The sequence below is a fragment of the Neolamprologus brichardi genome, chromosome 10 (genome assembly GCF_056152115.1).
Source record: "Neolamprologus brichardi isolate AB-2024 chromosome 10, ASM5615211v1, whole genome shotgun sequence".
NCBI lineage: Eukaryota > Metazoa > Chordata > Actinopteri > Cichliformes > Cichlidae > Neolamprologus > Neolamprologus brichardi.
In genome coordinates this window covers 33,736,390-33,808,478 of record NC_142113.1, presented here as the reverse complement: position 1 = coordinate 33,808,478, position 72,089 = coordinate 33,736,390, and the positions used below count along the sequence as shown (strand labels likewise).

The following is a 72,089-nucleotide window of genomic DNA, read 5'->3' as shown; positions in this document are numbered from 1 at the left end:
TTAGAGAGTCTCCAAATTAAAGACTTTTGCTCTAAAGCTGCTTTGTTGCTTGGCCCCATGTCTGATAATTATGACAAAGCTTACACTGGGGTTATTTTTGTATTTGCTGGTGTTGCAGTTACTTGCTCCTATATTGGTGTTATGATAGCAGCCAGGTCGGCCTCCACAGATAAAGCTTCAGCCCGTAAGGTTCGTAGCACACTGCTGCTGCACCTGATACAGTTAGGCCTCAGTCTGTCCTCAACTATTCATGACCCTTTGGTTACAGAGATCTCAATAGTCCTTGACAGAGTAACATTTTTACGCATCTGGAGTATACTTTATGTGTCTATGGTCCTTTTCCCCAGATGTTTGAGCCCACTTATCTATGGCATTAGAGACAAAATGATCAGAGGCATCCTCATGTACCATCTGTGCTGTCGAATAAAACTGCCCAAAAGTATAAAATTACTCAAACATTAAATTAATGTAATTTGGAATAATACTGTATATGTTGTTCTAAAGAAAAGGTCTAGGTCATCCTCTGACAAAACTATTCACAGCTTAAAGGCTTCTAATTTTGGTAAAAAGAAAAACAAAATTAGCCTATGATCAAAATTAGATTGCATTGTGTAGCAAAACTTTAACCACGCGTTTCTTAGCCACAGTTGCACTCTTTAGGTGAAGACTTTTGTCAAATGAAACTTTATAACTCTTATCCTTTCCTTTGCTAACGTTTAGAATGGCTAGCATTAGCTACATGTGGTAGCGCAAAATATTTCCATAACTGTATGAGCTTCACATCATCCAGTACAAGTGACTAGCACAAATGCTTTGCTTTGTTAGAACTGTTATTGTAAATTAAATGTTATTTACCTCGAAATGTCTTTTACAAAATCGGAAGTTACAGTGGAAATAAAATAAGTTATCTATTCAATTTCTTTAAGTAATTACAACTTGAGTTTTATTTTGAGCCCACTAACATTGGGATTTAATTTGAAATTACATATAAAATGAATTTAATGTAATTACCAACATTATTAATTCAACACAACCCCAAAAAAGAAAGTTTGCAACTTAGAAGGTCTATCTTAATCAATAAATCAGAATTTTTATGTTGCAGCCATGGATTTAATCAAGTGGAGGTAAAAGGCCTGGTGAATTACTTTTTAGAGTGTATTGAAGCATTTTTGGTTGGCACTGTTCAACAAATAATCAACACATATGCACCAAATTTCTCAGATGTTACCTGTTGCATGTTAATATACTTCAGCATGGAGCTATTTTTATATATCTAATATGAGATATAAGTAGTTGTGCAATTTACCTGTCAAATAAATCTGAGAATAAGGTAAGACTGCTAATCAATATATTCATGGGATTCATTAATCATGTCAATATTTACTAAAAGCATTAATTAGTTAGGATCTGAATATTTAATGTAATTAAATGAGTTATCAGGAGACTTTGTTAGATGGGAGGTTTCTCTCTGCGGTACCACTGAGTGGTTTCATCCACTGAAAAACAACAATGCCACAACAACAACATTTAGACTTAGCACATTAGGACAATGGCAGTGGTTAATTAAGAAAACAGGAGCAAAGACACAGTAAAAAATAAAGAAACTGCTGATGTTGATGATGAAATCCAAGAGAGGAAAAAATAGTGGATAGAGACAAAAACTGATTTATATTTTTTCTTCTAATATATTTTCTACAGTTAAAAAAAATGTAAAGGTACAACCAACTCTTGCTTCTTTGCCATTGTCTATTTATCATTAATACCAAAAAAAGTAAAGCCACCCACAGCCAAAAAAGAATAAAAACACAACACTGTCAAGCACTGTGACACACATTGTAACATATGACGTGCAGTTTTCGGTTTGGATCCATGCACATATTAAAACTTAAACTTTCCTTTTCATCAATTTTGTTTTGAATTTTTTCAGGTGACAGGATCATCTGTGGACATGATGATTGGGAGACTTCTGTGTTTTTGGTGGGGGGTGGGGGTGTCTTTGTGTTGTAAGTTAACTCAAGGGCACAATGATTAATTAACAACTTCATTCACACACTTGAGCTGATATGCAACCAGATATCATGACAAAGGATGTAATTGACACGCCTGTTCACCATGTCCATTTCATGCTTTACCTCTCCAAAACATGAAAAGTAAATGCATGTGGAAGCTACAGTAAGCTGCAACACCAACAGAGGGAGATACTAATTTTAGCCTATTACATATATTTTATATATATATATATATATATATATATATATATATATATATATTGTTACGACCCGTCTAGGGCCAGGCAATAACATGAGTGAGGCACTCGCTTCCCCCCCAAGACCCAAGCAGCCACAAGAAACAAATCCTTTAGTTTCAATGTGATTTATTTACAATGTGAAAAAAAAGGAACCAAGACGGGAGTGTCAACACTTCAGGGTGAGCCAAGGCCAAAACAATAAACAAAACAAATCTACACAAATCCCGCACCCCTGACCTTACCAAAACAAAGTCAAAAATAAAGACAGAGTCTAATCTCCTTCATTAACTCAAAACAGGAGAAAACGGGTGATCAAAAGAAACGGCAGCTCACCCCTACCCACTCCACTTCCACAACTTTCAAGCGCACTGCAGCCAGCGGCTGCCACAGGAATACTGCTGGGTCGTGAGGAGAAACGCGAGGACCTCTCCCGCTGTAGCGCTCCAGCCTCCTTTTAATGGGCGGGTCCTCCAGCTGGAACCAGTCACGTCGGTGCAGTGTATCCACGCACCAATCGGAGCAGGGCCCTGGCACAGCTAAATTAACATAAAAAGACATAACACCTACACAAAACAAACACATGAACATGCAAGTTCGTAACAATATATATATATATATATATATATATATATATATATATATATATATATATATATATATATATATATATATATATATATTAGGGGTGCAACGATACACAAAATTCACGGTTCGGTTCGGTTCGATACTTTGGTGTCACGGTTCGATATTTTTTCGATACAAAAAAAAAAATTTCATGCCTTTTTAATTTGTCATTTATTAAAATTATAAATATATATTTTAACTCAAAAGTACAGTTTTTAAATTTAATGTTGCTGAAATAACAAAGTAATAAAAAAAAAAAACTATCTGATCGAGGAATCACTTATTTTTGGAAAAGAGAGTTTATTACAGAGAAATGGCTCTTTCCAAAATAAAAGCTATACTATACGCTTCTTCTGGGCTATATTCTCAGCAGCATATTAAACATATCAGGTCCCCATAAGGAGAATCATGTGCTAACGGCTGTCTAAATGACTCGGGTAAAGTTTGTAGCATGCCTGCTGTCTGCTTCCACTTGTCTTTGCACTAGGATGATGTCGGAGTAAATGTGCAGTCATATTCGTTGTGTTCCCACTAGTGCTGTCAGCGTTAATCTCGTTGAAATGAAGTTAACGCCACAACACGGCAAATCTCCGTTAGCGAGCTACCGCGGATCACCCCGTGCGTGGGGCTGGACGGCCAACACGTTAACGAGCTAACTGCGCTAACACACTAGTTCCCACCCATGTAATTGAGCATTGCATGGCACATCCAACATACTGTTTTACTTTAGTCCATGATGCGCTTACCTTCAGGGTCATACGTCACATGAAAACCAAAATAGTTCCAAACGCCAGATCTGAATGAGGGTGGGGGAGGTTCAATTTGCCATGTTGCAACGAGCTTAGCTTCTCTCTCGCTAGCTTGCCCTGCGCTCAGTGAATCTGCGTTCGACTACTCCGCCTAGGCTGCACTGTCGAGCGCAGATCCACTGAGCGCTCAACACAGACAGCACCGTCAGAAGGAAAGTTGATAAAATAAATTAAAAATTTTGTATTGTTCGATACATATGCGTACCGAACCGAAAGCACTGTATCGAACGGTTCAATATCGATACGAGTATCGTTGCACCCCTAATATATATATATATATATATGAGAATAGAAGGCAGGAGAATAAACCACCTGTTCTCCACAGAACCAGCAAATGTGTACTCTCAGTGGCAGGGGAACAATAAGAGAACAGCACCACCAAGGCTGGAGACGGAGCAATACTGCAAGAGCATATGGGAGAAGGACGCAACCCATAACGGCAATGCTCAGTGGCTAGTGTATCTGAGGGCAGACCATAGCGACCTCCCTGAACAGGGTCCAGTAACCATCACAGTGGCAGATATCCAAGAAAGAGTCTCCAGTATGAAGAGTTGGACAGCACCTGGGCCCGACATGGTTCACGCCTACTGGCTAAAGAAGCTGACTGCACTCCACGAGCGTCTGGCAGCACAAATGAACCAGCTGCTAGTTAACGAGGGACACCCGGAATGGCTAACCGAAGGTCGGACGGTCCTGATCCCCAAGGACCCCAAGAAGGGACCGGTCCCCTCCAACTACCGACCAATGGGGGGCTGTAGCTCAGGTGGCAGAGCAGGTCAGCCACTAATCAGAAGGTCGGTGGTTCGATCCCAGGCTGCCTCCTGGCTGCATGCCAAATATCCTTGGGCAAGATACTAACCCCATGTTTGCCTACTGGTGGTGGTCAGAGGGCCCGGTGGCGCCTGTGTCCGGCAGCCTCGCCTCTGTCAGTGGCTACAATGTAGCTGCCATCACCAGTGTGTGAATGTGTGTGTGAATGGGTGAATGGGTGAATGACTGAATGTAGTGTAAAGCGCTTTGGGGTCCTTAAGGACTAGAAAAGCGCTATACAAATGCATACCATTTACCAATAACCTGCCTCAGTACTACATGGAAGCTCCTATCATATCGGCTAAGATGAACAGGCACATGGGTCAAAACATGAGCGGCGCAAAGAAAGGAATTGGCAAGAATACCAGAGATGCAAAACACAAGCTACTGGTAGACAGAACAGTCTAACAGTCGAGTGACTGTCAGTCAGCCGAGACTGCAGGACCAGGCTGACCAACCTGTGCACTGCCTGGATTGATTACAAGGTCGTTGTACGCCACTCAATGGATGTGGTGTACAACACTAGAGGCCAACTCCAAGCCCATAGCACAAGTGAGGCTGGACGGCGCTAACCCGTTAACGAGCTAACTGAGCTAACCACGCTAACGCATTAGCGCCGTCCAGCCCCATGCACGGGACGATCTCACTAACGGAGATTTGCCGTGTTAATGCGGTTATGGCGTTAACGTCATTTTAACAAGACTAACGCTGACAGCACTAATATATATATATATACACTCATATACACATATATATATACACATATATAAATATATATATACATATACGTGTGTGTGTGTGTTAGCCCCCTAGCTTAATTGATTCTGAAGTAGCAGATAGAGCGTAGGCCCTGAGAGGAGAGCCAGCGTTTACGCTACGAAAACACGACCGAGTTTTTTAATCTGACAGCCTGAGGTCTTCTTCAGTAAACTGGACTGCCCGACAGAAGGACCCGAGGCCCCGCTGCACTTTTTCGGTAAGTTAAACGTGTTTGTAAGCTAATCCGTAACTACCGTCCTTAGCTTGGTCCTGAGACCTAGCTAGCTAAAATGAGCACTCGGCTGTCAGGGTTCGTTTAGCTGTGCAGGTGAATGAATTTACTAAAGAAATCAAGAGAAACGCCCCGGGCTGCTCAGTCACTAATTACTGTTACTGCACTTTTATTACAAGTATTACACTGTAAAAGCAACAGGCTGCACCCTGCTTCAGCTCCTGTGCAGAGCTGAATATTAAATATGTGCAAACAACAGCATGTTTTCAGTCTCTTGCCACATCTGTAAAGACAGTAACAATTTTTTTAAAAGCTTGTACTTCAATAACTCCTCATTAATCAGGAACTATGGATTAAAGTACTGTAGTGTACTGTGATACTGAAAAGAATGTAAGAGAAGAACTTCAGATCCTGAGTGTGTGAGGACAGAAGAATCAGCTTTATTTTAATTTTGAGGGATAAAATTTATATCTGAGTTTGATGGTTCTGTTGTCTTTGTGATTACAGGAGCTGCCCTCAGATTCAGACCTCAGCACCACCCAGTGACAGCAGACAGATCATCCAACATGTTCACATGTTAACTGCAAAATGAACTGATGAAAACAGTACAAAGGTTAGAGTACCACACGTGCTGTAGTGAAAGCTGCAGCTGTTTTATTGATAAAGTTAAAGACAAAAAAACAAAAGGATTAATCACTCATGTAACTGTGTCATTATATATCAGCATTAACAGGACCTCAGTTTGGTGTTTCACAAAGCTGCTGATCTCAGACCTGCACAGCTTCTGTTTTAAACACTTGATGTACTCAGCTGCATGAAGAGCATATGAGATTTTCTCTAACACAATTAAATAAAACCTGATGAAGGTCAAAGGTCGTCACTTGTATGTTGAACTACAAACTTATCATCTGGAATTTTTTCACAGTTTTTTTACACATAGTGTGTTATTTACCATAAAGTGATTCAGAGTTATTCATACCAGAGTAACCAGAGAGGATCACATATTTTTAAATATATAACTTTCTACAGGACTGAATATAATATCTTTATATAAAAGTCCGGAGCCTCTGGGGAGTATCTGAGTATTTTTAACATTACACAAAGCAAAGGTCTCATCACAGTGTTGATGAAATGCTGGGTTTATCCATCTCCTGGGGCGGGCCTACAAAGGAGTGCTGAAGATTTCCCTGTGAGGGAGCTGCTGGTGAAGATCATGAGTTCTGCTTGATCAATGCGATGAGCTTCAGTCTTCCTGGTGTTTCTTAAATGATGCCTCTTACAGCGGGTCAACAGAACTTATGGCACAGGACAGCTGTGATGAAAGAAAGGGAAGAAGTTTCTCCAAACCTCTGGACCCAGGAAACCCAGCTTGGTCCTGATGGTCTCCCTCACTCGTTTCTCTCCAGGGTGAATGTAGCTGTTGATATAATATGGACTCTATTAGTAAATGAAAAGAACAAATTAGACTACACTACTGAAACGTTCTGCTGATGTTTTTAAAGTCTCCATGTTACCAGGCTGTAGAGGGCTCTGAAGATTTAAACAGTTTTAGATCCATTACACTCACAGTCTTATGTTAAAATCTCAAAGGACAGCATTATATTTTTGATATTAACAGTAACTCTGGGCCTCTGTAGAGTGTGCAGCTGATCTCATCGCTGTCTAAAAATGGATAAAAAAACATAAGTGTTGAAGACTATTAAGAGTAGCAGGTGTGTAGCATCGCTAACTAGCTAGCAACAAGCCTCCAACACAGTGCGTATGCTAGCGGCTAAGCTAACTAACGAATTAACAACAGAATGATTTTAGAACTATAAGATGATGAGCTGTGTGTCTTTTTTATAACAGTGACATGGTTGTATTTACCTTAATTAAACGAGTCGTCAGTCGCGGTAAACCAGCAAAAAAACCCGAGCAGCCGGGCTACGTAAAAAGTGTAGGGGGGCGTGTTTGCGGTCACATCCAGCGGGTGTGTGGGCAGGAGTGTTACACAGTCGCTCCACCTCAAGTCACTACTGCGAAGACTCTGGCTCCAAATTTGCAAGATGGCAGCCTCCACAAGCGGGATATTTTGGCTTCATTTTTGCACAATGGTAGGAGGCGGGGTTGCAGCGTCCATGTTTTCTACAGTCAATGATTCTGACGATTAAGGACCCTGGAATGTAATGTGCTCCCTACCAATTTTGCTTAAAACATTTTGTCTCTCCCTGCTGGTAATGCAACTTGTGACACGGCGGACTGCCAGTATCCCCAATATCTGGCTCTCAGCTTTCAGTCAACCAAGATATTACCAAGCTTCTACCCACAGGTTGTCAAACATGCCCTACCTCCACCCTGATTGTTAATTGTGCTGTTAACATTCATGGACACTTGCACTGTACTTATTTATAATTTTTTTTTTTATTACCCTATCTATCTATCTATCTATCTATCTATCTATCTAGAATCTAGTGGAGCCCCATTCATGGAGCTCAGTGACCAGTGCTTAATGGAGCAAGGGTATTTAATGCTTCATTATAAGCCAGATTAGTCTTTAATAGGACTTTAAAATCAACATGAAATTGAAGAGGCAAACACTGTAGTACTGAAGTATTATGTTCATTTTTCTTGATGTCCCTTAAAATCAGGTAAGGACATTCTTAATCATCAGAAGCCTTTTAAGAGCGCTCTGAACAAAGAACATGGCAAGGCAGGCAAAAATAATATGATGTATGACTTTCTGTAAATTCTGTAGCAGACAAGAATGATTACGTGAGCATCACTGCCGACAGTCACTACATGGTTACTGTCATACTGCTTAGTTTTTTGGCTCAATGATGGTGCCACCACAGCCACATTGCACTGAAGGAGGATTTCTCTAACCCAGATAGTCAAAGGAGCTTGCAAAGAAAAGCGTCTGGACTTCTTTAAGTTACTTGAAGACGTTTCACCTCTCATCCGAGAGGCTTCTTCAGTTCTGACTTTTCTGGCTTCTTCTTCTTCTCTCTGGCTTTTCTTTGCAAGCTCCTTTGACTACGATGACCTGGATGACTGAGAACCTTCACAGACCTCTAACCCAGATCTTAAACTATTGAGGTGGATGCATTTTAGAAAACAATTACTTTGGCTAGAGTGTCACATATGAGTCTTATGGTATCATAGTCATAATGTGCATTCATATTAATTTTAGGCACTTTAACTGCTGTGTCGCTTGAACTTGTGCAGTATTTAATTTTAAGGGGTTTTATAGAAAACTACACTATACATTACTTAATAATAAAATATACTGTAAAATATACTTCTTCTTCTTCACTTCCTGCCACCATCGACTCACTTCAGTTTGCTTACCGGACTAATCGTTCCACAGACGATGCCATATCTCACCTGCTTCACACATCCCTGAGTCACCTGGACACTGGCAGAGGGAATTATGTTAGGATGCTGTTCGTGGACTACAGTTCAGCATTCAACACAATATTTCCCTCTAAGCTTTTCACCAAGTTGACGGATCTAGGACTCAGCTCATCACTGTGTCAGTGGATCCTCAACTTCCTCACAGACAGACCCCAATCAGTGAGGGTGGGAAAACAAGTCTCCCCCTCCATCTCACTCAGCACTGGAGTGCCTCAGGGCTGTGTTTTAAGCCCCCTGCTGTACTCTCTGTACACTTATGATGTGTAGCCACATCAGACACCACCTCCATTGTCAAGTTTGCTGATGACACTGTTGTTGTGGGCCTGATCTCCGACAACATCGAGACGGCCTACCTGGAGGAGATTAGGAACCTGGAGACCTGGTGCCAGGAGAATAACCTCCTCCTAAACATCAGCAAGACTATTTTTTTTTTGAATTTGAATTTGAAATGTTTATTTCAGTCAACAACAACAGATTATAATTTTACATAAAAGTACTCAAACAGTAACTGAAAAAGGAATAGGCTGAAGCCTTGTGGCTTATACTTGTCCTATCCCTTACCCCCATAGAAATAATCAAATCCTTAACCAAGAAAATAAATAGCATTGATAAATAAGTTGTATAACAGTTTGAAAAGAAATCAATGATAAATCAAGAAATTAAGAAATTAAATTAACACAAACCTTTTTTAACAAACCAAATTTCTATAACCTTGTATAATACTAATTTTTAAAATCTTCCTGAAGAATGACAAAGAAAAACACATCTTCAGTTCATCATTAAGTCCATTCCATAATTTCACTCCCAAAACTGACACACATCTATACTTAACATTGGTTCTCACTTTAGGCATTTCAAACTTATAAGACCCCCTCAAATCATATTTTCCATCTCTTAGTTGAAACATACTTAAAATACAAATTGGAACATTCTTTTTAATCACACGAGGAGGTGATCGTGGACTTCACTACAAAGCAGGCGAGGAATTACAAACCCCTCATCATCAGTGGCACGCCCGTGGAAAGAGTGGACAGTTTCCGATACCTGGGTGTCCACATCACTCAGGACCTGTCATGGTCCTGCCACATCAACACCCTGGTTAAGAAAGCCCGTCAGCGTCTCTTCTTCCTCAGAAGACTTAGAGACTTCCATCTGCCACTGAAGGTGCTCAAGAACTTCTACTGCTGCACCATCGAGAGCGTCCTGACGGCAAACATCTGCACCTGGTTTGGGAACAGCACCAAGCAGGACAGACGAGATCTGCAAAGAGTGGTGCGCTCGGCCGAACGCATCATTCAATCAGAGCTCCCTGACCTGCTGTCCATCTACACCAAGCGGTGCAAGACCAAAGCTAGGAAGATTATGATGGACCTCTCCCATCCCAACAATGGACTCTTCTCACTGTTGAGGTCTGGGAAGCGCTTCCGCTCCCCTTCCGCTCCCTTAAGGCCAAAACAGAGAGAATGAGGAGGAGCTTCTTCCTCGAGGCTATTCGGGCCCTGAACCAGGTGTAGGACTGGACTCTCCCACACATCACATCACCACATGCACCACCACTCATTTCCTATAATCCTATAATTCCTATTATTTATAATCTTGATAATCTCTTTCTGCTATTTGCACATTTTTTACTGTAAATTTCTAAGTTAATTTGTAAATTTTGTAGTAACCTCCATCCATCCATCTTCATCCGCTTTATCCGGGGCTGGGTCGCGGGGGCAGCAGCCTAAGCAAAGAGGCCCAGACCTCCCTCTCCCCAGCCACCTCCTCCAGCTCGTCCGGGGGAACACCAAGGCGTTCCCAGGCCAGCCGAGAGATATAATCTCTCCAGCGTGTCCTGGGTCTGCCCCGGGGCCTCCTCCCGGTGGGACATGCCTGGAACACCTCACCCAGGAGGCGCCCAGGGGGCATCCTTGTCAGATGCCCGAACCACCTCAGCTGGCTCCTTTCGATGTGGAGCAGCAGCGGCTCTACTCTGAGCCCCTCCCGGTAGTAACCTGTAAATTGTAAATACTGTAAAACTTTTTTTTTCTGTCATTTAATGGTCGGGCATTGTACAGCTACAAGCATTTCACCCCCATGTCATACTGTGTATGGTTGTGTGTGTGTGACAAATAAAATTTGAATTTGAATTTGAAATTTGAATTTGTAAGTATCCAAGCTTTTCATTTTTTTGCAAACTGTATTATAAATTAAGATCTTTAACATTTATTTATTTATTTCTATTATTTATTATTGTTAACAAGTTCAGATGTTTAAGATGTAGGCAAAGTCTTCAGGAAAAGCAGTGAAGACTAAAGTTTTCTCCATTCATACTTGTTTGTGCTTGTTAAACTTAGACTTTGTCCCTACAGGGATACACACAACACTCACTTCATTAAGCTTAGTGATGCCAACAGGAGGCGTTATTACACCATTATTTACTGCCAACCTTAAAAAAGCAATTAAATAATTAATGTGCTTAAATGACTAATCAGGGGACTTTTATACCTCTGAGTATTTCATCAAGCTCAAAACAAAGTTTACAGAAGGAAAAAAACAACATAATTATTTGGAAAGTTTAGTAGGAATCAAAGTTTTACTCACAACTCTTACTCTCCACACTTGTTCCTTTCTTTTGTTAATATTGGTGTTTATAACCCTTTAGAATAAAACCTGAACCAGTAACCTAACAAACAACACAACAACACTGCATAAAATATCTTGATCCATGCTCAATCGTCCATGTAAGCAAGTCCGAAAAGGTGGATTCCATTGATGTCGACGTAAACGCTACATTCAGATCAACAGAATCCACCTTTTGGGACTGCATAAAACAGATTTTGGAACATGTGGCATCCAGAGTTTAAAACGTATTAACTTACTTTACTTACTCCTTTACATTTTTAACTTACTTTATTCTTGAAAGGTTTATATTTTGGACTAAAGTAAGGAATTATAAATTGGTCAATTCAAACTGTCTCAGGTGTAACACTGTCTGTGAAGCTGAATTTAATATTAAAGTTTTAGAGCATGTTTAGTGTCACCTTCTGCCAGCACAGAGCATCAGCTAACTAGTGACAGAACCCATACGTCAGGGGAAAATGAGGACACTAAATGTATTATTATTATTATTATTATTATTATTATTATTATTATTAGGAAGTCCTAAAAACTCCCTGAAAAGTCTTCAGTTAATCCAAAATGCTGCAGCAAGAGTCCTGACAGGGACTAGAAAGAGAGAGCAGATTTCTCCTGTTTTGGCTTCCTGTTAAATCCAGAATTCAAAATCCTGCTCCTCACATACAAGGTCTTAAATAATCAGGCCCCATCTGATCTTAATGACCTTGTAGTACCATATCACCCTATTAGAGCACTTCGCTCTCGCACTGCAGGCCTACTTGTTGTTCCTAGAGTATTTTAAGGCCCTAAAAATGACCCAAAGCTGATGAACCGTATCCTGTTTAATTGAGAAATAGGTCATTTCAATTTTTTTACTTTGCTTTCATGGGGCATTGTGTATTGAATTTTGAGGTGGAAAAAAATGAATTTAATCCTCTTTGGGATAAGGTGGTAACAGGATACAATGTGGAACAAGTGAAACACCGTGAATACTGTACTATAACTTCCAGCTGTTGTGCATGAATCTACAAATTCCATAAAATGTAACAAAATAGCAATCACACAATAAATATACAAAACTGCATATGGCATTTATTTTGAATTTAAAGTGAATGTCTACACTTATAAAAGAAAAAAAACAACTAATAGTAATGTCACGTATACTCACGTTCTTCACAGTTTGCAGTAATGCTAGGAACCCTGGACTCTCAACTATCATTTGAATCACCATCTCAACTCTGTGAAGTATCAGAAACTTATACTGTAAGATCGAGACTGATGAGATTGTGTTTACAGCCAACATTTTATTTATTTTATCGGTTATAGAGAGTAGCTTTTGTAACAGACATTGGTGATAATTGAGGTTTTTTAATGTCATCATATCTATTGAGAAAAGGATAGATCACAGTTTTGGAAAAAGGATTACATTACTCACTGCCGTCTAATTGGCTTACTACACTTGCATGTGATGCTGTCATGTGAATGGTGTGCGAGGACTGAGTTCTTAAAATGCATGTGGATGTGGGTAAATCTTGCAGAAGACTCCTGAGCAGATGGAACCAAGCACTGCTTGTTACCTGCTAACCACTGACAAAGCAGAACTTTTCTCTTTGGAATGTGAACTTAAAACTTGTTGTTTCTTTGGGTTATAGCTGCAACAAAAAAACTTTTTTGTGTGTTAACTGACTTTTAGTTGAGAATGACTACATGTCTAGATAAAATCCTTGGTCAGATCTTTAGCACAGTCATGTAAATGTGTGTCTAACATGTCCTACATCTCTCCATCTAAGACTAACTTCACTGTTGGACTGCAGTACCGAGGGATACTGGAAGTCTTGTTATTTTCTGCTCCAATTACAGCATCTTGCTGTGTGTTGCTCTTCATCAATGGGACCATGCTACACATCTTGAGGAGTAAAGCAGTGTTTTGTGAGACAGCCTGTTATGTTCTTCTTTATAATTTACTTTTTTCAGACACCATACAGATGGTCCTGAGTCAGTTATTGTACTTACTATCTGCTTGTAGAATCAGACTGACATATCCTGTTTGTGGCTTTCTTATCATGCTTGCCAATCTCACAAATGGGATCTCTCCTCTCACACTGGTGGTGATGTCTCTGGAGAGATATGTAGCTGTGTGCTACCCTCTAAGGCATGCTAGCATCATCACCATCGGGAACACAGCACTAGCGATCATCATAGTTTGGGCCGTCAGTTCACTAAATGTTTTTATTCGACTGATTTTGCTGTTAAATTTTCAATTTGAAGATTTAGAGAGTCTCCAAATGAAAGACTTTTGCTCTAACACTCCTTTGTTGCTTGGCCCCATGTCTGATCATTATGACAAAGCTTACACTGGGGTTATTTTTGTATTTGCTGGTGTTGCAGTTACTTGCTCCTATATTGGTGTTATGATAGCAGCCAGGTCGGCCTCCACAGATAAAGCTTCAGCCCGTAAGGTTCGTAGCACACTGCTGCTGCACCTGATACAGTTAGGCCTCAGTCTGTCCTCAACTATTCATGACCCTTTGGTTACAGAGATCTCAAAAGTCCTTGATAGAGTAACAATTTTACGCATCCGGAGTATACTTTATGTGTCTATGATGCTTTTACCCAGATGTTTGAGCCCACTTATCTATGGCATTAGAGACCAAATGATCAGAGGCATCCTCATGTCCCATCTGTGCTGTCGAGTAAAACTGCCCAACAGTATAAAATTACTCAAACATTAAATTAATGTAATTTGGAATAATACTGTATATGTTGTTCTAAAGAAAAGCAGACTCTAGTGTATAAACAAAGCTAATGTAGAATACAACCAAGCTGACATCATATTTCTGCTCTATACTATACTGTAAGTCTTTTCTTATTATTGCATAATAGTAATAAAAGCAAGGCAATGAAGCTGCTTTCTAAATTATGTCTGTTGTGTACATTCTGGATAACTAATATACAGTGGCTTGCAAAAGTATTCGGCCCCCTTGAACTTTTCCACATTTTGTCACATTATAGCCACAAACATGAATCAATTTTATTGGAATTCCACGTGAAAGACCAACACAAAGTGGTGCACACGTGAGAAGTGGAACGAAAATCATACATGATTCCAAACATTTTTACAAATAAATAACTGCAAAGTGGGGTGTTCGTAATTTTTCAGCCCCCTGAGTCAATACTTTGTAGAACCACCTTTTGCTGCAATTCCAGCTGCCAGTCTTTTAGGGTCTGTCTCTACCAGCTTTGCACATCTACAGACTGAAATCTTTGCCCATTCTGCTTTGCACAACAGCTCCAGCTCAGTCAGATTAGATGGACAGCATTTGTGAACAGCAGTTTTCAGATCTTGCCACAGATTCTCGATTGGATTTAGATCAGGACTTTGACTGGGCCATTCTAACACATGGATATGTTTTGTTTTAAACCATCCCATTGTTGCCCTGGCTTTATGTTCAGGGTCGTTGTCCTGCTGGAAGGTGAACCTCCACCCCAGTCTCAAGTCTTTTGCAGACTCCAAGAGGTTTTCTTCCAAGACTGCCCTGTATTTGGCTCCATCCATCTTCCCATCAACTCTGACCAGCTTCCCTGTCCCTGCTGAAGAGAAGCATCCCCAGAGCATGATGCTGCCACCACCATATCTGACAGTGGGGATGGTGTGTTCAGAGTGATGTGCCGTGTTAGTTTTTCCACCACAAATAGCGTTTTGTATTTTTGCCAAAAAGTTCCATTTTGGTCTCATCTGACCAGAGCAGCTTCTTCCACATGTTTGCTGTGTCCCCCACATGGCTTGTGGCAAACTGCAAACGGGACTTCTTATGGTTTTCTGTTAACAATGGCTTTCTTCTTGCCACTCTTCCATAAAGGCCAACTTTGTGCAGTGCACGACTAATAGTTGTCCTATGGACAGATTCCCCCACCTGAGCTGTAGATCTCTGCAGCTCATCCAGAGTCACCATGGGCCTCTTGGCTGCATTTCTGATCAGCGCTCTCCTTGTTCGCCCCGTGAGTTTGGGTGGACGGCCTTGTCTTGGTAGGTTTACAGTTGTGCCATGAGCGCAAAATGGCGCCATCTCTAAGCCCTGACTTTCTACAACTAAAAATGCAGAAAGAAGATGTTCACTGTTCTCTGTAGCTGTCAGTTTCCTTGACTACTCTTGATGACAAAAAATGTAACAATGATGATGTAACAAAAAATTAGAAGACAGGTATACAACAAAAATCACATGTCTAGTACAGCAAAATGTAAGGAGGATATCCCCAAATGGCCTGTCATCCAATATCTCAAGATTTAGCCCAGTTGATGTTAACCAGCAAGTAATCATATCCAGAGTGGTGTGTGTCTCACCCAAACCACAAGGCAGCAAAGATATTCTACAACCTGAAAAGACACCACAAACTGCAGTATAATGAATTCATTTAGACTCTTTTTCTCCAGTTGGTCTTTCTGAAATAACTTCAGTAATTCCACAGGGTTCTGTGCTAGAACAAACTCTGTTTACATTATACATGTCTCCCGGCAGAAGATGGAGCCAGTGTACGTGGCTTGCCGTCCTCGGCTGTATCTGTTTCGCTGCTTTTTACCCCCTCTACGCTCTTTTATGGACCTTGGCATTGTATTTTTTTATCCTTTTAGTTGTATGCTCATCTAATGGCTGTGCACTGATTACATACGACAGGCAAACACTTTTAAATCTAAGACTCTCCCATTCCTCTCAGGCTGATCCTTGATGGAACCTGGGCGACGCCACCCTGCCCCGACTGGACCCACCGACCGGCTTTTTCCACCTACCTATTCCCAATCTACACAAGAAACGCTACAGGAAACGCGGTAGAAGGAGTGCCTGTCGCGTTCGCCTCAGGGTCGGCGTTTGCCGAAGCAACTTAAGTGTCCTACGACGCACCACCCGTGGCGATTTAGCCCCTAGGATACGGATGGCATTGCTTAATGTCAGGTCGCTGGTCAATAAGACTTTTCTCTTAAATGACTTCCTCTCCACTAATGGGATTGATGCTTTATTCCTGACTGAAATCTGGATTCGTCCTGGTGCGTCTATCCCTTTTACCGAACTTGTCCCATCAGACTGTATCGCTTTTAGCTCACCAAGGCTTACTGGTAGGGGTAGCTTCGGTTTTTAAAAATTCATATGCAGTTCGGCAGCAACCCTCACCTACTTACTCTAGTTTTGAAGTCCAGTTATTGGAGATGACTGCATCCACGACCACACTCTGTGTGGTGGTTTACCGACCGCCTAAATATAGTAAATGTTTTACCACGGACTTTGCTGATCTCCTAGGTTCCGTTCTTTTTAAGCATAGTTGTGTTCTAATTGTTGGTGATTTTAACATACACAGTCAAAGGAGCTTGCAAAGAAAAGCGTCTGGACTTCTTTAAGTTACTTGAAGACGTTTCACCTCTCATCCGAGAGGCTTCTTCAGTTCTAAGGTCAAATGGTGGAGAGTCCCAGATATAAACCTGGTGGGAGTGTCCCCCCACAGAGGGACAAAAGGACCCCCTGATGATCCTCTAATCGCCTGAGCCAAGGTGTGGAACTGGGTGTGGGTCCCAATCAGCCAGAGTTTCGGGTGAGTTCATTGTGAAACCTGGCCCCACCTTATCATGCGAATTCCTGAGGTCAGATGGCCCAGGGTGTGAGTGGGCGTTAAGGCGTCTGGGAAGGGATCTCAAAACTGGATTATAGATGGCAGAGAGTTGGTGTCGTAAACCACCGCCTCTGTTCAAAGATGGTCGCTCACAGTGGACATAGATGGCTTCTTTCACTCCTCTTTCAAACCATCTGTCCTCTCTGTCCAAAATGTGAACATTGGCATCCTCGAAAGAGTGTCCTTTATCCTTAAGATGCAGATGGACAGCTGAGTCTTGTCCTGTGGAGGTGGCTCTTCTGTGTTGTGCCATGCGCTTGTGAAGTGGCTGTTTGGTCTCTCCAATGTAGAGGTCTGGGCATTCCTCGCTGCACTGTACAGCATACACCACATTGTTAAGTCTGTGTTTTGGCGTTTTGTCTTTCGGGTGAACCAGTTTTTGTCTGAGTGTGTTGCTGGGTCTGAAGTACACCAGGATGTCATGCTTGGAGAAAACCCTCCTGAGTTTCTCTGATACACCGGCTACATAGGGGATGACAATGTTGTTGCGTCTGTCCTTTTTATCCTCCCTCGCTGGTGTCTGATCTTCTTTTCTGTGCCTCTTTGCTGACTTTAAGAATGCCCATTTAGGATAGCCGCACGTTTTGAGTACTTCCTTTACATGTGTGTGTTCCTTCTTTTTCCCTTCAGGCTTAGAGGGAACATGTTCTGCCCGGTGGTGTAGGGTCCTAATTACTCCAAGTTTGTGTTCCAGAGGGTGATGGGAGTCAAACAGGAGGTACTGGTCCGTGTGTGTGGGCTTCCGGTAAACTTCGATGTTGAGGTTGCCATTCTCTTCAATGTGCACAGCGCAGTCCAGGAAAGGCAAACAGTCGTCCTTTGTGTCTTCCCTGGTGAACTTGATGTTTTTATCCACAGCGTTGATGTGCGCAGTGAAGGATTCCACTTCTTGTGTCTTGATTTTGACTCAAGACACAAGAAGTGGAATCTTTCACCAGCGAGGGAGGATAAGAAGGACAGACGCAACAACATTGTCATCCCCTATGTAGCCGGTGTATCAGAGAAACTCAGGAGGGTTTTCTCCAAGCATGACATCCCGGTGTACTTCAGACCCAGCAACACACTCAGACAAAAACTGGTTCACCCGAAAGACAAAACGCCAAAACACAGACTTAACAATGTGGTGTATGCCATACAGTGCAGCGAGGAATGCCCAGACCTCTACATTGGAGAGACCAAACAGCCACTTCACAAGCGCATGGCACAACACAGAAGAGCCACCTCCACAGGACAAGACTCAGCTGTCCATCTGCATCTTAAGGATAAAGGACACTCTTTCGAGGATGCCAATGTTCACATTTTGGACAGAGAGGACAGATGGTTTGAAAGAGGAGTGAAAGAAGCCATCTATGTCCACTGTGAGCGACCATCTTTGAACAGAGGCGGTGGTTTACGACACCAACTCTCTGCCATCTATAATTCAGTTTTGAGATCCCTTCCCAGACGCCTTAACGCCCACTCACATCCTGGACCATCTGACCTCAGGAATTCGCATGATAAGGTGGGGCCAGGTTTCACAATGAACTCACCTGAAACTCTGGCTGATTGGGACCCACACCCAGTTCCACACCTTGGCTCAGACGATTAGAGGATCATCAGGGGGTCCTTTTGTCCCTCTGTGGGGGGACACTCCCACCAGGTTTATATCTGGGACTCTCCACCATTTGACCTTAGAACTGAAGAAGCCTCTCGGATGAGAGGTGAAACGTCTTCAAGTAACTTAAAGAAGTCCAGACGCTTTTCTTTGCAAGCTCCTTTGACTACGATGACCTGGATGACTGAGAACCTTCACAGACATATTTAACATACACACTTGGTATAAGGATGACCCATTTGCTAAAGACTTCCTTGCTTTAACTGACTCTTTTAACCTGGCTCAGTGGGTTAATGACCCAACCCATGTTAAAGGACATACTTTGGACTTGTTTTTTTCACATGGTCTGGACATTTTTATCAAGGATATACGTGACGCTGGGATCTCGGATCATTTCCCAGTTATTTTTGATACTGGCTTATGCACTAATGAACTACATCCTGTGGCTCCCCTTCGCCCGCTACGTGTAATTAATGTTGAAGCAATGTCAAACTTCTCTATGTCTTTCTTTGATTCTGAATCTGTCACTCCCGAATGTTGTTCTTTCCGCTCGGTTGATGACTGTGCTAATACCTTGTTATCTTTATTTTCTTCTATCCTTGATACTGTTGCCCCCATTAAAATGAAGCACCCCAGAACCTACTCTTGGTGTTGGCTTAACGACACTACGCGCGCTCTACGTCGCGTGTGTTGCCGTGCTGAGAGAAGGTGAAAAAAAGATAAGCTTCAGGTTTCTCACGACATGCTACGGCCACTTAAAATTCCAAAGTTGTTTTTGTTTTTTTCTGCTCTTGCTCTTGACGAAGGCGGTCGCACTTTTCTCCTCTCCTCCTCTCCCTTAGCTTCCCTGCTTAGCCTCTTATGTCCTTGTCTAGTCTCGTGTTTTTTGTATTGCTTTTCCCTGGAACACTCTCTCACAGTCTGTTCTCTAAAACCTAAAAGAGGATTATGGATTGATCAACTGGTCCCTAAATGCAATCGACACCCCTTTCTCAACGAGAAGTTTGGGCTCGGGTGAGCCTGAGTGCTGAAGATATCTACCTATTCGGAACCATGGTAACAGGGTTCTGGCTGATCGGAGCTGGCTTGGCCCTGACTTATCGAAGAATTAAGAAAGCGGAACCAGCTGTTCAAACCCCCACAAGGCTGCCCGCTGGGATTGAAACGTTGGGAAGAGGCGTGTGTTTCTCAAAATGGGCTCACTGAGTGCAGCACGGATAAGATCTTGGAGAGGCTACGGCTGCTGTGAATACTCAGAATAAGATCTCTGAGTGCAGACTGGATATATCTTGGAGGGGCTCGCTCGGAATAAGACCTCTGAGCATACATTGGATCACATCTTGGAGCAGCTCACTGTGGTCGTGAGTTCTCAGAACCGGCTCTTACTTACTTACTCCTTACTGAGGAGTTGGCAACACTGCATGGACCCAGCGGGCTTATCCCGGGAGCACAACATCCTCCAGCACCTCCATTCCCTCATCTGGGAGGAAACGTCGTCCACACTGCCGTCATTCCATCCCACAGCCGGATTCCGGGGCGTCAAAGCAGCCAGCTGTGGTGAGCAAACCTGACTTTTCCTGTTGTTTCAGACTTTGGGACTGTTTACTTACTGTATTTTTTTGTGGCAGAGAATGACAACAACCACGGTTTTTCTACCTCACCTGTTCAGTCTGATCTAGAAAAGACTGTTTTCACTGAGATCATCCAGCTGGTTAAGCCTTGTTCTGAAGTTTCAGGAGAACCAACACCACAATCTACTCAACTCCCACTGCAACCATCTCTACCCCTGTTAGCCCATCCAGTAGGTCAGTAAGGCATCCAGCCTGAAGCTCAGTTAGCTGCCCAGGCTGAAGCTCAGTTAGCTGCCCAGGCTGAAGCCCAGTTAGCTGCCCAGGCTGAAGCTCATTTAGCTGCCCAGGCTGAAGCTCAGTTAGCTGCCCAGGCTGAAGCTCAGTTAGCTGCCCAGGCTGAAGCTCAGTTAGCTGCCCAGGCTGAAGCTCATTTAGCTGCCCAGCCTGAAGCTCAGTTAGCTGCCCAGCCTGTAGCTCAGTTAGCTGCCCAGCCTTAAGCTCAATTGCCTTTGTTTCCGTCGGTCCAGTCTGCAGGTATGTCTCCTGTTCATCCGCCCTCAGCTCAGTCTCCTGTGTTCCCGCTAGCTCAGCCTTTAGCACGGCCTGCACCTTAACCATTTCTTTTGTCATCGGTTCAGTCTGTAGCTCAGCCTTTAGTTCAACTGCCTGTTTAGTCCCCTGCTCAGCAGCCATTAGCTCAGTCCCCTGCTCATGTTTTTCTAACAGAGTTAGAAAAAGGCTTAATGAATTTCCTCAAAACTGACATGCTTTGTGAATAGTTAGAGCCACCTGGTGAACAAATACCACAACTGCAACTGTTAAGGTTCCAAATTGCTGCACATTGCATGCCTCAGCAAAGGAAAATATTCCTAAGCTGGTGGTAGGTGCTTGTGAGCGATGTTGTTGCCACAACAGTGACGAAAACAAAATTGAGGAGCAGACTTAACATAAGCAACACACTTCGGGTGTCATTGTCCCCCATTATGCCCAGGTGGGACCGTCTTGTTGCAGAAAAACATGCACAGGGCTCTCACTGATTGAGCGTTATGGTGAGTTATATATTTTCTTGTACTTTTATATTTGTTTTGTAGTTGTGTCTTATTTTGAAAGAAATATTTATGCGTTGCTATAGTGACCAAAGAGCATTAAGGGGGAGAGAGGAGGATGTTACTCTCAATGTTGTTGGCGCATTTTAGGAGGCTGCTGTTAATAAAATTATACGATTACACAGTGAATTCGCGTGTAATATTATATTTACAAAATACCACAGTTTTTGTCTTTGTTGTATCATTTTATTTTGTTGCATTTATCCGTGACACCTGCCGGTCTGTGGAAATATAGTCTGACATTAAACCAGTCCGTGGCGCAAAAAAGGTTGGGGACCGCTGAGGTACGTGCTGTTAAGTACAAGTTTTAGTTGATATTGTTGTATAAAAAAATGATGAAGAATGATGTCATCTCTCAGTTACCATAAGAAGAAAAATAAATAAATAATACTGCTACTATATGATCACAGGTTTGGTTTCAGCTAGAACTTTTAAAGAAAGATTTTGTCGATGTTGTGTTGGAGAAATGTATATTAGTCTTTTGTTAAGTGTTATGTTTGAAAAAAAAGGAAAATACTCCCAAGCTGGTGAACTGAATGTTGCAGTTGCTTTTTACACTGTTGATGACGACTGCGTGCTGTTTTCTTTGTACCAGTTGCCAGAATAAAGAGGGAGCCCAGAGTAAGGGCAAGTCCAGCGTCGCAGTGCTGGGGGCGATCGTGGCTCAAGAGTTGGGAGTTCGTCTTGTAATTGGAAGGTTGCCAGTTCGAGCCCCGGCTTGGACAGTCTCGTTCGTTGTGTCCTTGGGCAAGACACTTCACCCGTTGCCTACTGGTGGTGAGGGCCCGGTGGCGCCAGTGTCCGGCAGCCTCGCGTCTGTCAGTGCGCCCCAGGGTGGCTGTGGTTACAATGTAGCTGCCATCACCAGTGTGTGAATGGGTGGATGACTGGTTGTGTAAAGCGCTTTGGGGTCCTTAGGGACGAGTAAAAGCGCTATACAAATACAGGCCATTTATCAAATACAGGCAGTGCTGTCCTTTCTTCATGGGCATATCACACGACATGCACCATAGACTCACAGAACAGCAACAGCTACACTCAGCAGGGACTGAGCGTCGCCCCCGCTACCTTCTGAATGGCCGGCCTCCGGACCTGTTTCGTCGCCGCCGCTGCCTTCCCCGCAGTCGGCCTCCGGACCCGTTTCGTCTCTGTCATTGGCCACCTGAACGGCTCGGACTTCTGTGTTGTTGGCCCCAGGGTCACTCTCCTGAACTGTGTCAGTGGACTCTGTTCTGGTTATGCCCATTCCCTGATTAGGTCTCTGTGTATTTAAACCCTGTGTTTGCCTTTGCCCTCTGTCACGTCGTCAATGTTTCCTACCCTCTGTAAGCTGTGTGATTGTCTCATACATACATAGTTTCTCTGTTCAGAGTTTTGTTTTGTTTTTGTGAGTTTGTTTATGAGGAGTTTTTTCCCCATGAATAAAGCTGTGTTTTGAGTTTAAACTCCCGGTTTTGAGTCCTGCTCTTGGGTCCACCTTTCCTCCCTGCATACCACACAGCCTATCATGACAGAGACATTTTCTCTGATCTGCAAATCAGTGCATTCTGTATTTATTTGCTTAATATTGTGTAGTAATTTTACTTAGTTTCCCAAAATTTTAGGAACTGGGGTTTTAAACAGTGGTAGTCAGGTAATTCAGAACCACCCAAACAAAAATTTAAAGCCGTATGCATTATTACCTTACACTACATGTGAGAAGAAGGATTACATCAGCGCTTAATGAGCTGGTAAATTTGCTGACGTGTTGCATCTTGTGAAGAGGCTTCAAGGACAAACATTACAAATTGTAAGTGAATTCAAGAAAACACTGCAGAACAGCTCTGCCCACATCACAACAAATACTAACAATAGGACGCTAACACTGCACAGATTTACTGTACTTGCATTCTGCAGTCATTTTCTCTTATATTGGTGTGATTGTAGCAGCCAGGTCAGCCTCCACAGACAAAGCCTTAGCCTTTAAAGCTCGTAACACACTGCTCTTGAATCTGATGCAGCTGTTCCTCAGCCTCTCCTCAACTATTTACTACCCATTACTCGTTTAATGATTGTTACAAGGATAGTACTTGTTTACTGTACTTGCATTTTGTTTTGTGTTTCTTGTAAATATTGGGCATTATACTTTTGTATTTCAGTGATTTTAACAGCTTAATATTTCAGGTCTTACATTTTCTCTTCAATGACAAGCACATCACAGACTCTCACTAACATCACAGTCCAGTCTCCAGGGTTAGTAGAACGAGTCATGATTTCTACTCTGACAACACTTCCAACCTGTGTGTTTCTCTTTATCAATGGCATCATGTTGTTCACTCTGAGGAGTAAACCTGTGTTTCGTGAGACCTGCCGCTACATTCTTCTGTATAACCTGCTTTTTGCGGACACTGTGCAGCTGGCACAGAGTCAGATTCATTTTCTTCTTGCAGTTCTTAGAATAAGAATTTCATATCCTGTATGTGCTTTTCTCGTGGGCTTCACTCATCTCACATCTGTGATATCTCCTCTCACGCTGGTTGTGATGCCTCTTGAGAGATATGTTGCTGTGTGCTACCCACTGAGACATGCAACCATCATCACCATCAGAAACACAGGGGTAGCTATCACTGTGATTTGGGCCATCAGTTTTTTAAACATTATTATTCGCACTCTATTGTTTTTATCACTATTTGAAGAGCTGGGTGATTTAGAGGTGAAAGGCTTTTGTGGTGACATAGCTATTCTGCTCGGGACAAAGTCTGATCATTTTGACAAAGCTTTCACTTGTATTGTGGTTGTGGCTGCTGGTGTGGCAGTCATTTTCTCTTACATTGGTGTGATTCTAGCAGCCAGGTCAGCCTCCACAGACAAAGCCTTAGCCTTTAAAGCTCGTAACACACTGCTCTTGAATCTGATGCAGCTGTTCCTCAGCCTCTCCTCAACTATTTACAACCCATTACTCGTGCCTCTTTTAATGATTGTTACAAGGATAGTACTTGTTCGCATTCAAAATGCTTTTTATCTGTTTTTTATTATCTTACCCAGGTGTCTGACTTCTCTCATTTATGGACTAAGAGATCAGACTATCAGACCTGTCCTCATATATCATCTATGCTGTCGATTGAACTGCCCAGTGGTAGAAGACAAGGGATGACATGTTTAGTTTGGATGGAGGCCTTTGTTGGTCTGCATATTTGAGTCTCGTGATTTAAAGCAACATTTTTTAATTAAAACAAACAAACAAAGGTATTATTGTTCAAGAAGCATACATAGCTATAGCCATTTCTTTTCCTTTTTTTTTTTACCACATTTTCCAAGTCTGCTTGAGGGGCTTAAAAATTGTCCCGATTCGTGATTGAGGTGAGAGACAAACGACCTCTGGTCCAAGTGCGTCAAAACAATGATTTTATTAAACACATGTGTGGGAAGATACACAGCTCGATATTGTCACCCCAGATCTCCCGTCAAAACATACTTTCAGCATGGTTTATTTGGTCAGGGTTCATGCCCCTTCTCGCGTTAGACAAAACATCACATGTATAGGTTATAATTAACGACAGTTCAACAAGTTTCCGTGTTTAACAGCATTTTCCCTATATGGTTGTCTGGCTCCTCCAGATGCTTCCTGTAGACCCCGGATCACTAGTTACCAAGCAGAGACAAAGCAAGATGTCTTTCACCTTTACCCTAGAAATTATACTTCATGTTTATGTGTATGTAAGCATGTTAGGCCTTCATTCACAGCATTCAAGTCATTTCATCAATATATCAGTTCAGACATAACGCTGAACGACGCTTTTAACCTTCATTAGACTGTATGCTTAACTCTATCATGAGCACAAATGCAATGTGTGTAATAACATGATTAAAACTGTATGTTTAATTAATTGAATAAATGTTTAATCAAATGCCACTGTTTAAAGCTTAATAAAAAGAAGAAAGGAATCAACATGATATAAAATGATATAATCCCCACATTTTCCTCTCTTTGGCCTTTGAAAAAGGCCAACATCCTTCCTATTGTCTCACTCCTCGGTCCAGTCAGCCACCACCACCAACGGCATCATAGACCCCGGACCATTTGGCCCCGAATGGCCCTCTCTATCAGTCTCTCCAGCACTCGTCTGGCACAAGGAATGAGACAACACAATGACAACAACCTGTAACCAATATTCCTATGAAAGTAACAAGAGAAAACATGGCAGACATAAACACACCCTTCTATTGCCCAAACACAGATGTCACCCAGTTCTCCAGCGCATTATTGACTACCGAATGTTCATGCATAGTTTTGGACAACGTTTTCAGGCCCTCCAGAGCCCTGGTTACAGAGACATCTGGAGCGGTGTTGTTGGGAATGAAAGTGACGGACAAGGTAAGCGACTCATGTTGTAACTGACGTCAGACGCCGGAGATTTTGGCAGAAAATTAAAGCGAATGGTAGTTTAGAATTGATGAATTGATGTAAATCTGTTTCCAAGATTTAGTAATGAAGAAGGCTCAGAGTGCATCTTCCCCGGCCTAAATTGAGACGCTGCCATCGAAGAGATGTCACCCGGCAGACTCCCCCGGCACAACATCGCCTGCCGGCAAAGACATTGCAGATATCCTGGAGTCAATCGACAAGCAGTTGTCCAGTTTCAATGCGAGGCTGTCCCTGGTGGAGATTTTACACCGGGAATTTAAATCTCTGCGAGAATCCCTGGAGTTCAGCCAGCAGCAGGTGGAAACGCTTGCCGCTGAAAATGCCACGCTACGGGAGTTGGTCAAATCTCTCACCGACGCACGATCTGATATCGTCGTGTTGGAGTTGTTCCCAGGTCAACATAGTAAATGTTGTTCCAGGATCAACATTGCAATGACCAATCAGAATGTTGTGACGTCATACTTTTGCGACATCGGGAAAAACCGCCGTAAAACAAAAAACTGTACTTAAGCTGCGAGAAACCGCCTCTGTCCGCCGCTTTAATAAACGCTAAGCAGAATTGATATTGTCCTTGCAACATTGGAATTTCATAAATGCACGAATGGCTTGGTGCACCAAAGAATAATGTCACAACAATGTGATTGGTCACTTGCAATGTTGAACCTGGAACAACATAGTAAATGTTGTTCCAGGAACAACACCAACACGACGATATCAGATCATCCCTCACCGATAACGTGAATATCAGCTTAACCAGCTCTATAGAGCAGACGCTTCAATTTCCATTGTTTTTGTATTCTGTGTTTTGGCGATGAGTTCTTGAGAACGCTGATCATAAAAAGCCTGCAGCCTAATTACTCTCAGGCGTAATGATGACAAGGAAATAGGGCCGCCCCCTGACGTGGAATCACCAGGACGCAGAAAAGTTTGAGCACTCACCCGGAACATGACAGAGGTCTGGGATGCGGGGCCTCCCTGCTACTGTGGAGCCGGGGATGGTCTGCTTGTCTCCACCCCAGGGAAAAGGGTAACATCTCCTGGGTCTAGGTGCAGTTTCCCTCTCTGGGGGCAAGGCTACCTGGCCCTGGGGTATAGGGTATGTTTGGGGAGAGTGTCCATTTGTGTCTGTCTCCGCTTTGGGTGAGTGCCGAGTATTTGTATATGTGTGCATGAGGGTGGGACACATTTGTGTCTGTTTGTTCCTGTACGTCTGTGTCTATATGTCAGGTTGGGTCTTAGACTCTACACTTCTGGGAACACCTCAGGCCCTCCAAGATATGTAGGCCTTTCTCTCCTTTCCACACTCTGATGCCCTCAGATGTCGGTACGTTGGTGGTTCTTGGTGTCCTGGACTGGGTGCTCAGGTGTGTACCAACTTGCACCTGGTGGCTGCTTGGCGGGGCCTGGCACCCGTGGCTCGGTTGGGCCCCTTCCAGGGGGTGGGGGGGCCCTCTGGCCTCCGGCCTCTGAGCCTGGGGCTCGGTCCACTCTGGCGCATCCAAAGTATTCAGAATATGTTACTCTCATTGAGTAACATGATGGAATATGTTACAAAATACATTTTGGAGCATGTATTCTGTTATCTGTAGTAGAAGAGGTTAACGTAACCTTCCCAACAATGCTGGTTTGTGAACAAGGGTGTTCACAGACACAAACTACACCTTTCTTGGCTGCTACCTCAAAGTACACTGTGCACTGTCGGTCTTGCGTGATGCACCATAACATTCAATAATTAGTATTTACTGTAATTTACACTTAGCTAGATTATTGTAATCGTGTTGTGTTTATTATGTTGATCTCTTTTTTGCTTGTTTTTTTCTTTTGTTCTTTTTTCTTTTCTCATCAAGTGATCCGGTTAATTTTTTTATGTGCACCTTCTCACTGTCCCTCTTCCCCTCTGTTTTTCTTTCCCTCCCTCTCTTACTTTCTTTCTCTCTTTCCTATCCCCCAGTCATATCTGTCCAATCTGTAAGAACTGAAAATAAAATAAACAAATAATAATAACAAAGTTGGACCAATATGGCAAGGCCGTGATGATCCACTTGCCAAAGTAAATCTGTTGGGCATCTTCTTTGGCCTTCAGACAGAAATTCTGATGGCTACAGAACCAAACGGGATGGGCAAAAACAAAGAAGAATGTTTACATTGCTCATTAGTGATCATTGTCATGTGACACTGCAACTGACTGTCACATGACACTGTAAGGTTGCGAGGACAGAACGAATAAATTGTATGCAATGTCAGACCAACTCTGTAGAAGAGCTCTGCCAACAATGGGCAAACACAGATCCTGACCTGATGACTGCCGGTAGGAACAGTAAAATCTTTTTGTGGGACTGGGATTTTTATCAACCACCAGGCTTTTGTGAGATATTTTAATGTTTTTTCTCCTTTATGAATACAGCAATTATTGGGATTCTGTGCTACATTGACTTCAACAGATTTATGTTTTACATGTCATAAATTTTCTGCAATGTCAAATGTATCTCAGTCTTACACTAACATGTCTATTGAAGTGCAGTATCAGGACCTACTGAGGGTAATTATTGTTTCCACTCTGTCAACAGTTCCATCTTTTATTTTTCTCTTCCTTAATGGGACCATGTTGTTCACACTGAGGAGTAAGCCGGTGTTTCGTGACACTCCCCGTTACATTCTTCTGTATAACCTCCTTTTTGCAGACACTGTGCAGCTGGCACAGAGTCAGGTTCTTTTCCTGCTCTCTATTTTTAGAGTAAAATTGCCATATCCTGTATGTGTATGTCTCAGCTTGCTGGCCAATCTCACCACTGGGATCTCCCCTCTCACCCTTTCGGTGATGCCTCTGGAGAGATATGTAGCTGTGTGCTACCCACTGAGGTATCCTACCATCATCACCATCAGAAACACAGGGGCTGCTATCATTGTGATTTGGATTATCAGTTCACTAAATAATCTCACTCGACTAATCTTTTTTTTCCCATTTGAAGTGTTGAAAAACCTGCAGATGAAAGACAGTTGTTCTAAAATAGCTCTATTACTCGGGAGAAGGTCTGATCAATATGACACTGCTTTCACATGTTTAGTGTTTGTATCAGCTGGTGTGGCAGTCATTTTTTCTTATATCGGTGTGATATTAGCTGCCAGGTTGGCCTCTGCAAACAAAGCTTTAGCACATAGAGCTCGAAACACTCTGCTGCTGAATATGATGCAGCTTTGCCTGAGTCTCTCCTCTACTATTTATAACCCTTTGCTCATAGCCCTTTCAAGAACTGTAACAATGACAATATTTTTATGGGTTCAGAATGTATTTTATTTGTGCTTTCTTATCTTACCCAGATGCCTGAGTTCTCTAGTCTATGGGCTAAGAGATCAGACCATCAGGCCTGTCCTCATGTACCACCTATGCTGTCATCAGAAACGAAGTCAGTAACTTGCAATATTTCACCTGGAATCTGAAATGGTTTAATAAAAGTAAGCCTCAGATTATCTGCTGGGTTTCTGCAAGATGTACACCTCTCATATTAAACTGATCCAGACCGGAGTACACTGTTAATTATTTTCAAATAGAAAATTCCAGCTTTTTGCCAAACTCTTTCTTGTTCTTGATCCTGCTGCTGATCGGAAAATTAAAGTAATTGCCGAAGTAAACTGTCACATACCTTGACTTTGACTCAGACCAATGACTAACCTTTTTTTTTTTCAGAATTAGTGTTTCCATCATACCACCGGGCCTAATATAGTCATTTGCTATATATAGACAGTTTTCACCTCCATAACACCATCATGCTTAACAAGCATGATTTAAACACTTGCCATTTTCATGAGGGACATCATCAGGTGTCACTCTGGTCATGTGTTGTGTCACTCTTTTCAACCAACGCAGAGCGATACTGAGGCTACAAATATATCTACACTCCCCACTCCCAGTTCAACAGTCACTTATATTTTTCCACTCAGCTAATCATTCCCCTTGGCCAACCCGTACTCCAGAGATGTGAGATGCACATTCTGCCTATTCACATTTTCATATATAAAGCTTGAGGAGAAATCATAGAACCGTTAGAAACCAATTTGAATTTGTGTGTACACCTTCAAATTCAAGATATGAATCATATCTATATTTTATCATCTGAGAAGAAATCTCCTTAATCAAAGAAGTGAAAACACAAGGAAGAGAGGGTGCATGACTGGCACCTGGATAAAATCTCATCCTATACTGCCTTACCTCAACCCTGATCTTCTGAAGTCATCGCATGACAAGGTTGAATTCAGAATTGTTGTCTGAAGACCAAGAAGGATACCCAATGGATTTATTTTGCCAAATGGATCATCATGGCATTGCCGTATTGGTCCATTTGATCGACCTTTGTTTTTATTTTTTATTTTATTTTATTTTCAGTTGTTACAGACGGGACAGACATGAGTGAGGGATAGGAAAGGGAGAAAGAAAGAGGAAGGAAAAGAAAAACAGAAGGGGAGGGGGACAGTGAGAAAGGGGGGGGGGGGGGGAGGAATATCTCCGGGATCACCTGTTGAGAGAAAAAGAATAGAAACAAGGAAAAAAAAAGAAACAAAGCAACATAGTAAACACAACACCATCGCATTAATCTAGCTAAGTGTAAACAGCAGTAAATACTAAATATTGAATGAAAGCACAATGTGCTTTGAAGTAGCAGCCAAGAAAGGTGTGATTTAAGTCTACGAACAGTGAACACCTGTGTGCACACCTGTGTGGATTGGCGCGCTTGTATTCAAATGGTTTCCCCATGTAATGGTCTGCAAGAGGATGTAGAGAGCCATAGCCCTGTCCCCCAGGGCATGAAGCAGGCATGGAGGAGATCCAGGCCCCAGACATCCAGAGGCCCCAGAGTGCAAGAGCCCAAGGAGGAGGGGCATCCGTGCCACCTTCATGGGAAGGGCTGAGGATCCACAGACGAGGGGTCACCCAGTAGCAACCTGGCAGAAGCTAGAGGGGGCTGCACCGGCATGCCCGCCAGCTCCGCCGGCAGCCAACTGTGCCAGAGTGAACCGAGCCGCAGGCACAGAGGCCGGAGGCCCGAGGGCCCTCCACGCCCCAGAAGAGGCCTGACTGAGCAGCAGGCGCCAGGCCCCGCCAAGTAGCCACCAGGAGTGAGCTGGTACATACCTGAGCGCCCAGCCCCGGACACCAAGAACCAACAATGCACCGACCCCTGATGGCGTCAGTCACCGGCAGGGAGTGTGGTGAGGGGAGATAGGCCTCCACACTTGGAAGGCCTGGGAGTTCCCAGAGAGGTGGAGTCTAAGACCCGACCTGACATATAGACACAGACAAACAGGCACACACAGACACAGACATGCATTCCCACCCTCATGCACACATATACAAACACTCAGCACTCACCCAACGTAGAAATAAACGTAAATGGACAAGTACACACAATCACACTCCCCAAACATACTCTATACCCCGGGTCCAGGTATCCTCGCCCCCAGAGGGGGAAACGGCACCCAGACCAAAGAGATGTTTCCCTTCCCTCCGGGGTGGAGGCAAGCAGACCGCCCCAGGCTCCGCAGCAGCAGGGAGGCCAATCGGACAGCCAGCATCTCTTCCCAGCCCCCCCGCCCCGATGGCTAGTAGAGAACGGGGGTGTGTTAAGACCCCATACCTCCCTCCTCCCGCTCAAGTGTAGTGTTGCTGCGTGTTGCTCTAAAGTGCATTTAAAACAAGGGAGAGCATGGTGCTGCTGCCAGAGAGCAGTAGGTGTTAGCACGGCCCCTCCTGAGAACCCTCAATGTCTACATGGATTTAAAATTGAGAGGTGGGCACCGGCGCCAGAGGTAGGTTTGAATACACAGACCGTCTACTGGACGCCGCCGACCTACTCTCATTTATGCTGTGTGTTCCGTCTGCCTGTTCATGTAAGTTTATTTGTCTTCTGTCTGTGTTCCATAGTTGCTGTCTCCCCTGTCTGCAGTATCCGTATCACGTTTCTGTTCCCTTTGTTATAGTGCCTGCCTGTGAGTCTGTGTTATGTTTCCTGTTTTACTTTGAAAGTCCATGTCTGATGTTAATGTGTCTGGTTTTGCTTCCCCTTGTCTCGTTAGGCCTGATTTGCCCCAGCTGTGTTTCCCTCCTGTTACCCATCCCCTGATTGCTCCCTCTGTGTATTTAAGCCCTATGTTTCTTTGTGTCTGTGTCGTGATCTGCTCTCATTTATGCTGTGTGTTCCGTCTGCCTGTTCATGTAAGTTTATTTGGATTTTTGTTACATTTTGCCACGTTTTGCCACGTTTTGCCATCCAGCAATAAAAGCTGAGTTTTGAGTTACTTTCCGCCTCCGAGTGTCTGCACATTGGGTCCTTCTACTTCCACTCCTGCCTGCACACAGCCCTAACCTGATACAGACAGAGTGAAACTAAGTTCAGACAGGTTGCCCTGGTAACAGACCTTAGAAAGGGGAAGTTATTGCAAGCTGCACAGGAAGTTTTAGTGCAAAGGCATATTAATAAATCAGCCAGAAAAGAGGAACTTGTACCATATAAGGAATGTTTCTATCGAAACTGTAACATTTACATTTACATGTAACATGTAAAGTACCAAAATAACACCTATATGTGAGACGTTCTTAGATTCTAATGTTAGAGATTCTGCAACTGGCGTTTGGGCTGTGCATGGGTCTCTCTCTTGAAGATGATTGAATAAAAAGAGATATAAACTGTTTTGACCACTCTGAGTCGGGTTTTCTCTGTTCTTTCATGGGGACAAAAGAATCGGGGTTTAATACTAGCCCTCCACCTCTGCCCAAGGTCCTAGGGGTGCTAAAATAGATACATTCCGGTGGAAGAAATTCCGATAGAGAGACGGACTCACCGGGGCGAATCCAGGTTTCTGTTAGGAATAGGAAGTCCCGCTCGGATGAGAGAGAAAAATCATTCAGGACAAAGGACTTGTTCGCCAGCAATCTGGTATTAAGCACAGCCATCTGGATCGTCGTCATCTCATTGTTGTTCGGAGCACGCCTCAGCAGGCGTAAGTTGCTATGGTTCACGCCACCTCCACAAGCCCGCATCCAGCTTCTAGTAGGTAGATGATCGGCCGGTAACTCCGAGTGAGCATGTTGTCCGACTTGGCGGGTCCATCGATGACAGAATAGTCTGATGGTGTGCTGGTCATGAGAAGAAAATAGGGATTGAAAGATATCCGAAATGGCATGGTAGTTGATTACTCCATGTAATTTTAATTAGGCTTTGATGCGAGTCCGGACGCTGCTCCGTTTTCCCCGTCGTCTAGAGCGTTTCTAAACGGGGAGGAAAAAAGGCAAGCAGCGTACGCATGCAGTTGTGTCTGGGGAAAACGGGGTGAAATTTCCCGGTTTCCAGTACGGGTTTGCTGATTGATGCTTCAGAGGTCGGAGATCGAACAGTGTTTGACGATCATAAACAATTAGTGTGGTAACATCCAGGAAACATATAGAAAATAAAATAGCCAACAACAGATAGAACTCGGGGAAGCGGAGACGGCTTGCTGTGCATACTGGCGCCATCTTGGTTTCATTCAAACTTAAAAGTATGTCTAAACAACAGTTTTTCAGTAACTTTCCACTAGAACATGGTCCCCTGTCATCTACGTTCTCCCAGGCTAGCGTGAGCGAGAGTCTACAGCATTCTACCCCCCAAGGACACGTAGTAATGCCTTTATTTTCAGGGCCGTGTCCACTTAATACTACCCTATATGGTTATATAGCATTTTAGTCAATATAAAGCATAGAATTGTAGAATTGAGCCACTTCAAATAATTTTATCCCAACAGTGCCCACTCCACGTCGGGGACGAGTTTCTGCCCCAAGTCGAGGAGTTTAAGTAACTCAGGGTCTTGTTCACGAGTGACAGGAGAAGGGAGCGGGAGATTGACAGACGGATTGGTGCAGCGGCCGCAGCAATGTGGACGCTGTACCGGTCCATTGTGGTGAAAAGAGAGCTGAATGTGAAAGTGATCTACGTCCCTACCCTCACCTATGGCCACGAGCTGTGGGTAGTGACCGAAAGAACGAGATCGCGGATACAAGCGTCGGAAATGGGCTTCCTCCGAAGGGTGGCTGGCCTCTGCCTTAGAGATAGGGTGAGAAGTTCAGCGATTCGGGAGGGGCTCAGAGTAGAGGCAAGGCAGACCCAGGACACGCTGGATAGATTATATCTCTCAGCTGGCCTGGGAACGCCTTGGAGGAGGTGGCTGGGGAGAGGGAGGTCTGGGCTTCTCTGCTTGGTCGGCTTCCCCTCGTGACCCGACCGCAGATAAGCGGAAGAAAATGGATGGATGGATGGATGGATGCAGGGAGGTGCGGCAAAAGCAAAAGCACGATCCCCTCTAGTCTTCCATTGGGACATTGGTTGCACTAAGAGCCACTGATTAGAGGATCTAAGTGCTATAGGTCAAGGAGGTTGATTAAGTAGCTGGGTGCCAATTATTTAAAAATTTAAAATAACTTTAAAATTTAAAAGTGTAATATTATCATGTCTTCTGGTGCCGCTTAAAAGACATGCTGTGCCATTTTGGACAAGTTGCAGGCGTTGGATGTAGGAAAGTTGAAGGCCTAGATAAAGAGAATTGCAATAGTCCAATTTCGAAGTAATAAGAGCATGAATGGGCTTTTCTAGGTCTTTATGTTGTATATAGGGTTTGCCTTGGAAATTTGGCGTAGTTGGTAAAAGCTGGTTTTCACCACTGCAGACACTTGCTTGTCTAATTTGAGGGAACTATCCAGCACCTCTCCAAGGTTTCTAACAGTAAAGGAAAGATGACTGGTATAGGATCCCAGGATATCCGATAGCTGTTCCACGGGGATGTGACTGTCAAAAATGCTAATTTCTGTTTTGTTTTTATTAAGGGTGAGAGAATTGTGCAGTAGCAAGTCTTTAACATCACACAGGCAGTTTAGCAAAAGCAATAGAGGGGACTGGAGATCCAAATTCAGGGGGAAATAGATTTGGATATCATCTGCATAGCAATGGAAGGCAATATTATGTTTCCATGAAAATTTATCCAACAGCGAGGGAGGATAAGAAGGACAGATGCAACAACATTGTCATCCCCTATGTAGCCGGTGTATCAGGAAAAACTCAGGAGAGTTTTCTCCAAGCATGACATCCCGGTGCATTTCAAACCCAGCAACACACTCAGACAAAAACTGGTTCATCCCAAAGACAAAACTCCAAAACACAGACTTAACAATGTCTTGTATGCTGTACAGTGCAGCGAGGAATGCCCAGACCTCTACATTGGAGAGACCAAACAGCCACTTCACAAGCGTATGGCACAACATAGAAGAGCCACCTCCACAGGACAAGACTCAGCTGTCCATCTGCATCTAAAGGTCGAAGGTCACTCTTTCGAGGATGCCAATATTCACATTTTGGACAGAGAGGACAGATGGTTTGAAAGAAGAGTGAAAGAAGCATCTATGTCCACTGTGAGCGACCATCTTTGAACAGAGGCGGTGGTTTTTGACACCAACTGTCTGCCATCTATAATCCAGTTTTGAGTTCCCTCCCCAGATGCCTTAAAGCCCACTCACATCCTGGGCCATCTGACCTCAGGAATTCGCATGATAAGGTGGGGTCAGGTTTCACAATGAGCTCACCCGAAACCCTGGCTGACTGGGACCCACACCCAGTTTCACACCTCGGCTCATGTGATTAGAGGATCATCAGGGGGTCCTTTGTCCCTCTTTCGGGGGAAAAACCCACTGGGTTTAAATCTGGGACTCTCCTCCAGTGAACTGAAGAAGCTTCTTGGATGAGAGGTGAAACGTCTTCAAGCAACTTAAAGAAGTCCAGACGCTTTTCTTTGCAAGCTCCTTTGACTTTAAACAATATGGAATCAACTATAGGCTAATAATGTATTACTCCTATACTATAATGTTCAAGTTATAATGGGGGCGAGGAAGGGGGTTGTAAGTAAACTGGAAAAAAATAATGCAGACATGTGATAGTCACATGAAAAGGTGTGACTACAGAGCGTATATACACAACCACAGCCCTCTAACCTATTAATTTCCTGCAGGAGGAGGATGAGCTGAAAAGAGCTTTGTGAGTCTTTCTGTTTTAAATGTTGGAATACTTTTTTGTGTTTTATTTCCACTGAAGATGTTAAAAACTGAATTTCTTTATTGAAATGTTACTTGCAAATCTGTCTCTGACCAATGTTACTGCTAACCAGCAGTATCAAGGGGTTTTGGAAAGAGTTTTATTTTCCACTCTGACTACACTGCCATGTTGTTTATTTCTCTTCATTAATGGAATCATGCTGTTTACTTTAAGGAGTAAAGCTTTGTTCTGTGAGACGTCGCGATACATTCTCCTGTATAACCTTCTGTTTGCAGACACAGTACAGATGGCACTGAGTCAGTTATTGTATATTATTGCTGCTTGTAGGATAACACTAACATATCCTGTATGTGGTTTTCTCACCATGCTTGCCAAACTTACAACTGTGGTCTCTCCTGTCACGCTGGTGGTGATGTCTCTGGAGAGATATGTTGCTGTGTGCTACCCACTGAGGCATGCTAGCATCATCACTATCACCAACACAGGTGTGGCCATCATTGTGATTTGGGCCATCGGATCACTAAATATATTGACTCGAGTTCTTCTGCTGTTAGAGTTTCCTTTTGAAGCCCTTGATAGTCTGCAGATGAAAGACTTTTGCTCTGAAATAGCAATGTCTGGTGGGTCTATGTCTGATGATTACAACAAAGCCTTCACATGTGTTCTGTTTATTTCAGCAAGTGTGGCAATCACATGCTCTTATATTGGTGTTATAGTAGCAGCCAGGTCGGCCTCCACAGATAAAGCTTCAGCCCGTAAGGCTTGTAACACACTGCTGCTACATCTGGTGCAGCTAGGTCTCAGTCTTTCTTCAACCATTTATAACCCACTACTCACAGCACTTGCAAGAGTTTTAACAAGGATAGTGTTTGTGCGCATCCAGGTTGTTTTTTATGTTTGTATTTTCATTTTCCCCAGATGTCTGAGTTCACTGATTTATGGTATCAGAGATCAAAGCATCAGAACTGTGCTCATATATTATCTTTGCTGTCGACTGAAATACTCAGTCATACAGCTGAGACCGAAGGCTGTGAAATAGAGAGTTAGTCAGAGTATACACCACGCTTACAAGCATACAAACCTCAAAGTACCGTACTGCAATTCTGGATAACTCCTTCTGTTACTGACTTGACTTTTGAATTTTTATTGAAAACCATACAGTTGTCAAATGACACAAGTGAGGAATTATTTGCTGCTGTTTACTAAAGGAACATAATTCTTTATAATTCTCTCAAATTATTACATGCTTTGGTAAAACAGGAAAGAGCGTCACATTTGTTTAACCCCGTAATCTGTGTACAGCCACTCTATCTCAAGCACTGCTCAGGCAAAGACATTGCAGCAATTTTTAATTAGATGTAATTGGCCTACATTTGTGCTACTTCTAAACCTGCAGTTTAGCCTTGGAATTACTGTAGGTGTCCTAGAGGGTTTTCTTTCCGTTCCAAGTTGTGCAAATAAATTCAGCACTTGGGAAAACTAAAGGTGCTTTGTGTTGGGAAAGTTGTTCTCTGCTATCAGTCTTGAATAATTTGGTGAATTTTCAATCAACAAAAAGTCTTAAATAGTTTGATCAAAGACTTTTTGTATATTGTATGGTGTTCACCCCATTACATAAATCGCCTTGAGGTGACTTTTGTGACTTTGTGATATATATATAGCTGTACTTTGCTTATTTACAGCTGCCAAAATGGCATACCGGCAACATGTGAGCATACCTTAAATAATCCAGCCTACAGGTCTGCAGTTGAAAGCTTTTATTCAGGCAGCAGTGTGAGGTGAAGGATTCTCTGCAAGATACATGTAGATGTCACCAAACAGGGGCTGGGGGAGAATATGGATCACGAGTCCCCGAAATGTGTAGTTTCTCCTTATATCGTAGCTTTTTTCCATGAACAGATGATCTGAGTGGTCTTGATTCGGGACAGGTGAGATTTTTATTCTACTGGACAGTTCATGTATGAGTCAGTCATGTGACTGAAAACTATGGTTTCAAAATTGAAAAACAAAACAAAAACAAACAAACAACGAGAGAAAGGTTGCTGCCATTGGATGAGGTGGAAAATTAAGTTATAATGTGCTAACTTTGCAGGGCTTAACATATGTTCACATTAAATAATGATGGTTTGTCAATGCATGAGATGACTGTTGCTGTAGTTTGGTGCTATATAAAAAAAACTTAATTACATTTACAACATTACAATAATGTTACCTATTAGATTTCAATAATGTATCCACCATCTGAGTTACAGCACAGTCCTTTTCCACAGTTTCCATATCTTCTCTCTCTGCTTATATAAGCTTATATTATGAAATATGTGATGAATAGGACAGAAAATAGAAACTATGAAACTCATTACATGAGTTTTAAAACAATCATTTGTCATTCTTATTTCTTTTTAAGTTCTCCCTGTTACCAAAGAACTTGCTCAAAGGGGGTCATACAGCTGTTGGTCTTTTTATGTTTTCACTGTATCATTGTCAGGCCTTTACCTTACAATTTGAATTGCCTTGAGCCAACTGTTGTTGTCATTTGGTACTGCCTAAATAAAACTGAGTGGGGGTGTCCTATCCCAGTCCTCGAGATCTACAATTCTGCAGCTTTAAGATGCAGCCCTACTCCAACACAGCTGAATCAAATTATCTCTTCAGCATGCCATCAAGTTTGACAAAGGCCTGATAACAAGCCATTCATTTGATTCAGGTGAGTCGGAACAAGGATACATCTAAAAGCTGCAGGAAGGTAGCTCTTGAGGACTGGGATTGGACAACCCTGTCCTATAGAAACTCATTCAAATCACAAAATACACACTCTACTCTTTTTCAAATGAGAACCATGGCCTCAGACCCACAGGTCCCAATTCCTGTTCCAGCTGCTTTACATTGGCTTAAAATTGCCCTAGATAAAACTGGAGGTCATTATTAAGAAAGTCAACAACCCCTGCAAAAAGCAGAGACAAAATCCTGAGGTCGCCAAGCTAAACACCATTTACGCCTGGGCCGGATTCTACACAAGGAAATAATTAACAGAATGACAATCACAACGGGACAGCACTGGCAGATACCCACCAGGAATGAATCTGACTTATTGCCAGCAATGCAAACTAAGGTTTCATTGTGGTTCTCTAGGGAGATAATAACCTAAAACAGCTTTAATACCCAATATTTCTAAAAGACACACCAAAGGATCCCCTGAGGGATGCAGTAAAATGCCTTCTCTGAATCTCAAAGGCTCAGAGAGAAACTCTCTGGTCTCAGCATCTAGACCCAAGACAAAAACCGCATTGTTCCTCCTGAATCTAAGTTTGACAAACAAACAATGGTGTGGTGGAGACTAGGGGTGGATGATTGATTTATCAATTGAGGAAGGTGCAACTTCACTCACATGGACGACCGAGAAAATGGACTATTCAATGCATACACCCCACCCCACCCCCCACACACACACACGCATGCACACCCTCACCCACAAACACACACACCCTCACCCACAAACACTCTCACACACACACACCCACAAACACACACACCCTCACCCACAAACACTCTCACACACGCACACCCTCACAAACACTCTCACACACAACCACACCCTCACAAACACCCTCACACACACGCACACCCTCACAAACACCCTCACACACACGCACACCCGCACCCGCACACCCACACCCGCACACGCACACCCTCACACACACACACCCTCACACACCCACAAACACTCACACACACCCACCAACACTCACACACACACCCTAACCCACATACACCCTCACACACACACGCTCACACACACACGCACACCCTCACACCCACACGCACACCCTCACACCCACACGCACACCCCCTCACACACACACACCCTCACACACATACTCGCTTAAGTCCCATTTGGGGTTGCATATCTCAACTCCCACCCTTTGGGGACACCACTTTCTGTATGGTTTAGAAGCAAGCTGGGAACTCAGTTTTACTCCTCCAAGACCACATAAATAAAAAAATCACTTAAGATGACTTCACTTCCCTTTTGGGTCTTCAGCAATACACACATACACAAGTTATTTTATGTCAGTTTTGGGGATATTACTTCCCTTAAAGGCAATTCCTTCAAAGTACAATGTAAGGTTAACTACCCAATCTAACAATAATCTAAACAATAATTAAGGTCTCCATTTATCTTGAAGAAATCAAAACTATGTCCAACGTCTCGGCCACAGAACAATTTAAATTTTTGACTGCATTTATTACTACTGTGTTGTTTTGGGAGTTTATATGCACATCATTAATGCAGACAAACTTGGATAAAAAAAAAATCATCTGTACTATTGAGTGTTTGTTACCAGCAAATTGTAAGGCAAGAACTTTGCTTCCAAATATGTTCACTGGGAAGAAGTCCCTGGTCCCCTGTCTTCATCTTGATCTGTTTTCTTTTTCTATTGTGTTTTTGTTGCCTCCATACCTGAAAGAAGAGACTCAATCTCAATGCTTGAGGAATCCGGATTTTGCAGATCAATTTTTTTTTTTACGTTTCAGGCATTTCTCATGATGCTGCTTCAGCTTGGTTAGTCTTGAGTAGATAAACATAAGTTAAATAGGCAAACATTAGACAGTTAACCTAGTTTTTATATTCCATTTAAACTAAAAAAGAAATTTCTAATTTCAACTATGAATTGTTAACACAGATAATTTGTACACAATTACTAAGGGTTCATTTGATTTGCAGAAACTATCCAAACTTTGACGCAAACCTATCATAAAAGATTTAATTTAATTATTTATAAACATACTGCTTTAACCTACATTAGAACCAATCAAATTATCCTTTACCTCAGGGCACCAATAAGTACAGTATTAAAGATCTGTGAGTGATAAGACAAGCTGTACGATTTTAGAATGGATATCTTAATTTTAGTTTTCACTGATGTTACGAGTACATTTAACATGAATAACAAATAGACAAGAGACAATTGAAAACTGCCAGAAAAGATGACTCTTATGACTTCCGGGGACATTTCTTAAAAAAAAATAAAATAAAAAAAATTGCACTGTGTTAACCTGAATGAGGATAATCAAAAGGATATACATAAATGAAATTGAATTGAATTGAATTGATATATATATACAGTGATCGTTAACTGATCGTCATTAACGATCAGTGACCATTAGCGGTTTTGTTACTGATCTCAAGGGTAGATTAATACTAAATACAGAAATATACCTCCATTTAAAAATTGCAAAAACATATCCAACTATAGTTATTTGTACACCTGACTCTTATGACTTTTGGGGACGTTTCTAACACACATACATTCCAATTTAACCTAAATGGGGACATTCAATGGGAAACTTCACTTAGGGAACTGGTAAATACAACGAACTCTGATTATTAAACATATGCATATGTTGAGGTATGTGTAATGATTTGGGGGATGGATTGCTTTATCTTAGACCTCATTTTGATTGGTATTTGTTTCATATTTTCAAATCTTAGACATAATGAAGGGTTTTACAACATAACTCTTACTTGAGTGTGGTGATCATTGATAAATTGTTCTCCAACTTCATGTATAAATTTATACAGAAAAAGAGACATGATACCATTTTTTTAAAAAAAATCCCAAATATAGTCATTAGTATGCCATATGCTTATGACTTTTGGGGACGTTTTTAACACAAATACACTCCGCTTTAACCTAAATGGGGACATTCAATGGGAAACTTTCGTTAGGGAACTGGTAAATACAATGAACTCTGATTATTAAACATCTGCATATGTTAAGGTATGTGTAACTACTTTTCGGATGGATTTCTTTATCTTAGTCCTCATTCTGATTGGTATTTGTTCTGTATTTTTAAATCTTAGACATAATGAAGGTTGTTTTTTTTAACATAACCCTTGCTTGAGTGTGGGGATCATTGATAAATTGTTTACAGACTTCATGGATAGATTTATACTGAAAAAGGGGGATGGATTTCTTTCTTTTAGTCCTCCTTCTGATTGATATTTGTTTCATATTTCCAAATCTTAGACATAATGAAGGATTTTACAACAGTAACCCTTACTTGAGTGGGGTGATCACTGATAAATTGTTTGTTGACTTTATAGATAGATTTATACAGAAAAAAGGGACATGATAGCATCTTTTAAAAAAATCCCAAAACATATCCAACTATAGTCATTAGTATGCCATATGCTTATGACTTTTGGGGACGTTTCTAACACAAATACACTCCACTTTAACCTAAATGGGGACATTCAAAATCCTGCAGCTTATTTATGTTTCTTTGTTTCAGAATAATTAATTAATTAATTAATTAATTAATTAAACAAATAACATAATATTCCTTTTTGTGAAGCTTATTTATTTTTTTCCGTTTCATTAGCCTCTCTTAATTAAGAAGATAATCCTCATTGTTAGCTTGCACATGAAAAACTTAAGGATGCTAATAAACATCCTTTTTTATTTTAGAATCATAAAGGCATAAAAAAAATCAAATCCCCTAAAATATTGAAAGTTTGGTTCATTTAAACATGCCTTGATTTTTAATCCAAGACATCTCTGAATGTGTAATTTATACGTGGCTAGCTTTTTCGGGCTAATTAGCTCAAGTCTTTTTTTCCAAATTATCAAGGGCACATCTAGCAAACCAGTATTAGCATTTATTACTAAATAACTTTCTTACATTCAAACAGAAAATGCTGAAACTTTTCAGCAGAAACCTTAAGATATAGGTATAAGAAACTAAAAACGTTTTAATCACTTTTCATACCTTTAAAGCTGCTCTACGTGCTGCTGCTTGCACACACCTCCATGGCTGCGATCAAGGCCTATGGTGACATAGAGGTCTTACCTCACCTCCCCTACCTTTAGGCTGTCCCTGCTGTGTCCCTCTTCACTCTCACACACACGAACTCTAGACCTGCATTCATCTCTTTCCTCTGATCCCCCCCACCCAACAGACAAACAAAACTCTAAACATCGCCCTTTGACTGACTGCCCCACCCCCACTTGCACACGAACTCTTTCCCGAAAGCACTCTGATTTTATGACACTAGTGTTTATTGTATTATGTTGTACATAGGACTTTTGTTTTGTTTTTATCTTTAAGTTGTTCACTGTACACTGTAGACCGTGGGAGCATTACAATTTAAAATTCCTGTGTATCATCTGTACATATGGGTTTTCGCAATAAAGCTGACTTTGAATTTGACTTGAGTCAAACTCTGCACATATCTCTAAGGCCCAGTCAACCATGCTACAGAAGCTAATCTTTCCCGCTTGTATCAAGGATATAATTTTTTTTTCTGTCATGATCCATATTCAATGACCATAGTCTTACACAGTTTTTGATCAGCTCTTAAAGAGACTTTGGTGAGAATTAAGTTTTATGCCATATGCTTGTGACTTTTTATGCTTTTTAAGCAGTATTTTACATACTGCCTAAAAGTTATTAACATTGAAATTTAAATTTAGCTCAGCTGTTTCACCAAATTTTGGATCCCTGCACCATTCAACAGAAATTCAAGAAACATCTTAAAGATGTTGCAATACAAGTATAAAGAATTTAGAGTAATTTATGTCAAGCTGCAGTTCAGAAAGCAAATATGAACCTAAAGTGCTCCATTATTTCATGCATCTGCTTCACATCATGCCAAATAATTCTTTAAAAAATATTAAAACTATTTATATCACAATTACGTGAAATATGACTCTTTTGTATTTTCTAGTGTCTTCTTTACCCTTTGAAAATATAATCTACTTTCTAACAAATAGTCTACTGATTTCGATTATTTAGTTAAGAGAACAAATGTTTGTTTATATAAAACCATTCATACAATGGAATGTTGAATAAGATTTTCAACAAAGATCAGTATATTAAAAGAAATCTTACACTATAATAATATAAGGGTTAGGGAGAGGTAATACACACACAAAAAAATCCAAGAAATGTCACTTTTGGGGACAGTGGAAATTTTTGCAATTTCACACACTTCCACTAGGGGCAACATAGAGTTATACAAAGATTGCCAAAAATGGTGAGATTTTTGGATTAAATTATGTTTTAGAGCATGCTGAACGTTGTTAGAGGTAAATCTAATTGGGGACAGTGGTTTTGGTCCCCAAAGGGAGAGGTGTCCCCAATTGACTGGTGTGTGAGCTGATAGAAGTCCCCAATTTTGACACAAGCAAACTCACACACACACACACACACACACACACACACACACACACACACACACACACACACACACACACACACACACACACACACACACACACACAAACACTCTCTCACACACACACACACACACCGGTAGGAAAGCTGCAACCAGCATCTGCATTCCTACTCTTAACTCCTACTCTTAATTATGAATTATATTCTTATTTGTTGCATATCATTTCATACAGTAAATGTTAGTTATTGTAATAATGATGTTCATGGCAATGTCAGAAAAAATGCTTTAAACAATATGGAATCAACTATAGGCTATTAATGTATTACTCCTATACTATAATGTTCAAGTTATCATGTCCCTGGGGCGAGGAGGGGAGTTGTAAGTAAACTGGAAAAAAATAATGCAGACATGTGATAGTCACATGAAAAGGTGTGACTACAGAGCGTATATACACAATGTGTGGGTAAGAAAATCTTGCTGTCCAGTGCCGTTTGGCTGAAAGCAACCACAGCCCTCTAACCTATTAATTTCCTGCAGGAGGAGGATGAGCTGAAAAGAGCTTTGTGAGTCTTTCTGTTTTAAATGTTGGAATATTTTTTTGTGTTTATTTCCCCTGAAGATGTTAAAAACTGAATTTCTTTATTGAAATGGTACTTGCAAATCTGTCTCTGACCAATGTTACTGCTAACCAGCAGTATCGAGGGGTTTTGGAAAGAGTTTTATTTTCCACTCTGACTACACTGCCATGTTGTTTATTTCTCTTCATTAATGGAATCCTGCTTTTTACTTTAAGGAGTAAAGCTTTGTTCTGTGAGACGTCGCGATACATTCTCCTGTATAACCTTCTGTTTGCAGACACAGTACAGATGGCACTGAGTCAGTTATTGTATATTATTGCTGCTTGTAGGATAACACTAACATATCCTGTATGTGGTTTTGTCAACATGCTTGCCAAACTTACAACTGTGGTCTCTCCTGTCACGCTGGTGGTGATGTCTCTGGAGAGATATGTCGCTGTGTGCTACCCACTGAGGCATGCTAGCATCATCACTATCACCAACACAGGTGTGGCCATCATTGTGATTTGGGCCATCGGTTCACTAAATATATTGACTCGAGTTCTTCTGCTGTTAGAGTTTCCTTTTGAAGCCCTTGATAGTCTGCAGATGAAAGACTTTTGCTCTGAAATAGCAATGTCTGGTGGGTCTATGTCTGATGATTACAACAAAGCCTTCACATGTGTTCTGTTTATTTCAGCAAGTGTGGCTATCACATGCTCTTATATTGGTGTTATAGTAGCAGCCAGGTCGGCCTCCACAGATAAAGCTTCAGCCCGTAAGGCTTGTAACACACTGCTGCTACATCTGGTGCAGCTGGGTCTCAGTCTTTCTTCAACCATTTATAACCCACTACTCACAGCACTTGCAAGAGTTTTAACAAGGATAGTGTTTGTGCGCATCCAGGTTGTTTTTTATGTTTGTATTTTCATTTTCCCCAGATGTCTGAGTTCACTGATTTATGGTATCAGAGATCAAAGCATCAGAACTGTGCTCATATATTATCTTTGCTGTCGACTGAAATACTCAGTCATACAGCCGAGACCGAAGGCTGTGAAATAGAGAGTTAGTCAGAGTATACACCACGCTTACAAGCATACAAACCTCAAAGTACCGTACTGCAATTCTGGATAACTCCTTCTGTTACTGACTTGACTTTTGAATTTTTATTGAAAACCATACAGTTGTCAAATGACACAAGTGAGGAATTATTTGCTGCTGTTTACTAAAGGAACATAATTCTTTATAATTCTCTCAAATTATTACATGCTTTGGTAAAACAGGAAAGAGCGTCACATTTGTTTAACCCCGTAATCTGTGTACAGCCACTCTATCTCAAGCACTGCTCAGGCAAAGACATTGCAGCAATTTTTAATTAGATGTAATTGGCCTACATTTGTGCTACTTCTAAACCTGCAGTTTAGCCTTGGAATTACTGTAGGTGTCCTAGAGGGTTTTCTTTCCGTTCCAAGTTGTGCAAATAAATTCAGCACTTGGGAAAACTAAAGGTGCTTTGTGTTGGGAAAGTTGTTCTCTGCTATCAGTCTTGAATAATTTGGTGAATTTTCAATCAACAAAAAGTCTTAAATAGTTTGATCAAAGACTTTTTGTATATTGTATGGTGCTCACCCCATTACATAAATCGCCTTGAGGTGACTTTTGTGACTTTGTGATATATATATAGCTGTACTTTGCTTATTTACAGCTGCCAAAATGGCATACCGGCAACATGTGAGCATACCTTAAATAATCCAGCCTACAGGTCTGCAGTTGAAAGCTTTTATTCAGGCAGCAGTGTGAGGTGAAGGATTCTCTGCAAGATACATGTAGATGTCACCAAACAGGGGCTGGGGGAGAATATGGATCACAAGTCCCCGAAATGTGTAGTTTCTCCTTATATCGTAGCTTTTTTTCCATGAACAGATGATCTGAGTGGTCTTGATTCGGTACAGGTGAGATTTTTATTCTACTGGACAGTTCATGTGTGAGTCAGTCATGTGACTGAAAACTATGGTTTCAAAATTGAAAAACAAAACAAAAACAAACAAACAACGAGAGAAAGGTTGCTGCCATTGGATGAGGTGGAAAATTAAGTTATAATGTGCTAACTTTGCAGGGCTTAACATATGTTCACATTAAATAATGATGGTTTGTCAATGCATGAGATGACTGTTGCTGTAGTTTGGTGCTATATAAAAAAACTTAATTACATTTACAACATTACAATAATGTTACCTATTAGATTTCAATAATGTATCCACCATCTGAGTTACAGTGCATTCCTTTTCTACAGTTTTCCACAGTTTCCATATCTTCTCTCTCTGTTTATATAAGCTTATATTATGAAATATGTGATGAATAGGACAGAAAATAGAAAATATGATACTCATTACTCATTACATGAGTTTAAGTAGTTTAAACCCGCTTCTGACTTCCCTCACTGTTTACTGTAAAATCCAACCAAGTATAACTAGCTTTTCCTAGTAAAAGGTCCTGGAATAGTCTTATTGTCAATCTTTGGAAACAGTCTCGACAGAGTTCAGCAGTTTCCTCTTTAAACAGCACTCCTGTTTTTTTCAGCACACCACTAAATCCCCAGGTTGCTATTTCTATAACCCGTACCTGTCAGTTCTCTTAGTTGTCGCTCTGTCCCCCTTTAATGGCTAGACCATATCAGGCATGACCACTGGGTTCGGGCAATTGACATAACATAAAAATCCTACAGACTATTACTAAAGCTAATCTTCCCATTACTTTATTACTTTGTGCTCACACCATAACCTCTGTCTAACGAGCTTTCGGCCTTCTTTACAATTTAAACAACTAATCTTCTGGGACGGGCGATTCTCTGGGATCTATGCTTCTTTTAGATCACTGTGTCCCCCTTTGTTAGCCAGATCCGTTCGGTCTGGTGCTTCCTGGATTCTCGCCAACCCCTTCGTGGTTTTGCTGTGGTTCTGGAATCTGCTCCTTCTGTAAAGGACAGAAAAGGCAAACACCTCTCTGTGAAGCCTCAATAAGCTAATGTGTTCATTCCTTGTTCTTTTAGCTATTCAAAGTTGGCTCAGAATATCATGTTTGGGACTCTCTGATCTACAGGATTAGTCTAATTATTATAAATGTGTGTAAGTGTGTTTGCATTTACCGCTCTGCAATCTAAGTCCTTCATTATTGTCATGTGTGTATGAAAATAATTACAACCGCTTATTTTAGTAAAAGAAATCAAAAAGAAATCAAACATTTTCAATCTTAACATCTTCCCTTCTTTCACAAAAGCATATGTTTCATTCAGCCTGCTGTCCCACAGTTTCCCCTTCAGTGTGGTACTCAGCTTCTCATGAACACATGCATTTTATCTTCTAAACGGGATTCAGTTTATTTTAATCAGTTAAGCTTAAATATGAAAATAGTTTTATCATACCTAAATTATCAAACACACACAAAAGGTCATACCCTGATCATGGAACCCATTGTTTCAAATTAAACCTAAAATTCCCCATTTTGACACATTTTATTTGTCAAACAGAAGGAAAAGGCTTCACCAAATCTACGAAATTAAAAGAAAAAGGTTAGTCATATTATTTCTCAGAAAACCTCAGAAATTCTCCTCTAGAGTAAACTTGCTCTGGGCCTGCAAACCTGTGTTAAGAAATGAAGTCAGTTTAATTATCATGTAAAATCTCTTCTCGAGCTTTCTTCCACACCGCCCATGCCTGAATACAAAACCTGTTGATTAATATGAACTTCACATTTGCAACCCCTTTTTTCTTTTTCTTGTGTTTTTCCACTTTAGCATTTCCCAACAATGACCCAATCACAGCCAGTCTTTGTCTCAGTATCCAGTCAGTCAAAACTTTAGTCCACATCGTCAGTCCAGTCACACACACTCATTCACCTGCATTCAAACTAGATATTGCTGATAGTGGAGTCCCGTGCGCGAGCTATTCCAGCCTCCATCACCAGCAAGATCACGTCATCATTTTTAAAAGGAAAAACAATTCTTTATGATCCTGGACTGGATTGACTCGCTGCAATCCTTTTAGACAGGGACTCACACTCTGATCGGGTCCCCACAGGCAGCCTTCTCCTGAGCCCATTGTAATCTGGAAAAGCTCACCTTATATTTGCTCTCACAAAAATGTTTTACAGCGCTGTTTACTCAATCTTGCAGGACTGCTTAGAACAAAAATGAGAGAGAGAGCTGATTATTAAATCGTCAAAACATAAAACAACCATAAGGGTGACACCTGACAGGTTTCCTCTAAGTGCACTGTTACAAAAATATTGGGCCCAGTTCTGGACATGTCCATGTATAGAAAAACTCTCTCTGTTAAAATAAGAAGACAACCCAAACCTAACTGGCAGAATCAACCTATCACTAAACAAAAAACCTAAATCTGCCAGATTAATCACAGAAAAGTTTTGGTTCCTAGTATAACAATATGTTATGGGGATTAGAACTTCGGGTGCCATGAAAGATGTTACTCCTGCCTTACAGTTTTTCTCCATTGGTTTGGCTCATTTCTCGAAACAGAAATTACATTCTCAAAACTCTAAGATCATTTGGCAAAACACTCTTATATGGAAGAAATATAGTATCATCAGAATTCAAGTATTTTTAGACATTGAATTTATAACACTGAATTTTTATCCTCCAAAATTCACCTGCAAAAAATTCACCTGCAAAAATTCACCTGCAAAAAATTCACCTGCAAAAGTGATGAACTTTTGACCCAAGCCAGAGCAATCAGCACTAGATCGAGTCGAGCGGCTCTCAGCCAATTAAATTACGCTGTTTGATCACATGACACCGTTAGCCAGCAGTGTGTCTCCTAAAAGAGAGCTGTTTAAAGGTGAGTGATTACGTTTTTCTCCTAAATAGAGATCATTACAGAACGCCGAGTCCTACTTAAAATCCCATTTATTTTTATTTTATTTTATCATCTACTCGAACTAAGGAAAACATTTGACGAACTCAAAGACAATTTCCACGCCTCCCCTGCCTGTCTGCAGAGGCAGTTTTGAATTTAGGAGCAGCAAGATGGAAGCGGCAAACCCTGGCGGTTCTCCGGTAAGTATATTGTTTTTTTATCTTCAAGTTTGTCTTTTGCAACGTTAATTTTATTTAAATCCGTTGCTCACGTATAAAGTACACAGACGGGGTCTTTGCTCAACTCGTCTGAGGCGTGTCTCACTAAGCGCTACTTGCTAGCTTCCTGCTAACCGAGCTACCCTTTACATGCTGTGCTTTAGAAAATAGGATACTCGTTAAAAAAATACTCCGCAGATATTGATAGATAGACGAACACTGCAAATATAATGTTGGAAACGAGAACGGCCTTTGGTGAAGGGGCAAAATACACCATGAATAAAGCCATAGAGTGAATGGCTGCCATGGTTGCAGAACGGCCTGATTTTATGACAAGAAAGGGGAAGAGTGAGGTGAAGTGAACCAAAGCCACAAAACACGGTCAGACAAGGCGGCAAAAGGGCAGTGATCTGTCCGTCAGTATGAAGTTGGTGTGTGCTTTGGTGAACAAAAACTCGAGACCGGTAGCAGGAAGATGGGAGACTCGTGTTTCACTGGAATAGTGGTGAATTAAAACATCCTTTGTTGGGGACATTTAGGTGTAAACGCATCCATACAGGCGAGACAGAGGCAGACCAGACAGTGAAGAAAACAAGGCAAACATTAGAAATATTAAAATGGAAATATAGGATTAATATAACATACAATTAGGGAAAATGTAAGGAACACAATGTAAATGATATTGTAAAGTCATTAAAACAGCATACTCTGATTAAAAGAAACATGTAATTGGGTAGGATAATAATAATAATAATAATAATATTAAAAAAACATGTACAAGATGGGCATGTATACTTGTACCCAGAATTTAACAACTATAAAGTTGTAGCATGCCAGTACCTTACCCAATCCATTATATCCACACTTTCAGAAAAGGATATGGTCAGTATCTTTACAAATACTATCTAAACTTAAACGGGATATTCCCTCTGCTTCTTCTGCTTCTCGTATACACCCTCAGGGTTTGTGATCAGCCAGCGGCTGATATGATAATTAATCTTGTAAAATAATATTCTTTCGGTTTATGAATCTGTTTGCATGGATTTCTTAATCCGTTTCCACTGTTAGCAGAAGTTGTGCATGCAGTTTTGGTGTGCTGCTCTCCAAGACTACAAGCTGCGTTAACGTTGGAAGTAACTGGCCGATGTTCCACTGTTGAAGATCAGCTGTGCCCATTTGTTGCACATTGTGGAGAAGTTGAGGCCCTTGCAGGCTACCCACAATTTCCCCAAACTGAGCGATTATACATCTTGCTTCCATATTTGTATCTTGTGTCACTAAAAATACATTTTATTTTAGTTTTATACATTGATTAATGACCTGCAGAATCTCCTTATCATATTAAGTGATTCATAATTGTCACTTTATGCTTTCTCTATCTCTAAAGTGATGACATCCTTGCATTACATCCTTTAGGTTCATTTTCTGCAGGCAGGTTTCTGACAGAGAACAGGCAGATTTACACTCTAACCTGCAGCGTTCTATAGATGGACACATAAAGAAATGAAAAATTACATGTATGTGCTAACTTTCTAAACACTTTGTTACATTTATGATAAAGTAGATTAAACACATTTATGTCGGCCTTGGCTCATAGTTCTTGTCTTTAAATGAACTTTGTATGTTTCAGGTCCTGCACTCTCAAAGACTGAATGAACCAGCATTGCAGCCATGGGTCACTGTGAGCATCACAGGGAAGGTTGAAGCCGCCCACTGCACCTGTAAGGCCGGAGTCGCGGAGACCTGCAGCCATGTCACTGCTCTTCTGTTTAAAGTAGAAGCAACAGTGTTGATCTGTGGCACAAGGACTGTTACAGATGAACCTGCATGCTGGGTAATGTGACCAAGATACAATCAGTGGTTGGCCGTAAGATAGACTTCTCTTCAGCTGCCCAAAAAAAAGGCTCTTGATCAAAACATAAACAGACCATCTGTAGTGACAGGTAAAAGGAGCCGTCCTCAAAAAAGAAAAATCCCACCTGCTACTGTGGAGGAGTTGTCACTGCTATAATGCCATAATGTTTCATCTAGGGGTCTAGATTTATGCCTGTAGTGCACTGCCGTGTAAATAATTTGCATTTACTGAATATGTACTGACTGAGTCCCACTGTTCAAAAATTGAATAAAGAAACAAACTAATTTTTGCCTTTTTTTTTTATTAAAATCACTTCATAGAACATCACATCAGTTACAATGTAGAATCCATGTCACTGGAGCATTTTGATTCAATAAACAGTAAAAAGGTGAGCTGTGAAGACCAAGGACGAGTGCAGTTCACAGGTTTTCTATCTAAGGAATCCCAGAAGATTGCATGGTGTCATTGCCTTTCTCTCCTTTCCACACTCTGATGCCCTCAGATGTCGGTACGTTGGTGGTTCTTGGTGTCCTGGACTGAGCGCTCAGGTGTGTACCAACTTACACCTGGTGGCTGCCTGGCGGGGCCTGGCACCCGTGGCTCGGTTGGGCCCCTTCCAGGGGGTGGGGGGGCCCTCTGGCCTCCGGCCTCTGAGCCTGGGGCTCGGTCCACTCTGGCGCATCCAAAGTATTCAGAATATGTTACTCTCATTGAGTAACATGAAGGAATATGTTACAAAATACATTTTGGAGCATGTATTCTGTTATCTGTAGTAGAAGAGGTAAAAGTAACCTTCCCAACAATGCTGGTTTGTGAACAAGAGTGTTCACAGACACAAACTACACCTTTCTTGGCTGCTACCTCAAAGTACACTGTGCACTGTCGGTCTTGCGTGATGCACCATAACATTCAATAATTAGTATTTACTGTAATTTACACGTAGCTAGATTATTGTAATGGTGTTGTGTTTATTATGTTGATCTCTTTTTTGCTTGTTTTCTCTTTTGTTCTTTTTTCTTTTCTCATCAAGTGATCCGGTTAATTTTTTTATGTGCACCTTCTCACTGTCCCTCTTCCCCTCTGTTTTTCTTTCCCTCCCTCTCTTACTTTCTTTCTCCCTTTCCTATCCCCCAGTCATATCTGTCCAATCTGTAAGAACTGAAAATAAAATAAACTAATAATAATAACAAAGTTCAATCAAATGGACCAATATGGCAAGACCGTGATGATCCACTTGCCAAAGTAAATCTGTTGGGCATCTTCTTTGGCCTTCAGACAGAAATTCTGATGGCTACAGAACCAAACGGGATGGGCAAAAACAAAGAAGAATGTTTACATTGCTCATTAGTGATCATTGTCATGTGACACTGCAACTGACTGTCACATGACACTGTAAGGTTGCGAGGACAGAACGAATAAATTGTATGCAATGTCAGACCAACTCTGTAGAAGAGCTCTGCCAACAATGGGCAAACACAGATCCTGACCTGATGACTGCCGGTAGGAACAGTAAAATCTTTTTGTGGGACTGGGATTTTTATCAACCACCAGGCTTTTGTGAGATATTTTAATGTTTTTTCTCCTTTATGAATACAGCAATTATTGGGATTCTGTGCTACATTGACTTCAACAGATTTATGTTTTACATGTCATAAATTTTCTGCAATGTCAAATGTATCTCAGTCTTACACTAACATGTCTATTGAAGTGCAGTATCAGGACCTACTGAGGGTAATTATTGTTTCCACTCTGTCAACAGTTCCATCTTTTATTTTTCTCTTCCTTAATGGGACCATGTTGTTCACACTGAGGAGTAAGCCGGTGTTTCGTGACACTCCCCGTTACATTCTTCTGTATAACCTCCTTTTTGCAGACACTGTGCAGCTGGCACAGAGTCAGGTTCTTTTCCTGCTCTCTATTTTTAGAGTAAAATTGCCATATCCTGTATGTGTATGTCTCAACTTGCTGGCCAATCTCACCACTGGGATCTCCCCTCTCACCCTTTCGGTGATGCCTCTGGAGAGATATGTAGCTGTGTGCTGCCCACTGAGGTATCCTACCATCATCACCATCAGAAACACAGGGGCTGCTATCATTGTGATTTGGATTATCAGTTCACTAAATAATCTCACTCGACTCATCTTTTTTTCCCCATTTGAAGTGTTGAAAAACCTGCAGATGAAAGACAGTTGTTCTAAAATAGCTCTATTACTCGGGAGAAGGTCTGATCAATATGACACTGCTTTCACATGTTTAGTGTTTGTATCAGCTGGTGTGGCAGTCATTTTTTCTTATATCGGTGTGATATTAGCTGCCAGGTTGGCCTCTGCAAACAAAGCTTTAGCACGTAGAGCTCGAAACACTCTGCTGCTGAATATGATGCAGCTGTGCCTGAGTCTCTCCTCTACTATTTATTACCCTTTGCTCGCAGCCCTTTCAAGAACTGTAACAATGACAATATTTTCATGGGTTCAGAATGTATTTTATTTGTGCTTTCTTATCTTACCCAGATGCCTGAGTTCTCTAGTCTATGGGCTAAGAGATCAGACCATCAGACCTGTCCTCATGTACCACCTATGCTGTCATCAGAAACAAAGTCAGTAACTTGCAATATTTCACCTGGAATCTGAAATGGTTTAATAAAAGTAAGCCTCAGATTATCTGCTGGGTTTCTGCAAGATGTACACCTCTCATATTAAACTGATCCAGACTGGAGTACACTGTTAATTATTTTCAAATATAAAATTCCAGCTTTTTGCCAAACTCTTTCTTGTTCTTGATCCTGCTGCTGATCGGAAAATTAAAGTCATTGCTGAAGTAAACTGTCACATACCTTGACTTTGACTCAGACCAATGACTAACCTTTTTTTTTTCTTCAGAATTTGTGTTTCCATTATACCACCGGGCCTAATATAGTCATTTGCTATGTATAGACAGTTTTCACCTCCATAACACCATCATGCTTAACAAGCATGATTTAAACACTTGCCATTTTCATGAGGGACATCATCAGGTGTCACTCTGGTCATGTGTTGTGTCACTCTTTTCAACCAACGCAGAGCGATACTGAGGCTACAAATATATCTACACTCCCAGTTCAACAGTCACTTATATTTTTCCACTCAGCTAATCATTCCCCTTGGCCAGATGCACATTCTGCCTAATCACATTTTCATATATAAAGCTGGAGGAGAAATCATAGAACCCTTAGAAACCAATTTGAATTTGTGTGTACACCTTCAAATTCAAGATATGAATCATATCTATATTTTATCATCTGAGAAGAAATCTCCTTCATCAAAGAAGTGAAAACACAAGGAAGAGAGGGTGCATGACTGGCACCTGGATAAAATCTCATCCTATACTGCCTTACCTCAACCCTGATCTTCTGAAGTCATCGCATGACAAGGTTGAATTCAGAGGTCAAATCCAAGCTAACATTGTGCCAGCTAATGTTATGCACCCCCAAAGAATTATTTTAAAAAAATCACACTTTCCCTGTCTGTGTTTTCATTAAAATAAGAATTCATGTCAGTGTGTGGCACTAAGGCCTCAGGTGTGCGCAGGTACCTGGTAACTATGTTGCAAAGTATATTAGTATATTAATTACTTTCTATAACGGAGTTCTTTAGAAATGTAATTCATTACTTCATTCACTAAGAACAACAGAAGACCAAACTAGTGGGTAACAGTGAAAGAGAAATTAACATCACTCATTAGTGATCATCATGTGACAAGGTTGCAAACACCGAGCTAATAAATTGCTTTTGAGTTCAGTCAAACTCTGCTAACCAGCGCTGCCCAATATTAAATATTATTTCCTCTTCAAAAATTTACTCCCGTTCTTTTAATCTCCTAAACAACACATTTTCTGGAACTGTGGTTCTCTGTGCTCTGTGCTTCTTTTTTGGGTTCCCCTTTCTCTGGTTGGTTCCGTTCGGTCTGGGGCTTCCTGGATTCTCGCCAACCCCTGTGGTCGCTGTGGTCCTGAAATCTCCCTGCTACGCCTCCATAACCTATTATGTTCATCAGTTGTTCTCTTAATTCTTCAAAATTGGTTCAACCTTTCAGGACTCTCTAACCAAAAGGATTAGCCTAATTATGTGTATAAATTGGAGTTAATTGAAAAAGGATCCATTATTTTTTTGCCTCATTTATTTTATTTACTTATCTTTTCTCCTTGTTACTATGTGGAGTGGTATATTCTGATTGTAAATTTGTTGTTTGGTTTGAGTTAGGACCGGAGATAAATGTTAATGTTAGTTTGTTCCTTGACTTTTGGTGCCCACTTGCAATATAAGTTGGATTGTAGATAGGGGGCGGGTTTTTTTCTTCTTCCTGCTCCTTTTCACACATGGCTGCAGTGCTTTACTGATAGAAAGTGTGGTTGGTTTGTCTGAAAGAACTAACTGTGGAAACTGTTGTACCAAGCGTGAAATAAATAAATGAAATCAAATGAAATAAGTCTGTTGGCATTTATCCATCGGCACTCAAGGACATCCCTACAATATATCAGTTCAGTCAGTCACGCTGAACGACGTTTTTGACCTTCACTTGACCGAGTGACAACTCCTATGAGCACAATTGCAATGTGTGTATAAAAAAATCATTTATATATAAATAATCTTCAATGTTATTCATTTGGGTAAGCGACACTTTTGACACCCTTTTAAGAAGCTCTCTTCTTCTCTTATCTGATCATGAACATCCTGTACAAAAAACTGTTGCTCTGCAAGTGCAAAGTTTCCAAGTAAACCGTGTCTAAACTTCCTGCTATCTTTCTCTGCAAGTATTTTTTACATTGACCTTTTAATACACTCTATCACCTTTCACAATAGATCATCTCTTCATGTAAGAAACTCATTATAACCACTTCTTCTATTCAAAGAGAAAACAAACATTTTCAAGCAATTAAGTTTAAGCATAAAAGCAATTACTTATGAGTAAGTTTTATCATAGCTAAATTATTAAACACCCAGAAAGTCATAAAATGATCCTAAAGCCCCTTATTTCAAATTAAACCCAAAATCCCCCCTTCTTGACACAGCCTATGTGTCAAGTAAGCTAAAGACCAGCTCCTAAAACTGAAAATACTTCACCACCTCTTATAAAATTAAAAGAAAAAGGTTAGTCATATTATTTCTCTAAAACCCTCAGCAATCATCCTCTCAGGTACACTTCCTCCGGACCTCCAAACCTGTGTTCAGGAATAAAATCAGTTTAATCCTCATGTTAAATCTTTTAAGCTCCTGGCTCCACTCAGAGCTGTAACAACACCTGTGTGTTAACATTAACTTAATTTTTAAAACTCAATTTTCCCACTTATAATGCAATCTGTATTGTAACAAAACTTAAGACAGAACAGTGATCAGTCATGTTCTTCATACACAATTTCCACATTTTTATTTCCTTTTGCTCCTCTTAATGTAATGGTACATTTTGATTTTACTTCATCAGACTTACCCAATATATATATATATGCCAGTACCAGCTCTTTTAATAATTTACTGTTTTAAAGGGAAAAACCTTGGTCACTTGGACAAGTGTTTATTATTTTATAACTGCATTTTATATGAAAAGTCTAGCAATCCCCTATGTGACTCATAAATATTGCTTTGGTTGTAATTATTTTTCTCTATAAAATTGAATTGACTTCTACAGTCGCCTGCTTTTGTTAATAGTAACATGAGTAACATCCAACATTTTCTCCCCTTTAGCATTTGGCATTTTCCCCACTATATAATTTACTACCATAATCTAAACCCAGTCAATAAAACAAAATTTTCTTAAATCAAACATCAGCAACCCAAAAAAGACTTCAGCTCCAAACTTATGTCAACCTCCAGTCTCCTTCTCTCCCTTACATGGTTAATTGTTTGTCAACCTTCATTCATCCTAACCTTGGTCCAGTCGTTGTCTCATTGTCAAGTCAGTAAAATCTTTAGTCCACGTCGTCAGTCCATTGCAGTTCAGTCACACACATTCACACAAAAGAAAAACACTTGTTTATCATTTTTGGTCTAAGTTGAACGCGGCAATCCTTTTAGACAGGAACTCCGAGGTTCCCACAGATGGCTTCGCCTCAGCCCATTGTAATCTGGAAAAGGTCACCTTATATTTGCTCTCCCGAAAATTTTTGAGAAAAAACTCCCTTTTAACAGGAAGAAACCTACGGCAGAACCAGGCTCAGGGAGGGGAGTCCATCTGCTGCGACCAGTTGGGTGAGAGAAGGAATCTATCTCCGATAGAAAAGACGCTTTTGTGGTTTTAACAGCCTTTTTTTTTTTTTTTTTTTTTGACTGTCCCATTTGGTTCTTTAGCTGTCAGAATTGTTGTCTGAAGACCAAGAAGGATACCCAATGGATTTATTTTGCCAAATGGATCATCATGGTATTGCCGTATTGGTCCATTTGATCGACCTTTGTTTTTATTATTTATTTTATTTTATTTTCAGTTGTTACAGACGGGACAGACATGAGTGAGGAATAGGAAAGGGAGAAAGAAAGAGGAAGGAAAAGAAAAACAGAAGGGGAGAGGGACAGTGAGAAAGGGGGGGGGGGGGGGGGGGGAAATCTCCGGGATCACCTGTTGAGAGAAAAAGAATAGAAAACAAGCAAAAAAAACAAAACAAAGCAACATAGTAAACACAACACCATCGCATTAATCTAGCTAAGTGTAAACAGCAGTAGATACTAAATATTGAATGTTGTTGTGCAGCACGCAGGACAGACAGCGCACAATGTGCTTTGAAGTAGCAGCCAAGAAAGGTGTGATTTAAGTCTACGAACAGTGAACACCCGTGTGCACACCTGTGTGGATCAGCGCGCTTGTATTCAAGTGGTTTCCCCATGTAATGGTCTGCAAGAGGATGTAGAGAGCCATAGCCCCGCCCCCAGGGCATGAAGCAGGCATGGAGGAGATCCAGGCCCCAGACATCCAGAGGCCCCAGAGTGCAAGAGCCCAAGGAGGACCACCGGAGGGGCATCCGTGCCACCTTCATGGGAAGGGCTGAGGATCCCCAGACGAGGGGTCACCCAGTAGCCACCGGGCAGAAGCTAGAGGGGGCTGCAGTGGCGTGCCCGCCGGCTCCGCCGGCAGCCAGCTGTGCCAGAGTGAACCGAGCCGCAGGCACAGAGGCCGGAGCCCCGAGGGCCCTCCGCACCCCGGAAGTGGCCTGACTGAGCAGCAGGCGCCAGGCCCCGCCAAGTAGCCACCGGGAGTGAGCTGGCACATGACCTGAGCGCCCAGCCCCGGACACCAAGAACCAACAATGCACCGACCCCTGAGGGCATCAGTCACCGGCAGGGAGTGTGGTGAGGGGAGATAGGCCTCCACACTTGGCCTCCACCCTCATGCACACATATACAAACACTCAGCACTCACCCAACGTAGGAATAAACGTAAATGGACATGTACACACAATAACACTCCCCAAACATACTCTATACCCCGGGTCCAGGTATCCTCGCCCCCAGAGGGGGAAACGGCACCCAGACCCAAGAGATGTTACCCTTCCCTCCGGGGTGGAGGCAAGCAGACCGCCCCAGGCTCCGCAGCAGCAGGGAGGCCAATCGGACAGCCAGCATCTCTTCCCAGCCCCCCCGCCCCGATGGCTAGTAGAGAACAGGGGTGTGTTAAGACCCCATACCTCCCTAGTGTTGCTGCGTGTTGCTCTAAAGTGTATTTAAAACAAGGGAGAGCATGGTGCTGCTGCCAGAGAGCAGCAGGTGTTAGCACGGCCCCTCCCGAGAACCCTCAATGTCTACATGGATTTAAAATTGAGAGGTGGGCACCGGCGCCAGAGGTAGGTTTGAATACACAGACGGTCTACTGGACGCCGTTAACGTGCCCACCCTCAAGGACCTATATATATATATATATATATATATATATATATATATATATATATATATATATATATGTGTGTGTGTGTGTGTGTGTGTTTTATGAGAGTGTAAGTAATGTGGATGTCTAAGTTGTGAGATAAAATTGAGGCACAGGTGGCCAGAAGAGGACAGGGGGGGGCCTCCACTGCACCCTGGTGACACACCCGCACCCCAAGGCCCTACCTGTGTGGGTGGGTGTGGTGGAGCGGGAAGAGGGAGGTAGCCGGGGATGGGGAGGAAAAGAAGGGAGGGGAGGGTGTCCCTCCCTAGGGCCAGCTCCCCCGCTGACCCCAGTAGGCACCCCCGTCCTCTGGTATCCACCAAGGCAAGGGAGCCCAGGCCCATCCAGACCGGGCCTACGGCAGCAGCACCGCCAAGCCCCACAGGACCCGGGGCAGCCCACCCTACCCCACCGCAGAGGAAACTGTACCCACCCCAACATTCAATCATCTCCCAGACTACACAAGACACAGACACCCGGTTAAGTTTATTCTCCACCTCTCCTATGTCTCTCCCCCACCTGCAGAGTGGACTCCTGCAAAGATGGAACAACCTCCCTGCCAGTTGAAGAGCCCCCGGTTAGGCCGATGCACAAGAGGCCCCCTGCGCCAGGGCTGAGCCCCCGTGCACCCACCCGCCCACAACCTTGGCGACACACCGACGAGGACCGAAGCCCCCAAGGCCCAGCCAGAGCCCCAGCACGGAGGCGAAGCACCCCCAAACCCCAAACCCCCACGCCTGCCCCGGATCCACTCAGGGGCAGCCAGGCCACCAGGCCAGTAACCTACGTCCGCCAGCACAGACCATCCTCCAGCCCCGCTGCACGCGGCCACGAGGAGAACAACCTCTGAGAGCGACCAGAGCCACTAACCAGGTTATGAACACAACCCCCGGGTTAAGCCCTCCAGGGATAACGTCTCTAGGGGTCCTCCAGGTGCCCTAAGCCCATCCCAACCTCCACATCAACCACAATAGCCAAGGCGGGACCAAACCACGACCCCCTACCCCCGCTAGGTGATGGAGCCGATCAAAGGAGCCCAGAGGGATTGATCTAATGTGGTGGCAGAGGCTATATCGAGACTAATGTGATCTATTAGATAGTTTCTATATTGGCTAGAATTAAGATTATTTTTATTTTTCCAGTTCATGAGGACCGTTTTCTTGGCGATGCATAGGGCAGTAAAAACCATGTGGACTGTATTAGTTTCTGTAGTGACATCATCCAAATTTCCCAACAAGCATACTAAAGGGGAGGTTGGAATTTTACATTTCAGACACTTTGATAAGTCTTCACATATCTCGTGCCAAAACTTCTGCACTGGTGGACAGAACCAAAGAGCGTGGATGTAATTGTCTGGTGTATTGCCTTGACAGTGTGAGCAGTTGTTGGCGGATGTAAAGCCCATCTTGAACATTCGATGACCTGTATAGTGCACTCTATGTAGTATTTTGTATTGTATTAATTGCAGATTGGGATTTTTAATCAATTTAAAGGTTTTTAAGCAAATCTGAGACCAGACGTTTTGGTCTAAGCTGACTGATAAATCTGCTTCCCACTTTGCAATAGGAAGGGATATTGATTCATCTATTTTAGAAAGTGTTCTGTATATTTTAGATAATAATTTGGGGGATTTAAGAGTAAAAAATTGAACCACACTTGGTGGTGTTTGTAATTCAACTTGACTGAGGTTAAATTTCTTTTTTACTATGGATTTAATTTGTTGATATTCTAAAAATCTTTTCTTGTTGATCCCATATTGTGTAACTAGTCTGTCAAATGGAATAAATTCTGTTCCCTCTAATATATGTTCTAAGTATTTAATTCCTTTACAACTCCATTCTGGGAAATTAATCATATTATTGTTTTGTAATATGTCAGGGTTATTCCAGATAGGTGTACGTTTGCATGGGATTAATGAAGACTCCGTTATTTTTAGAAACTCCCACCATGCTGTCAGAGAAAAGCTGATGTTGATGCTTTTAAAGCATTCATGTCTTTTGATGTTTGAGCTAATAAATGGTAGGTCTGAAATCTCTAGATCATTGCATAGTGCCTGTTCAACATCTAGCCAGGGCTCATCTAAAAGGGTACATTTTAACCATTCTGAGATGAACTGAAGCCTGTTGGCTAAGAAGTATTGGTGAAAATTAGGCAGATCTAATCCTCCTCTATCCTTGGTTCTTTGTAGTGTTTTTAAGCTGATACACGGGGGTTTATCTTTCCAAAGGAATTTAGAAATATGTGAATCCAGAGATCTGAACCAATCTTGTGATGGTTTGTTAGGGATCATTAAAAATAAGTAATTTATTTTTGGCAAGATCATCATTTTTATAGTGGCGACCCTTCCCATGAGTGATATGGGTAGAGATTTCCATCTAGTCAGATCGCCTTCTACTTTCTTTAGAAGTGGGATGTGGTTTAATTTAATTAAGTCTGAAAGCTTAGGAGAAACATTAATACCTAAATATTTAATATTTCCAGATTGTAGTGGGGCAGAAGAAGAATTATGGAAGGAGCAGTTAATGGGAAGAACTGTAGATTTTGGCCAGTTAATTGAATAATCTGAAACTCTTGAAAACCAGTTTATTAGAGTAATTACCTCAGAGAGGTTGATTTGTGAGTTTTGCAGAAAAAGCAACACATCATCCGCATAGAGACTGATTTTATGTTCTACGTTCTTACATTTTATGCCCTTAATTGTTGTAGCCTGTCTAAATGCTGCTGCTAGAGGTTCGATAAAAATTGCAAAAAGTGAAGGGGAGAGTGGGCATCCCTGTCTGGTGCCCCTCAGGAGACAAAAGCTGGAGGATGTCTGGTCATTTGTTCTGATACGAGCTGTTGGGGAATTGTATAATATTCTTATCCAATTTATGAAAGAGTTTCCAAAACCAAATTTGTGTAAAGTTGCAAATAAAAATTTCCAGTTAACTCTGTCAAATGCTTTTTCTGCATCTAGAGATAATATTATGGTTTCAATGGTTTTATTGAATGAGTAGTCTAGACAGGAACTCTGAGGTTCCCACAGTTGGCTTCTCCTCAGCCCATTGTAATCTGGAAAAGGTCACCTTATATTTGGTCTCCCGAAAATTTTTGAGAAAAATTAGTTGAGAAAAAACTCCCTTTTAACAGGAAGAAACCTACGGCAGAACCAGGCTCAGGGAGGGGAGTCCATCTGCTGCGACCGGTTGGGTGAGAGAAGGAATCTATCTCCGATAGAAAAGACGCTTTTGTGGTTTTTACAGCCTTCTGATATTTCTTCAGGCAATTATGAAGAATGTCCAAGGAGATCGGAAGTTTGTCTTTCTTCCATCTCCTCTCAGCTTGGCGACATTCACGTCTGAGAGTACGGGTGCAGTCATTCAGCCATGGTTGACGGGACGGTTTGAGGCATTTAGTCTTTAAGGGGGCCACATTGTCAAAGATAAAAGTACAAGTGGCGATAAAAGAGTTAATGAGTTCGTTAACCGGTGTAGCTCTATTACAGTTAGCATCGTAGAAGGCGGAGTTGGTCAGGGCCGTAGAGAACTGGACAATAGTCTCCGAATTAATCATACGCACATTTTGCACAGGACCCTCACATTTCAGCTCCACATTACACGTTTTGACATTGAACATAACTGGGAAATGGTCAGAAATCCCAGGGTTGTAAATGTCCGTGATGCAAATGTCCAGGCCGTAGGACAGTACTAAGTCAAGCGTGTGGCCCTTAATATGAGTTGGTTTGCTGACCCACTGAGTAAGGTTAAAAGACTCTATAAGGGAAAGAAAGTCCTTGACCAGCGGGTCCAACTCACAACAAACATGGATATTAAAATCACCAGTGATGAGAATACAGTCATAACTTAGAGGTTTCCTAGAAAGTCAGCGAACCCACAGATAAAATCCTTATTGAGTTTCGGTGGACAATACAACACAGCACAGAGAATCAGGGAGGAGCAGACCAGCTCAAGAAGCTGCACCTCAAAGCTAGAGAATATGGCAGGGGGAAGCTGTCGTACATGGAATTTATTTTTAAAAACCGTGACTAGTGTTAAGAAATAGACAAATATTTTTTTAATGCGTATCTGCTCATTAGATTGTTTTATGTATAAAAGGCCAGCTTTGAGACTAGGTCCCAGGCTGACAGGAAACTGCATGTTTTTTGTAGAGTATGAGCAACAGACTGTTAGGGTCCCTGGGTCGTCGACCCAGTGTTTTGTGTTTTTGGTTCTTTGATTTTGTTATTTCATTATATTCTAGCTCTGCTTTATGGGTTTTAGGATTATTCTTAGTTTAGGTTCTCTGGGTGGGGTTTGGTTAGAGTTTTAGTGTTCTGGTTTTCTGTCTGTGTTCCATAGTTGCTGTCTCCCCTGCCTGCAGTATCCCCACGTCCAGTCAGTGTCTGTGTCTGCCCTGGTCTCACGTCTCTGTTACTTTTGTTATAGTGCCTGCCTGTGAGTCTGTGTTATGTTTCCTGTTTTACTTTGAAAGTCCATGTCTGATGTTAATGTGTCTGGTTTTGCTTCCCCTTGTCTTGTTAGGCCTGATTTGCCCCAGCTGTGTTTCCCTCCTGTTACCCATCCCCTGATTGCTCCCTCTGTGTATTTAAGCCCCGTGTTTATTTGTGTCTGTGTCGTGATCTACTCTCATTTATGCTGTGTGTTCCGTCTGCCTGTTCATGTAAGTTTATTTGGATTTTTGTTACATTTTGCCACGTTTTGCCATCCAGCAATAAAAGCTGAGTTTTGAGTTACTTTCCGCCTCCGAGTGTCTGCACATTGGGTCCTTCTACTTCCACTCCTGCCTGCACACAGCCCTAACCTGACACAGACAGAGTGAAACTAAGTTCAGGCAGGTTGCCCTGGTAACAGACCTTAGAAAGGGGAAGTTATTGCAAGCTGCACAGGAAGTTTTAGTGCACAGGCATATTAATAAATCAGCCAGAAAAGAGGAACTTGTACCATATAAGGAATGTTTGTATTGAAACTGTGTGACATGTAAAGTACCAAAATAACACCTATATGTGAGACGTTCTTAGATTCTAATGTTAGAGATTCTGCAACTGGCGTTTGGGCTGTGCATGGGTCTCTCTCTTGAAGATGATTGAATAAAAAGAGATATAAAATGTTTTGACCACTCTGAGTCGGGTTTTCTCTGTTCTTTCATGGGGACAAAAGAATCGGGGTTTAATACTAGCCCTCCACCTCTGCCCAAGGTCCTAGGGGTGCTAAAAAAGGTACATTCCGGTGGAAGAAATTCCGATAGAGAGACGGATTCACCGGGGCGAATCCAGGTTTCTGTTAGGAATAGGAAGTCCCGCTCGGATGAGAGAGAAAAATCATTCAGGACAAAGGACTTGTTCGCCAGCGATCTGGTATTAAGCACAGCCATCTGGATCGTCGTCATCTCATTGTTGTTCGGAGCACGCCTCAGCAGGCGTAAGTTGCTATGGTTCACGCCACCTCCACAAGCCCGCATCCAGCTTCTAGTAGGTAGATGATCGGCCGGTAACTCCGAGTGAGCATGTTGTCCGACTTGGCGGGTCCATCGATGACAGAATAGTCTGATGGTGTGCTGGTCATGAGAAGAAAATAGGGATTGAAAGATATCCGAAATGGCATGGTAGTTGATTACTCCATGTAATTTTAATTAGGCTTTGATGCGAGTCCGGACGCTGCTCCGTTTTCCCCGTCGTCTAGAGCGTTTCTAAACGTGGAGGAAAAAAGGCAAGCAGCGTACGCATGCAGTCGTGTCTGGGGGAAACGGGATGAAATTTCCCGGTTTCCAGTACGGGTTTGCTGATTGATGCTTCAGAGGTCGGAGATCGAACAGTGTTTGACGATCATAAACAATTAGTGTGGTAACATCCAGGAAACATATAGAAAATAAAATAGCCAACAACAGATAGAACTCGGGGAAGCGGAGACGGCTTGCCGTGCATACTGGCGCCATCTTGGTTTCATTCAAACTTAAAAGTATGTCTAAACAACAGTTTTTCAGTAACTTTCCACTAGAAAGTCCCCTGTCATCTACGTTCTCCCAGGCTAGCGTGAGCGAGAGTCTACAGCATTCTACCCCCCAAGGACACGTAGTAATGCCTTTATTTTCAGGGCCGTGTCCACTTAATACTACCCTATATGGTTATATGGCATTTTAGTCAATATAAAGCATAGAATTGTAGAATTGAGGCACTTCAAATAATTTTATCCCAACAGTGCCCACTCCACGTCGGGGACGAGTTTCTGCCCCAAGTGGAGGAGTTTAAGTAACTCAGGGTCTTGTTCACGAGTGACAGGAGAAGGGAGCGGGAGATTGACAGACGGATTGGTGCAGCGGCCGCAGAAATGTGGACGCTGTACCGGTCCATTGTGGTGAAAAGAGAGCTGAGTGTGAACGTGATCTACGTCCCTACCCTCACCTATGGCCACGAGCTGTGGGTAGTGACCGAAAGAACGAGATCGCGGATACAAGCGTCGGAAATGGGCTTCCTCCGAAGGGTGGCTGGCCTCTGCCTTAGAGATAGGGTGAGAAGTTCAGCGATTCGGGAGGGGCTCAGAGTAGAGGCAAGGCAGACCCAGGACACGCTGGATAGATTATATCTCTCAGCTGGCCTGGGAACGCCTTGGAGGAGGTGGCTGGGGAGAGGGAGGTCTGGGCTTCTCTGCTTGGTCGGCTTCCCCTCGTGACCCGACCGCAGATAAGCGGAAGAAAATGGATGGATGGATGGATGGATGCAGGGAGGTGCGGCAAAAGCAAAAGCACGATCCCCTCTAGTCTTCCATTGGGACATTGGTTGCACTAAGAGCCACTGATTAGAGGATCTAAGTGCTATAGGTCAAGGAGGTTGAAGTAGCTGGGTGCCAATTATTTAAAAATTTAAAATAACTTTAAAATTTAAAAGTGTAATATTATCATGTCTTCTGGTGCCGCTTAAAAGACATGCTGTGCCATTTTGGACAAGTTGCAGGCGTTGGATGTAGGAAAGTTGAAGGCCTAGATAAAGAGAATTGCAATAGTCCAATTTCGAAGTAATAAGAGCATGAATGGGCTTTTCTAGGTCTTTATGTTGTATATAGGGTTTGCCTTGGAAATTTGGCGTAGTTGGTAAAAGCTGGTTTTCACCACTGCAGACACTTGCTTGTCTAATTTGAGGGAACTATCCAGCACCTCTCCATGGTTTCTAACAGTAAAGGAAAGATGACTGGTATAGGATCCCAGGATATCCGATAGCTGTTCCACGGGGATGTGACTGTCAAAAATGCTAATTTCTGTTTTGTTTTTATTAAGGGTGAGAGAATTGTGCAGTAGCAAGTCTTTAACATCACACAGGCAGTTTAGCAAAAGCAATAGAGGGGACTGGAGATCCAAATTCAGGGGGAAATAGATTTGGATATCATCTGCATAGCAATGGAAGGCAATATTATGTTTCCATGAAAATTTATCCAACAGCGAGGGAGGATAAGAAGGACAGATGCAACAACATTGTCATCCCCTATGTAGCCGGTGTATCAGGAAAAACTCAGGAGAGTTTTCTCCAAGCATGACATCATGGTTGGCATGTCAAACCCAGGAACACACTCAGACAAAAAGTGGTTCATCCCAAAGACAAAACTCCAAAAAACAGACTTAACAATGTCTCGTATGCTGGACAGTGCAGCGAGGGATGCCCAGACCTCTACATTGGAGAGACCAAACAGCCACTTCACAAGCGCATGGCACAACATAGAAGAGCCACCTCCACTGTCATGGTCGGACGGTCCTTCCCGGGGGCGACCTGCCTGTGTTTGTGTTTCTCTCTCTCTCTCCTCCTCCCCTACCCAGTGGCTGACACACCTGCACCTAATTTGCCACCCAGCTGTCACTGATCATCCTTCGTTGTGGGCTGAGGTATTTAACTGTGTGTCCAGATGGCAGTCGACGCTGGATTGTACTGGAAGCTCGGTAGTGAAGAGTGTCTGTTGACTTGTAGCTTAGCCTTAGCCGGGTAGCCCCCTCACTTGGTTTTTTTGCTCATTTGTAGGAGGAAAAGATACAGAGCTGGAGGTTGAAGAGAAGAAGCCCGCGGGGTTAAGCTATTGGAGGAGAACACACACTTGGATGTCACTTTGGGAACTCACCTGCGCACCACTGGGAGTTTGGAGAAGATCACCGTTGGACTTTGCACTTCACTTTGTGTTTTTAAACTGTTTTTGGGCACTGTAAATAAACGCACTGTGTACTTTGCACCCAGAGCTCCGCGACTGAGTCTGCATTTTTCCATTATCTGTGACAGAACAATCCAGCCAGCAATGGACTCAGCGGACTCAACCCCCGTCCAGCGCGAGCTCGCGCTTAAGCTGAACGGTTGGAGCGGCATGAAAAGATGCTGCAGCATGTGGCCGAGGAGCAGTCCGTGCTACTACAGGTGGTATCTAAACTGAAAGGTATGTTGCTTGCTACACCTAGAGCACCCGTTCAACCACCAGAGCCCCCTACACAACCACCAGTGGAGCTTCTAAATGTAGCAGCGGCCGGTCCCCTTCCTCCATCTCCACCTCCCCCTCAGCGAGAACACACGTTGCCTGTACCTGAAAAATTCAGTGGAGAGTTGGACAAAAGCCGGGGATTTTTGACTCAATGCTCTCTGATTTTTAGGCAGCAGACTCGAGCTTATGCCCCTGATATTGCCAAGATCACCCTCATGGTGGAGCTCATGACCGGACGAGCACTACTATGGGCTCAAGCAGTCCTGAGCGCACAACCCTCCATCTCATATAGTGATTTTTTGAGCAAATTTCGGTGTGTGTTTGACAAAGGATCTAACCCTGACAGTGCTGCTCATCGCATGTTTACTTTAAAGCAGGGCCGGCGGAGCGTGGCAGATTTCTCCGTGGACTTTTGGATCCTGGCCGAGGAGACGGGCTGGGAGGAAAAGGCGCTCCGAGGAGCATTCCTAAACAGCTTAAATGAGAATGTCAAACGTGAGTTGGCCACTAAAGAGCTTCCTAAATCGTTAAGTGCCCTGGTTAACATGTGTATAAGTCTAGACGACCATATGCGGGAGTTTGGCAGGCGGACTGGAGATGGGCGACGGTCAGTAGGGGGCGTAGGAGTTCCGACTGGACTCCCGTCTCTCGAGTGGAGAGAGGAGGGACCGGACTCACCTGCTGACGAGGAGCAACCCATGCAGCTGGGACGGACTAAATTCACCCGGAGCAGAAGACAACTGGTGGGTGAGTGTTTTGTGTGCGGGAAGAAGGGGCATTTTGCGGATGCCTGTCCCTCACGGCTAAAAGACTCAGCCCGTCAGTATCCCCACCTTTACTGACGGGCTGAGTCTTGCGCCGGTGAATACATTCCTCCACCTCAGCTGCCCCGCTAAATTACGGTTTCTTTCCCGCACCCATTCTTGTGATGCACTAATAGACTCAGGAGCTGAACAAAGTTTTTTGGATGAGGCTTTGGCCGACAAGATGGATTTGGCTGTTGTTCCTCTCCCTGAAATGCCCAAAGTGTCAGCGCTTAATGGCAGGCCTTTAGCTGCAGTCACTCACCGCACTCAAGAAATCACACTCACTCTCTCTGGCAATCACACTGAACAGATGTTCCTGTTTCTCTTCAAGGCACCTGACACACCCTTAGTTTTGGGATTCCCCTGGCTCCAGCGACACAATCCACAGATTGATTGGGCCAAGGGATGTATCGTGGGGTGGAGCACCCATTGCCATGAGCAGTGTTTACGCTCTGCGGTGCCGGGTTGCATGTCAGACGACCCTGCGGGGCCGCCCACTCGCCCCGACTTGTCAACCGTGCCCACCGAATATCATGATCTAGGTCGAGTCTTTAGCAAAGACGGGGCCCAATCGCTGCCCCCCCACCGTCCGTACGACTGCGGGATTGATTTGCTCCCAGGCGCCCCCTTGCCCACTAGCCGACTCTACAGTATCTCGAAGCCTGAGCGCGAGTCTATGGAGCGCTACATTACCGACTCCCTGGCAGCAGGCATCATCCGTCCCTCCACCTCTCCCTTGGGTGCAGGCTTCTTTTTTGTTGAAAAGAAAGACACGACCCTGCGCCCCTGCATTGACTATCGGGGACTGAACAAGATCACTATCAAAAACAAATATCCTCTACCTCTGCTCGCCTCAGCTTTTGAACTCCTTCAAGGAGCCACCCATTTCACCAAACTTGATCTCCGCAATGCTTATCACCTGGTCCGCATCCGCGAGGGGGACGAGTGGAAGACGGCCTTCAACACCCATCTGGGCCACTTCGAGTACCTGGTAATGCCGTTCGGACTCACTAACGCCCCTGCCGTTTTCCAAGCCCTGGTAAATGACGTTCTACGAGATTTTTTGAACCACTTCGTGTTTGTTTACCTTGACGACATTCTGATTTTCTCCAGATCCAGAGCTGAGCATGTTAAGCATGTGAGACTGGTGTTGCGCCGCCTGCTGGAGAATCGGCTGTTTTGTAAAGCGGAGAAGTGTGAGTTTCATGCCTCAACTGTCTCTTTTCTGGGTTTCATCATTGAACAGGGCTGGTTGCGAGCGGACCCGGCTAAGGTCAAAGCTGTGTTGGAGTGGCCTGTGCCCGGCACCCGGAGGAAGTTGCAAAGTTTTCTGGGATTCAGCAACTTCTACAGACGTTTCATCCGGGACTTCAGTAAGGTAGCACTGCCTCTCACACAACTTACATCACCCAAACAGCCGTACCTGTGGTCTCCAGCAGCTCAGCAAGCATTCGACCGTCTCAAGAGTCTGTTTGCCTCGGCCCCCATCCTGGCCCAGGCTGACCTCTCCCTGCCGTTCGTGGTGGAAGTGGACGCTTCTGATTCGGGAGTTGGGGCGGTTCTCTCTCAGCGCAAGGAAGGTAAACTACACCCCTGTGCCTTTTTCTCCCATCGGCTCACTCATGCTGAAAGTAATTACGACGTGGGCAACCGGGAGCTTCTTGCCATCAAGTTGGCGCTGGAGGAGTGGCGGCACTGGTTGGAGGGGAGCGAACATCCTGTTATCGTGTGGACAGACCACAAGAACCTCGCCTACCTCCAAGCGGCTAAGCGCCTGAACGCCCGACAGGCCAGGTGGGCATTGTTTTTTGCACGGTTTAACCTAACCATTACCTACAGGCCCGGGTCCCGGAATACAAAACCAGACGCCTTGTCACGCCAGTTCGCGCCAGACGTGGACCCTGAGGAGAAGGAGAGGCCCATTCTGCCGGCCTAATGCATTGTGGGGACCCTCACCTGGGAGATAGAAAGGGTGGTCCGAGATGCTCAGCGACAAGACATCCACAGGACAAGACTCAGCTGTCCATCTGCATGTAAAGGTCAAAGGTCACTCTTTCGAGGATGCCAATGTTCACATTTTGGACAGAGGACAGATGGTTTGAAAGAGGAGTGAAAGAAGCCATCTATGTCCACTGTGAGCGACCATCTTTGAACAGAGGCGCTGGTTTACGACACCAACTGTCTGCCATCTATAATCCAGTTTTGAGTTCCCTCCCCAGACGCCTTAAAGCCCACTCACATCCTGGGCCACCTGACCTCAGGAATTTGCATGATAGGGTGGGGCCAGGTTTCACAATGAGCTCACCCGAAACCCTGGTTGACTGGGACCCACAACCAGTTTCAAGTGCTTGTATTTTCATTTTCCCCAGATGTCTGAGTTCACTGATTTATGGTATCAGAGATCAAAGCATCAGACCTGTGCTCATATATTATCTTTGCTGTCGACTGAAATACTCAGTCATACAGCCGAGACTGAAGGCTGTGAAATAGACCCACTGGGATACATAGTTATACACACTGTCAGGAAAATGTCCCCACGGATGCAAATTCACACATTGCAATACCACCCATGGTCACTAGGGCATACACAAAGTTGTGAAAATTGAATCTGTGGGGACCATTTTTTTTTTTTTAAAAAAACTTAACCAGGAATATCAGCAGCCTGTTTTCTATTGAATACAATGGTTGTGCCCGTGGGGTCCCCACAGGAAAACTTGGTCCCGATGGCGTGACTGATATCTCTGGTCATGGACCCCAGGAGGATAGAAAAACAAATGCCCACACAAACACACACACACACACACAAACACACAAACACACACACCCTCACACACGTACACACATACACGCACACCCTCACACACACACACACACCTTCACACACACACACACACACACACACACACACACACACACACACACACACACCTTCAAACACACACACACACACACCTTCAAACACACACACATAAACCCACACACACCCTCACACACACACACACACACACACATATAAACCCACAAACACACACACCCTCACACACACACCCACACACACACCTGCACACACACACACACACAAAAACATACACATACACCCACACACACACACATACACACACACACACACACACACACAAACCCCCCCCCCACACACATACACCCACAAACACACACACACACACATACACCCTCACACACACACCCTCACACACACACCCTCACACACCCTCACACACACACACACACACACAAAAACATACACATACACCCACACACACACACACCCTCACACACACACACATACACCCACAAACACACACACACACCCTCACACACACACACACAAAAACATACACATACACCCACACACACACACATACACACACACACAC

The 72,089-nt window shown here is 42.7% G+C and overlaps 7 protein-coding genes across 7 annotated transcripts in view; all 7 read left to right on the top strand.

Moving 5' to 3' along the window:
• LOC148101033 (odorant receptor 131-2-like) overlaps positions 1 to 462 on the top strand; it is a 966-nt gene extending 504 nt beyond the window's left edge. Inside the window, exon 1 of the mRNA XM_087847619.1 lies at positions 1 to 462. This exon is cut by the window's left edge and continues 504 nt beyond it. Coding sequence (XP_087703745.1) covers positions 1 to 462 — 462 coding nt within the window.
• A 12,780-nt stretch (positions 463 to 13,242) lies between these two features.
• Positions 13,243 to 14,208, top strand: LOC102779907 (odorant receptor 131-2-like). Its single transcript, XM_006808284.2, has one exon. It carries the CDS (start codon positions 13,243 to 13,245, stop codon positions 14,206 to 14,208), a length of 966 nt encoding a protein of 321 aa, XP_006808347.2.
• Positions 14,209 to 23,587: 9,379 nt separating this feature from the next.
• On the top strand, positions 23,588 to 24,538 carry LOC148101032 (odorant receptor 131-2-like). Its single transcript, XM_087847620.1, has one exon. The coding sequence runs from the start codon at positions 23,588 to 23,590 to the stop codon at positions 24,536 to 24,538; it is 951 nt and encodes a 316-aa protein (XP_087703746.1).
• Positions 24,539 to 28,283: 3,745 nt separating this feature from the next.
• LOC148101031 (odorant receptor 131-2-like) lies at positions 28,284 to 29,222 on the top strand. Its single transcript, XM_087847624.1, has one exon. The coding sequence runs from the start codon at positions 28,284 to 28,286 to the stop codon at positions 29,220 to 29,222; it is 939 nt and encodes a 312-aa protein (XP_087703750.1).
• Positions 29,223 to 35,944: 6,722 nt separating this feature from the next.
• On the top strand, positions 35,945 to 36,916 carry LOC148101030 (odorant receptor 131-2-like). Its single transcript, XM_087847616.1, has one exon. It carries the CDS (start codon positions 35,945 to 35,947, stop codon positions 36,914 to 36,916), a length of 972 nt encoding a protein of 323 aa, XP_087703742.1.
• A 7,787-nt stretch (positions 36,917 to 44,703) lies between these two features.
• LOC148101029 (odorant receptor 131-2-like) lies at positions 44,704 to 45,675 on the top strand. Its single transcript, XM_087847615.1, has one exon. It carries the CDS (start codon positions 44,704 to 44,706, stop codon positions 45,673 to 45,675), a length of 972 nt encoding a protein of 323 aa, XP_087703741.1.
• A 7,547-nt stretch (positions 45,676 to 53,222) lies between these two features.
• On the top strand, positions 53,223 to 54,161 carry LOC148101028 (odorant receptor 131-2-like). Its single transcript, XM_087847625.1, has one exon. It carries the CDS (start codon positions 53,223 to 53,225, stop codon positions 54,159 to 54,161), a length of 939 nt encoding a protein of 312 aa, XP_087703751.1.
• The last annotated feature ends 17,928 nt before the right edge of the window (positions 54,162 to 72,089 follow it).

Coding starts and splice junctions, on each gene's coding strand:
- LOC102779907 (XM_006808284.2), top strand. CDS start 13,243: ATGTCCTACATCTCTCCATCTAAGACTAACTTCACTGTTGGACTGCAG.
- LOC148101032 (XM_087847620.1), top strand. CDS start 23,588: ATGACAAGCACATCACAGACTCTCACTAACATCACAGTCCAGTCTCCA.
- LOC148101031 (XM_087847624.1), top strand. CDS start 28,284: ATGTCAAATGTATCTCAGTCTTACACTAACATGTCTATTGAAGTGCAG.
- LOC148101030 (XM_087847616.1), top strand. CDS start 35,945: ATGTTACTTGCAAATCTGTCTCTGACCAATGTTACTGCTAACCAGCAG.
- LOC148101029 (XM_087847615.1), top strand. CDS start 44,704: ATGGTACTTGCAAATCTGTCTCTGACCAATGTTACTGCTAACCAGCAG.
- LOC148101028 (XM_087847625.1), top strand. CDS start 53,223: ATGTCAAATGTATCTCAGTCTTACACTAACATGTCTATTGAAGTGCAG.